The following is a 72,089-nucleotide window of genomic DNA, read 5'->3' on the forward strand; positions in this document are numbered from 1 at the left end:
GAATCATAGAAACTGGTTTTACTTCACGAATGCTAGAAAAGGGCCCTACCTAGGTGCATGATCTCAGCATATAATGTCATTACAAACCTTGAAGTGGGCTGGGAGGTCTATAATCGCTAATGGAATTTAATCCTAGATCCTGCTACCTAAAAGTAACACATTTTGAGGTTACACACAAAATTCAAAAATCTATTCTAAATAACTTTAATAAAAGGAGACTTAATAAAGTTTTTTTTTTTGGATAACCTTAATTATCTCATCAAAATGCTTTAAAGGATTTTTTTTACAAATAGTTTATTGTCACATTGGTTTCCATATAACACCCAGTGCTCATCCCCACAAGTGCCCTCCTCCGTGCCCATCTCCCCCCTCCCCCCAANCCCCCCACTGGATATTCTTTCCTGCTTTGTCAAAGATTAGTTGGCTGTATACTTTTGGGTCCAATTCTGAGTTCTCAATTCTATTCCATTGGTCTGTGTGTCTGTTTTTGTGCTAATACCATACTGTCTTGATGATGACAGCTTTTAAAGGATTTTTTAACATTCACAGAAAATACAATGCATCTTAACTTAGCTAATATAGAGGATTTTTATTTTACCCACCTTATAATGCGTTGTGTACATAACTGCTGAAGGAATTGTGTAACAAAATCACTCACAAGGAATATACAAGTGGCATTTATATCAGAAAAGTCCAAGTCACTTGTAAAACCCCCATTTGTAAGAATATTGTAGGTGGGAAGATGATACTGAAAGAAGATATTGTGATATGAAATACAAATTTATTTTACATCACAATTTTGCTAAGACCAGTCATTTTAAAAAATTCAGAAGACCCAATAGAAATCTCTAAAAGAAAAAGAAATTTGTAGTTATGCAGACAATTGAATAGGATCCCATATGAAATACTTGGAAATTAATAGCTCTTGGGACCAAATAATACAATTCTTTTCAAAAATTTTTTAAAAATTTAACATTTTTATTTATTATTTTCAAGAGACAGAGAGAGACAGAGCATGAGCTGGGAAGGGGCAGAAAGAGAGGGAAACACAGAATTGGAAGCAGGCTCCAGTCTCTGAGCTGTCAGCACAGAGACCGATGTGGGGCTCAAACTCAGGAACAGCGAGGTCACGACCTGAACCAAGCTTGGACGCTCAACCAACTGAGCCACCCAGGTGCCCCAAATAATACAATTCTTAACCAGGAATGCATGTGTAGTGGTCAGATGTCATAATAGAATCTCAAGAAACAGAGGCATGGAAAAAAGTTTCCTGGAGATTCTGACCCAGCATTTTCATCAATACTCATCGTGCTCTTGTGAGGATTAAATGAGAGAATATGTATAAAAAAAACATGTGTAAAAATTCTATGATATGTATAGAAATAATAACTCTCAAGTGCTAAGGCATCAGGATAAAAGAGGGACCCAAAAACTCAACAATTACTTCATACTCTGAATATATGAACAGGTAGTTTTGAGAAGTATCTGAGAGGTATAGTTTTGTTTTGTCCAAAGAGCCAGCAAACTATGGCCTTTATTTAGACTGAGCTTAGGTCATGTCTTGGAAAACAGTTAAAACTCAAGGTACTTCAACAATATGTACATTTTTTTGAGAAAGAAAAAAAGTATCCAAATCAATGAATGCCTTGGCTAAAACCCACTTGGGAACAGAGATGTTCTTTCGTGCCAGATTCCCATCTTATTTTATTCTATGGCTAAACTCCCAAGAATTACAGAGAAGAAACAGGGCCAGACTAGGTTTTCTATTAAAATAAGAGGCCCCAAGTGATGAATGGAAACTTGGAACCGATTTTAATGGCAATACTAGAACCCAGAAATTAGCTTAAATACAAACTTAGGAATTTCTGGCATGTATTGAATCTCAAATAGAATATTGGTATTAATGTTAGTGAATTAGATACATGGCTTACCCGAGGCAGTTGTTCTCATTCCAGAGCGCTCAACTTATTGCTGGATTGGCCTGGACACTTGATGTTCTCTGTCTTGAGTCATTGACAAAATATGGAATGGGATAAGACCGGTGGGGTTCACTCAGAATTAACCTTCAGAAGCATTCCATTAATAAACACTCTTTGGCACTGTTATTCAGTTATGAAATACTTAATTCTGTTTGGAGCCTTTCTTTCTTAATTTCATCTGCAAGGATATAGTGGGAGATTTTGTTTACTTGTCTCCATGAACTTCAGATAGAATGTGCCTGTAGCATTTCCAATTATCATAGATTCTAGCAACTAAATTATCTAAAATGCCAATGAGAAATATGTTCCTTAAGTGTTTGGTTTGATGTTACCAGTTTTTAGTTAAGCCAAGGTAGTCTCTGGTATGAATGCCTTCATTTCTAAATGCTCACAATTGCTTTATTAATATTAGAGCTTTGAAGGAATTTATATCAAGCTCAATGGCACTTTTTTAAAATAGGAAATTTGGTTCCCTGGTTACATCTGTAAGTTCCTCTATTACCCTGGGAAGATCATTTATCTAGTTAAAGACATTTGACTTATTTCTGGCACTGATCTTGAGATTCAAGTTCTGCTTAAACATTTCCTTCAGTGAAAAATAAAGAATTTGGGTGAGATAATTTCTAAATATCTTTTGACCTTTAACATTCTATGATTTTTGTTAGGCTGTCTCCATTGAGAATACTGATTGAGAAGTGGAGCCACAAAATAATTGAACAGTTAGATTATATCTGTCAGTATGACACTGTCTGCCCCAATCCTTTGACTTATTCTCCTTTTATTGTTATTCATCCAAAGACAGTTTGAGTACCTCTAAGCAATTTTCAGATGCCTCAGCTAAGAATCAACAGTATATTATATTAGTTTCTCAAAACTGAAAATATAGAGATCTTTCCCTAAGAGTTAATGCATTCTCTCTGGAGGGAAGAGAATGTTAAAAAAAAAAATACCTGTCATGTTATATGAAAAATCTTTTTATCTCCCCATCTACTGGATGCTATACCTGTAAAGAAGGATGTAAACATATTGAAAAGTGTTTTACTTCTGGAGATGCATAAATATCAGAAGTCCTGTTCCTTTATAACAATGTGAAGCTTTTTAACTTCTTTGGACTGCACTAAACTTTGGAATGTTCATGATCTCTGTTTTTAAATTATAGATATGTGCTCAGTTTGTAGAACAATACAAATATACATCTTAAAAAGGAAAATTAGATCCTTCCTGCGGTGCCTGGGTGGCTCAATGGGTGAAGCGTCTGACTCTTGATTTTGACTCCAGGTCATGATCTCATGGTTTGTGAGATTGAGCCCTGCATCTGGCTCTGCACTGACAGTGTGGAGCCTGCTTGGGATTCTCTCTGTCTCCTCTCTCTTTGCTCCTAACCCACTCCTCCCTCTCTTCCTCTCTGTCTCAAAATGAATAAATAAATAAACTTAAAAAATTATTTTAAAAAGCTAGATCCTAATTTGGCATATATTCTTATCATGGTCAGCCCAAAGCCTGATTGAACTAATGGATTATGTCCCCTTGACCTATGGCCAAAAGACTCCAGATGGTTTGGTTCCAGTCATTTCAAAGTAAAATTATTCATAATGATGCAATAATAAAAAAAAAACTTATGTGAATTAGGAGAGTTCACCGAGTGCCAATAATTTTCTTAACAGGCTTATTAATTCGGTTGTGTTATGATTGGTTTGGTCTTGTGCCCAATGACCTCATGAAAGATGCATTTCACAAACGCAATGTAAGGAATACAACTGAGGAATACTATTTACAAAGTTATTGTCTACAAGGGGATAAACAAAACCATGTCTACTATGGCACTTCTCTCGTCATGTCACTTTTCTTGTTGGCTATAAGCAGCAAATAACCTGTGCTTTATAAGTTATAATTACAATACAGAGTAGAAAAAGCAATACCATAATACTTTTGGGCAAAGCCTTTTTTAAAGTCCAGCAGCCTTATTTGCAGGATTCGGTTCTCCAGGTTTGAAATACTTGTATTTCAAATATTAAAGGAAGAAATCTGTAGTAAGGTCATTTCAGACTCTTGAGCCCTCTGTCCATTAGACATGGTCTGTTCATATACAACAAAGAGGACAAGCCTGAATTGTAGCAGCTCTTGAATTTGCTAAAAAAGGATCTGAAGAAAATGACAATCATCATTTATTGAGAGTTTCTAAGGTCTCCTACACTGTGATGAATACACAGAATAGAAGACATGGCTTCTATTTGCAGGTTGCTTATCATTCATGTAAAGAAATACTATTAAAGCTTTTGGAAGAATTAAAGAATGACACATGTCAGCATTCAGAAATACGTGGTAGACTGTGAAAGAGGGGGGAAGGGCCATTATGATTAGAGTAGACAATGTTTTATGGATTAGGTGAGTGTTAATATGGACTTTTGGAACGTATATGAGACTTAGGGGGAGAAAAAAGTAGACGCTATTTCTATCTGAGAGAATTACACAAGTTGTTAATTTAGGTCTGTTCAAAAAACATTAATTAAGTGCCTCTGTGCCAAGCACTATACTGGGTGCTGAAGATTACAGCATGCTTAGGAACTCTTCCATACCCTGTTGAGAAAGTATTTTCATGTATCCTAAAAAGGTGACTCTCTCTCTTGTGAGGAAGCAAATTCCCTGGAGGAGTTCTCATGACAGAAGTCCCTTTTCCTTAGTGATCTAGAAAAGGACTGGTTTTTGTTTTCAAAATATAGGGTAAGCTCTAGAGGTAACTGGGAAAGCTTAACATTGGTGCTCACTCAGTTTCCTATCATCAATGACTTCCTATCTGGCATAGTTTCAGGTGCTCACCTGTGTTTGATACCTAAAGGGCTATATATATAGACTGTCAACTAAGGTATGATTTGATAATAAATTGTTACATTTTAATAATAATGATCATAATAATAATAGTTTTACTTGTCAGTCACTAAGCAAATTGCCTTATATACATCATCTCATGTAATCATAACTACCCTATGAGTTTTACTTAATATTGTCTGTCTTCCCTGATTAAAATGAGTGAACTGAAGCTTAGGTTTCAGTGCATGTCCAGGGCCACAGAGTCAATGGTAAGGGTGTGAATGACTCCAAAGTCTGTGTTCCTAAACATTGTGCTATTCTGCTTTTTAATAGGGGTTCTTGAAGTTCCAAGGAAAGGAGTGTATAACAAGAGAAGGAGTGGTCAAGGCATTAATATTCATATTTTTAGACAGAGGATTTTCCAGCAGTCTAAGCAATCTCCTTCTACCAAGTAGGAAAGTTGGCAAGAGGCTAAGTAAAATACTGTGAGAAACAAAATCATTATAGTGTTAAATATAGTATAGTCAATGGGGTGCCTGGGTAGCTCAGTTGGTTGAGCATCACACTCTTGATTCAGGCTCAGGTCATGATCTCACGGTTCATGAGATTGAGCCCTGTGTCCAGCTCTGTGCTGACAGTGTAGAGCCAGCTTGGGATTCTCTCTCCCACTCACATACATACTCTCTCAAAATAAATAAATAAACTTTAAAAAATATATAGTACAATCTCTTTAGTACAATGTCTTTGAAAAGGTGGCTGATTTGTGTTGGTTTTCTCTTGCCTTCTCAATCACTGAGGGAGTAAATACTAGTTGAAGCTTGCGATCCTGACACGTCAAAATGGACAACCTGGCAGATGTCCTTGCTGAAAGATGACAAAATTGCTAAAAGGCAAGCACTGTTTTGTTTTGTTTTGTTTTCTCTAGAGATATGACACTTGGGGGCTTCCATTAAAAACTTCACCAAGCCTTCATCACGTTAATCTCTTCCTTAAGTGCCTTTGATCTTTTCAGGGGCACAGATCCATGCGTGGTCAATACCCAGTGGCCAGGTTTCTGAGCTGTGGGCAAAGGTGGCAGTGACTGTCAGGGCCTGGGAGGAGATGAGAGAAGAAAAGTCACTCCTCCTGACAACTTACAACTTGATTCCACTTAGAAGCCATTTATTTTCAGAAATAAGTAATGGGTGAAGACATAGGCCAGGTCTACAATTCATGCACTTGAGAGTTTAAGCCTTTCTGAGATCAAATTACCACAGCAAACAGAGACAGAGTTATTGTAGGGACATTTGGGGAGGAAGCAGACAGAGAGGGAGAAGCCAGAGACCTAAGAAAGAAGACAGGAATAGAATGTGATGGAAATTGCTTCCCACTCTGCACCCTTGAGGGAACAAAGAGGACAAATAAGAAGCAGCAGTGACAGGAGGAATCTGGAAGCATCTCTGGAATAAAATTGGTTAGGTTATGGAGTGTTGTCAGCAAGTTCACTTAGTGGGTGGAAGGAAGGGATGTGCTAGTCCAGGCGTTTGAAATCTGGATGGCAGGATCATTGCCTTGGCCCCTTCACCTATCCCCTCAAGCAGGGAAGAATGCCAAATGTCAAGACTCACTCTGGCCTTGTTCCAGCTCATAGCTAGATAACAACCCCCAGAGGAATATCTAGGAGTGAGAAGGTGCTGGGAGATGAGAAAGGGAAAGGACTTTTTAGTGAGTGCTTTTTGCATGTGGGACAATGGATTTTATTTTTTTTAAGGGATTCTTTTTAAAATATTTATTTATTTGGAGAGAGAGAGAGAGAGAGAGAACGTGCACACATGGGGGAGGGGCAGAGAGAGAGAGAGGGAGAGAGAATCCTAAGCAGGCTCCATACTCACTGCTGAGCCCAACGCTGAGCTCATCTCGGAACCATGAGATCATGACTTGAGCCAAAATGAAGAGTCAGATGCTTAACCGATTGAGCCAATCAGACGCCCCAACAATGAATTTTAAATTTCTGTTGAAGAGATGAGAGGGCCTGGGAAGAGTGGATTTCTGGAACAGAGAAGCAGAGGCAGTGACACAGCATGGAGATGCTTCCTCTGATCCATTTGTCTTTTTGTTCACTGAAGAGAATATTGGTTGTCTTTTTGTTATCTCTGTAGCAATACAAGATTGAGTCTTAGGGGAAAGGAAGCCTAGAGGTGTTAATGGAGCCTCATATTTATGGAAGGTGGGCTGCAGCCATCGAAACTGCTGGCTGTTGTTAATACAAATCCCAGCCTCCCACATTTTGCCTAATAACAGCAGATTTTTCACTGCAAAGCATTAATGGCGTCCGATTTCCAGCCAGGCTTGGGAGATGAAGAGTAACCCTCTTGATGTAATGGTTTTGCAGGCTCTTGAAGACATTGTCATCTATTAAAGAAAAAATTTTAAATTACTCATGAAAGAACAAAGAAAATGTCTTGGATGATAAATGAAAAAAGATTTGGAGTAAAGTAAGAAAAAGCTTGAGAGAAGAATTTCTCTAAAATTTTACCGTGCTTCCCCACTATGCTCAAAAGGGGTCAAATAAGAGCTTAGCCTGCAGCTTCATGGAGCCAATTTCTAAAAGAGAAACTTAAAACTTGAAATATTGGTTATTTGCCAAGATACAGAAAGCAAGCACCACTTGGCTACTAGCAGAACTGAGTATTGAGATCCCAGGATGTTAGTTTTAGGCTGGCTCTGCAGAAGAGGACAGCATTTGTTGTCCCCTCCCCCTCCCTTTGCCCCAGAAGTTGAACACTTTCTGATCTATTTAGGAGTATTCTAGGGAAAATGTGGGGGTCAGATAAATAATCCCCACCATCAGCAACGCCAGAGCGTCTCCCTTGCGTTCGTTTCTTTTGAATGTGGAGCCGCCGCCCAGGTGCCCATAGTTAGCCAAGGTCCTGACTTTATTTTCCTGAATTGCGCTTGGAAATCTTTTCCTGGGAAGGTGAAAGCCCACGTCCTAGAGACATTACTGCCTGTCCTAGAATAATATCCTTACAGGACCCGTTAAACCGCCGAGGGATCGTAGAGACTGGCTGAACAGGGAGATGGGGGCAGGGAGAAAGGGAGTGGCCGTGTTTCCGCGGTCTGCTGGGATCCCGCGTGTCCTGGGTGAAGGAGCCGGGGCCGGAGTGGCTGGAGCGACCGATGACTCCCGGTCGCCGTCTGCCACCTCGGTGCGGAATCGGAGCGGGACTTGCTGAGCACTCCTCCCCCTCCCCTTCTGCTTCCTTTTCCCTCCCCCTGGAGCAGCGGCGGCGGCGGCGGCGGCTCGCAGGCAGCGAAGCCTAGCGGAGCGACTCCCAGGCGAGCGGAGGAGCCGGGATATGGGGAGTCAGCGGGGGTGGCGAGGCCAGGAGCCCGGAGGGCCTACGAGGGGAGCGGCCCCCGGCATTTGCTAGCGCGTGAGCCGTGGGGGAGCGGGCGCGGGGAGGCACGAGCCGAGGCGGAGGCGGGGCCCGGGCGTGAAGCGCGGCTGGGAAAGCTGCTGCCTCCGGCCCTGCCCGGCTACCTCCGCCGCGGCCGGTGGCTATGGAGCTGGGGGGCACCAGACTTAGGCACCAGACAGAGCATCTACGACTCCGGCCGCCCATGTCCTGGCTGCTGCTGCTGCCTCTCTTGCTGCTACTGCTGCTGCCGGGCCCAGCGGCCTCCCAGATGCGATATTCGGTGCCGGAGGAACAGGCACCCGGCGCGCTTGTGGGCAACGTGGCTAACGCGCTGGGGCTGGAGCTGCGGCGTTTGGGGCCAGGCTGCCTGCGCATCAACCATCTGGGTGCGCCCAGTCCCCGCTACCTGGAGCTGGACCTGACGAGTGGAGCGCTCTTCGTCAACGAGCGCATTGACCGGGAGGCGCTGTGTGAGCAGCGGCCTCGCTGTCTGCTCAGCTTGGAAGTGCTGGCGCACAGCCCGGTGGCGGTGAGCGCCGTAGAGGTGGAGGTTCTGGACATCAACGACAATTCGCCGCGCTTCCCGCGGCCCGACTACCAGCTTCAGGTAAGCGAATCGGTGGCTCCTGGAGCGCGCTTTCACATAGAGAGCGCGCAGGACCCCGACGTGGGCGCCAACTCGGTGCAGACTTACGAGCTCAGCCCCAGCGAGCACTTCGAGCTGGACCTTAAACCTCTGCAGGAGAACAGTAAGGTGCTGGAGCTGGTGCTGCGGAAGGGCCTAGACCGCGAGCAGGCAGTCTTGCACCACCTGGTTCTCACAGCTGTGGACGGCGGCAGCCCAGCCCGCTCAGGCACTGCACAGATCTCGGTGCGTGTCCTGGACACTAACGACAATTCTCCCACCTTCGACCAGAACACTTACCGCGTCCAGCTTCGGGAGGATGCTCCCCCAGGCACATTGGTGGTGAAGCTGAATGCCTCAGACCCGGATGAGGGCTCCAATGGCGAGCTCAGGTACTCCTTGAGCAGCTACACGTCGGACCGGGAGAGGCAGCTCTTCAGCATTGATGCCAACACTGGGGAAGTGCGGGTAAGTGGAGCACTGGATTACGAGGAGGCCTCGTCCTACCAGATCTATGTTCAGGCTACTGACCGGGGTCCCGTGCCCATGGTGGGTCACTGCAAAGTGCTGGTGGACATCGTGGATGTGAATGATAATGCACCAGAGGTGGTACTCACAGACCTGTACAGCCCAGTGCCTGAGGATGCTGCATCCAATACCGTTGTGGCCCTTCTCAGTGTCAATGACCAAGACTCGGGCCCCAACCGTAAAGTGAGCCTGGGCCTGGAGGCCTCACTGCCTTTCCGGCTGAATGGCTTTGGAAACTCCTACACACTGGTAGTGAGTGGCCCGCTGGACAGGGAGCGGGTGGCTGCCTACAACATCACAGTGACAGCCACTGATGGGGGAGTACCACAGCTCACATCCCAGCGGACACTGCAGGTTGAGATCTCTGACATCAATGACAACCCACCAAGCTTCCTAAAGGACTCCTACAACATCTACATCCAGGAGAACAATTTGCCAGGGGTGTTGCTCTGCACTGTGCAAGCCACAGACCCAGATGAGAAGGAGAATGCAGAGGTGACCTACTCCCTCCTGGATAGGGAGATTCAAGGGCTGCCAGTCACCTCCTATGTCTCCGTTAACAGTGCCAGTGGAAGCCTTTATGCCGTCAACTCCTTTGACTATGAGAAGTTTCGGGAGTTCTTTGTGACTGTGGAGGCCCAGGACAAGGGGAGTCCACCACTGAGCAGCACTGTGACCGCCAATGTGTATGTGGTGGACATGAATGACCATGCCCCTCACATCCTGTACCCTACCTCAACTAATTCGTCAGCAGCCATTGAGATGGTGCCTCGGACTGCCCCTGCTGGCTATCTGGTCACCAAAGTCATAGCCATGGACTCAGACTCTGGGCAAAATGCTTGGCTCTTTTATCACCTGGCCCAGACTTCTGACTTGGACCTCTTTAAAGTAGAGCTACACACGGGAGAAATTAGGACTACCAGGAAGATGGGAGATGAGAGTGGAACCACTTTCAACCTGACTGTGGTGGTCCGAGACAATGGAGAGCCATCACTGTCAGCCTCTGTGGCCATTACAGTAGCTGTGGTGGATAGGGTTTCCAGAATCCTCCCTGATACTCAGAGACACGTGAAAAGTCATCGGACATACTCTGAAATTACACTTTATCTAATTATAGCATTAAGCACAGTGTCTTTTATATTTCTTTTGACAATCATTGTTTTGAGCATCATCAAGTGCTACCGCTATACAGCATATGGTACCGCGTGCTGTGGGGGCTTCTGTGGAGTGAGGGAGCGGTGCCCTGCCGAACTAAACAAACAGGCCAATAACAATATTGATGCCAGGTTACCACATGGCCTCAAAGTGCAGCCTCACTTCATTGAAGTGCGAGGGAATGGCTCTCTCACCAAGACCTACTGCTACAAGGCCTGTCTGACAGCAGGCTCAGGGAGTGACACTTTCATGTTTTATAACACAGGGGCACAGACAGGCCTGGGGCCTGGGGGAACCCAGGCAGCAGCGAGTGACAGCAGGCACCTCACAGGCCAAAGTGGGCAGAGTGCCGGGAACCTGATTATTCTCAAAAATGATGCCGTTCCTCAAAACGAGGTGAGAGCAGTCAAGGGGTTCTTCCACAGCCATGTGTTTTCACACACCCCCTCCCTTCACCAGTATCATGGGCTCCACTGCGTTATTAACACTGACAGGGGTTATCTGGTGAGCTGAGGATATGTAGTACCTGTGACTTGATTATAATCTGCTATGTTTCCCTCTAGAAAAATAACATCAGAAAATTGTTTTACTTTGTTTTCTTTTCAGATATAGGAAGGCTTGACCATAACATTGTTAGAGAAATAAGGATTAGTCTTAAATGTTTGATGTTAAAACACAGCTCTGCAGAGGAATGGAATGGGCTTGAGAATAAGATGATGCCATACTGAGTCATATTTTGAGATTCAGGGACAAATGGCCTCTGCTGTATCATCTGTAGGGAAAGTTCTCTTTTGAAATTTTGAGATGCTACAGGAGTGTTGGTTTTTAAAAAAGCTCTGAGACCCTTGGGTTTCTGGTGGTCACCTCTGCATGCTGTGCTTGTTTATACCTTGAAAATTATCCAGTTAGTATTTCCAGCAATTACACTGAACTAATGTGGTCGGATCTTCTGGAAACTTGTGTCAGAGGTGATAAGGCCCTAGACTGTGGCTCTCACCCTGAAGCCAAAGTTTGCTTCTTTGGCTGTTTGATGTGGTAATTCTTCTATAGGTGCTGTCAGAGATGAAGGATGGTAAGGCAAAGAGACCGAGGACCAATTTATCTGGTTGGGCCAGGGAGATATTAGAACAAGTGGATTAGGGATGTGGGGATGTGGTGAATACCAGGACCAGCTGGGATTGGGGAGAAAGAAAAGGAGGAAAGGACTCTCCCATTAGTCACCTTTCTTGGCATAGCGGGAGTTCATCATGAGGTGATTTCCCTGCATTAGATTAAATGTAGTCTATAATCTTCTGATTTCCTGTTGAGAGTCTGTAAAGTTTTAATGAGATGTGAAGTAGCTTTTGAAGCCCTTTATGTCTTTAAGTTAAATGACAGTACTTCAAACAATACTCCACTGTATCCCAAAGCACATGTTCATTTTCTGGATCTAAAATTTAGTTTGCAATAGCTACAAAAGCCTTGGAAAGTGGCTGGATTGCTGTACATGAAGGACAGATGTTAGTAAATACACTGGTTTTAAGTTTTAAGAAGGCATAAGGCCAGCTTGCTCATTATTTTGAAGACTGTAATAAATTATTGGACAGTGCATGAATGTGTGGATGTGTCTGTGTAGTGTGTTGCCATATGCATACTTGAAAACAGTGGTTTGCTTTGTGATACTTTAAAGTTGCATATCAGAGGCCACTGGGTTGCACAGTCAGTCAGTTAAGTGTCCATCTCCTAATCTTAGCACCACGTTGGACTCCATGCTGGGAGGAGAAACTACTTAAAAAAAAAAGTTGTATTTCAGAAACCAAATTTTTGTTTCATCAATAGTGATGAACTGTTATCTTCCCAACCAACTACTTTGTAGCTAGGACTTTTAGAGGTGCTATAAAGGCATTAATAATTGTCCCTCCTATATTTTTGTGATGTATTTTCATTGACGTTTTGCTGTCTTTTTGTTAATTTCCCTAGTTTCACATTCTAAATTCATGCTAATCTTGAGAAAAGTAATGCATAAATACAGAAAAAAAAAGATGGATTGAAAGAATTACCCATGTGCCTTGTAAGTAGATGTATCAGAAAAGCCTGATACGTTTTAGTGGATACTGAGCAGCCACAGCAGGAAGAATGCAGATTAAGAAATGCAAGGGGACAAAATCAAGGCGTTTCCAGGATTCTTTAGATCGTAGCTTTTGGAAACACGTAAAAAGGTTTAGCTTTAAGTAAGGATGCTATAGACATTTGCTTAACAAATTCTTGGGAAGTCCTTTCAGGCCTAGGGTGGGCTGCAGGTGGGGAAGAGGCTGGGAGAGCAAGCCAGGCATGCTTGCCATCAGCTGTGCGTCGGAAGCTGCCAAATAATACTCTGTACCCTCCTTCTCCTGGCTCAGAGCTTGGGGCAGTTTGACACATGAATTATTTCTGTCTTACACTGACCTGTGTGTTAATGTGTATTTTGGTACACAAACCTTTAATTGAGAGAGAAAATTATGTCAGAAAAGTGCTTGCTCTTGTGGGACTTTGCCAGGAGAATGCATAGTTTGAATAAAAGCAAGTTTCTGAAAGCCACTTGCAGGAATCCAGTAGAGAGCCCTAAGATCTATAGCTCTTGACATTATTACAGTTAAGAGGAGAGACAGAGTCAAGTCAGCGTGGCAAAAATTGGAACAAAAAATCAGTCAACTCTGAAAGTCATGACTGCTAGATCAACCTGTTAAATTCCCATGGTAAGCTTTCTCTTTTCCCTACCTAGTTACTGCAGATGCATGGCAGAAGAGTCCTGGGGTACACTTCATGCCATGTGCCTGTGTTAAATTAGATGAAGATTATAAAGAACGAGTAAGGGAATTTGCACTCATTGGCCACTATGCTACATAAAAATGTTCTGCTATATGTGGTTTCATTCCCTGTAAATCATACATGAAAGAAACATTTACCAGCATCTAACATATGAGGAAATAAGCTCAGAGAGGTTAAGTAACACACAAACATTTTGCCAGTTTATTTTAAGTACTGTCTGTCTGATTCCAAAGACTGTGCTGTTTGAAATAGTACAAGTAGACAGAAATCCCAGTGTGCTGGGGCGCCGGGGTGGCTCAGTCGGTTGGGTGACCAATTTCAGCTGAGGTCATGATTTTGTGGTTCGTGGGTTCAAGCCCCGCATTGGGTTCTGTGCTGGCAGCTCAGAACCTGGAGCCTATTTCAGATTCTGTGTCTCCCTCTCTCTCTGCCCCTCCCCCGCTCATGTTCTGTCTCTATCTCAAAAATAAATAAACTATAAAAAATGTTTTTTAGATTAAAAAAAAAGAAATCCCAATGTGTATACTTCTTTTGATATGTGATAACTTGGGCATTTTGGCCAGCCCTGGTTCACTGGTTCACCTAATAGTGTAAATTAACTGCTTTTGGAGAAAGAGTAATTCCTTGCATAAAAGTAGGTCACAAATGGGAGGATCAATGAGTAGAAATGTGTCTACCAAGCTGATATATTTTTATACGTTTATCTGTTTTACTTTGGCAAAAGCCTGTTAAGATCTTTTATCTCTGTTCTTTTTCTGATTTCTCTTTTGTTACTTATTAAACAGCATTTAACACCAGACTCTCATCTTTTGATAGATTTCACACACACACACACACACACACACACACCCTCCCGCCCCGGTGAGCTTATTGGATGAGTCACTTGTGCAGTGAGGATTTTGAAGTAACCGTTTGGCAATGGGGCAGAATTTCTCTTTGGAGGTTTCTGAAAACCCGATATTGAATGTGGTTGGCACCCCTTTCAGAATCTCCAAGAAAAGGAAACCAAATCTTAAGGTAGATTTTATGCATCTGTGGTCCTGTGACTGCTCATGAATCACTCTGAGTGCTCTGGGCAGACTTGTCCAACTGTGCTTCCCTGGGACCAGGTGGCGCAAGATCTAGAAATCACAGAAGACTAGCAGAAATAAGATAAATTTGCTTTCAAACATTTTGTAGTCATCAAATCTTGAGTATTTCTGCCACTGTGTGTACACCTTCACCCTCATTCCAGATGCAGTGATCTGAAAGAGTTGAAAGTCTTCTTTTAGTGGCACCTAATTTATCTTCCCTAGGACTGACTTTTCTATCTGGTGACTGTGTCCTGTTTCAGAATTTATCGTTAGTGTACAAAGTGGCATAGTGGTATATTTATAAAAAGTGTATGATGGTCAGAACAGGCAGAGAAATTCTGTTTGTGACCTTCCATTCCAGTGTTGCATCCTCTCGCGGTCACTTTTAAGTGGGTGGGCTGTTTTGTCTTGCCATTTCCATATTGGTTATTGAACTGTTCTTCTGAGAAAACATTATTTTCTTTGGTCTGATAATATAATAATTTTTTAAAATTACCTCCTTCCTCCTTTTTTTCTGCAGCTCTGCTGAGCCAGATGGAATTGTGGCTGAGCTCTTCTCGGTCTCTTTATCTTGCAGATATTCTGACTGATGAAGAAATCTATTTATTGTAGCTTGAATGTCATTGGCCTACCCTTTCCTCTGACCCAGGAGTGAGCTGTCACATGGGTATCTGGTCTACCTCCAAACACTCTGCAGGGACATAGCCTGGCATATTATAAATCGTCTATTGGCATTCTGTCTGCTTGACAGAATAGCAGAGTCGGTTCTGGATACTTGCCTTGGTTTGCCACCAATTTTTGCTCTCAATGAGAGGTTAGGATGATATCAGTTTTCAAATATTTGAGGAAAACTTGCCATCATCAAGCACAGTGGTTTAGATGGATTTAATGGATATTTACAGGTGTCTTTGAATGCAACTTTTGTTAGGATTCACCTAGGTCAATTTTCCTGTGCATATTAAGTATGAATATAAATTTAATTTATCCATGTAATCTATAATCCATGATTTCAAAAAATTGAAGGGCAAGGGGATTCCTTAGCAGCATTTTAAATCTGCTTGCCTAAAAATTAAAATTTTTTCTTTCAGGAATTTGAACTTGACACATGCAAAGAAATATCTGACATTGCAAAAGGTGAAGAAAAATGTTAGTTCCTTGGCACATAAGCAACATCCGTTCCTTTCTGGCCTTGCAGGGTCAGAACTCTGGGCTCCAGGGATGTGAAACTGTGAGAGAGAGGGTAACTGCTGTGCTGGCAGGCTGTGCGTCCAGAATTCAGCAAACCTAGCATTTTCTGTTGTTCTGGAACCCACTCAGTGTATTTAAATATCGTGTTTATTTTACTTTCCTGCTTCATGGATTAGGAGTTGCAAATGACTTCAGAGGAAAGTATTTCCCTTAGAATTCACACATTTACCATCTTTTCAATTTGATTTCTAGAAGACTAATATGTAACATAACAGTGATTATTTTAAGTGTTACACTCCTTTTTTCCTTAATGACCAACAGTTTATATATTCATTTGCTATTGCTTTGTAAGAAATTACCACAAATTAATGGTTAAAAACAACTCTCAGTTATTATCTCAGAGCCCTGCAGGATGTGAGTGAGTTCTCTGCTCTGGTTTTCACAAGGCTGAAATCAATATGGGCTGAGTTCTCTTCTGGGGGCTTTGGAAGAGAATATGCTTTCAAATTCATTCAGGCTGTTGGCAGAATTTAGTTCTTTTTAAAAATGTTTTATGTTTATTATTATTATTTTTTTTTGAAAGGGAGAGAGAGAGCAAGCCAGGTAGGGGCAGAGAGAGAGGGAGAGAGAAATTCCAAGCAGGCTCTGCATCATCAGTGTAGAGCCCACTGTGGGGCTCAAACTCAGGAACTGTGAGATCATGACCTGAGCCGAAACCAAAAGTCAGATGCTTAACCCACTGAGCCACCAGGTGCCCCATGGTTTCCTTGTCTTAAAGCCAAGTGTGTCAGACGACATAACCTAATCAGAGTAAGAGCCACCATATTTATTCTTGAAAATTATGCAGGGCCTGTACACCATGGTGTGAGGCTCTTGGGAGGGCACTTTACAATTCTACCTATTATAGTTTATATCAGTGTTCACACAGTATCACTGTGGAAAAAAATCTACAGTGGATACATCCTTAGTAAGATCCTAATAGGAAGGAAAAAGAGGTGCTACATGCAGTTTCATGTCTCAGAGAGCTATTTACAGATAGCTTCAACATGGATTTCCATGTCAGAGTGTCATTTCTGGAGTGGTCTAATGATTTCTTTTTTTGAAGGAGATGGGGTATTTTAAACCTATTTTGTTTTTAATTTGTATTGAAAAATGTGATTAATCCTTCTGTAGCTCAAATATTCTATGGTATAATTAATAAATAATACCATTAGAGGATAAATTAAAGCTTTGCTACAATTTTGATAGAAACTTAAAGGGCTTATTGTTCTTCGCTAATGCTATATCACCCATGTGGACTATCTAAATCAGGTTTTCCACATCTGGAATTTTGTGGCTATTAGTCTCCTGAAGGACTAAGCTTTGAAACAATGGACATAGTGGGGCTTTTCACCAATAGAAATTAAACATAGTGCTGGAATGTATCATCAACGTGTTAGGGATCTAAATAATCGCAGTTAGTTCAGATTCTTAGTGTCTCCAGTGTGTCAGGGATATCAGTAGTCAACCTTTAAACATGAGTTTTTCCAACTTTAATCAAGTTTGGGTGAAAGCCATGTGCATTTATTACTTCAAATTTTGTATCATTTAAAAGTAAATCAATATCTGGGAAATTCAGAAGTAACAGAAAAAATTCAAGTACAGCTGGCCCTTAACCAACATGAGGATTACAGGTGCCAGACCCACGCAGAGTTTTGACTCCCCTAAAACTTAACTACTAATAGGAATGCCTGGGTGGCTCAGTCAGTTGAGCGTCCCACTTCAGCTCGGGTCATGATCTCACGGTTCGTGGGTTCAAGCCCTGCATCAGGCTCTGTGCTGACAGCTAGCTCAGAGCTTGGAGGCTGCTTCACATTCTGTGTCTCCCTCTCTCTGACCCTCCCCTGCTCATGCTGTCTCTCTTTCTCAGAAACAAATAAAAAAATTAAAAAAAAACAACTTAACTACTAATAGCCAACTGTTGCCCAGAAGACTTACTGAGAATATAAACAGTTAGTTATCATATATTTTGTATGTTATATGTATTATATAATGTATTTTTAAAAATATTTTATTATGCTTTATTTTATTATTTTACGAGAGAGAGCAAACTGGGGAGAGGTAAAGAGAGATGGGGAAAGAAATCCCAAACAGGGCCCTAATGTGGGGTGCAAGCTCACGAACTGGGAGATCATGACCTGAGCCGAAACCAAGACTCCTATACTTAACTGACTGAGCCACCTAGGCGCTCCTATATACTGTATTCTTACAATAAAATAAGAATAGCTTTAGAGGAGGGGCGCCTGGGTGGCTTAGTCGGTTAAGCATCTGACTTTCCCTTAGGTCATGATCTCGCGGTTCATGGGTTCGAGCCCCGCGTCGGGCTCTGTGCTGACTGCCAGCTCAGAGCCTGGAGCATGTTTCAGTCTGTGACTCCCTCTCTCTCTTACCCTCCCCTGCTCACGCTGTCTCTCTCTCTCTCTCTCTCTCCTAGAAATAAATAAAAAAACATTAAAAAAAAGAAAGAAGAGCCTTAGAGGAAAGAAAATGCTATTAAGAAAATCATAAACGGGGAGCCTGGGTTGCTCAGTCGGTTAAGTGTCTGACTTTAGCTCAGGTCATGATCTCGTGGTTCATGAGCTGGAGCCCCACGTCAGGCTCTGTGCTGACAGCTCAGAACCTGGAGCCTGCTTCAGATTCTATGTCTCCCTCTCTCTCTTCCCCCCTCCCCACTCAGACTCTCTCTCTCGCTCAAAATAAATAAATAAACATTAAAAAAATCTTAAGGAAAAGAACATACATCTTCAGTACTAAATGGTATTTATTGAAAAAAATCCACATATAAGTACCTGTTGCAGTTCAAACCTATGTGGTTCAAGGATCAACTATATATATATGTCGTTCCATGTAAATTAATTTAAAACACGAACTTTGGTTTAGGGAGACCTAAATATAATGATCAGCCAAATCCATCAATCAGGCAAGTAATTTAATCTCTCTAAAGCTCAGATTTCCTATTTCTATACATCTAAGTACACTAATATTTTCCTTGCATGATCGTAAATTTGTTCAAAAACATTTTAAAAACCTACCAAATACCTGAATGCTGCTCAACTCTAAGGACATAACTATGTATTATGAATATCTGAGGATATTCATATGTTTTATGGACAAAACAAATATCCCTTTTATAGAATTTGTGGTCGAAAAAAAGTGTTAGGATAAATGCAATAATATGTTTAAAGTGCTTATCTCATTGCCTAATATTGTGTGGATCCTTAAAACATTCTGTATTCTTCCTTACCTTTTCTGCCTGACCTCACTACCCTAAGACATCTCCTAACTATGATCTGGCAAATGAATCTGAGAGGCACCTTGTTGCTGATGAACTATTATAGAAAATAGTAGCATGACAAATTGTCGTTGAGGAAGTGACTCAGTGAACTGAGTTCCTTGGTCAGTCCCACTAGAATTGTGCCTTTCAGCAGAATGAGTTGGTGCTTTCAATGCAGAGATCAAGTTGCAGCAGTTTTCATCATGAATGTTACCCAATCATAACAAAATTGGCAACATTTACTTAACAGGTGTCCAATGTTTTACTGAAAGAAGGTTCTCGCAGCTGATACTAGTGCTGCTGATGGTAAGGGAAGAGATGATGGTGATTTGATTAACAAAAATAGTTCAGTCATATTTCCAGGTTTACAAAAAGGTTTTGCAAATAGTTTCTCTTTTGATTCTCTCCAAAAATGGGAACAATTTCATTTGATCTGTACAGTTTTATGCTACTTTACACGGAGTATCCGTAGTATTCTGTGAACTGAAAAACCAAGGATGAAGCAGGTTGCATATTCACATCTTGCCAGCGAAGTGGAAAGGAGGGAGGGTAGTTAGTGTGTGGGGACATTTGAGGAAAAGTATCCTAGAGTTGTAGCTTTCCCTGGGCCTTGACTTCGGCTAACTCTCTGAATACCGTCTAACCACCCCAAAGTCTGTCTGCAAGTTGAGAGGCTGATCACTACTTTCCTAGGAGTTGTGAAAAAGTGTGTTTATGAAATACTCTGTATCCTTTGAATAAACTATAAAAACGACATGGACAAGAATTATTGACATTTTGAAATAGTTTATTGGTATTTCTGTGGCTTTGTGCCTATGAAATATGATAATTATAATTCAGACGAAAATACAGAATACAACCTCCATCTCTTAATCTTTCTGCCCAAATAGTCCTCAGTATTCAGTGATAGGGCCATGAAAATGCATTGAGAAGAAGATCTAGCACAGATTTTTTTTAATAATACACTTTTTTGCTAATAAATACAAGATAGTGGGGTGCCTGGGTGGCTTAGTTGGTTCAGTGTCCGACTTTGGCTCAGGTCATGATCTCATGGTTTGTGGGTTCAAGCCCCGTGTTGGGCTTTGTGCTGTCAGCTCAGAGTCTGAAACCTGCTTCAGATTCTGTGTCTCCTTCTCTCTCTGCTCCTCCCCTGCTTGCACTCCTCTCTCTCTCAAAAATAAATAAACAGTAAAAAAATGGAAAAAAAAAACCCAAGATAGTGACAGTGGTCCCCGTTTTGTCCCCTGTGATTCCTGAGTGGCTTCCTCAAACAGTCTTTGGGGACCTGTATGTTCTTTTTTGTCCACTCCACTTTGAATTGACAGTTTGTAGACAGAGGGCAACAAATCTTTCTAATACATAGGTGGTGCAGAGTGAGTGAGTTCTTCTTGGGTTTCAGCTACTCCCTGGTAAACGATCAGAGCTTGGTGAACAGTAATTGAGTGAGGAGGCAAAGCACTCAGAAAAGCATGGAGCGAGTGCAATTTTATGAAAAGGATTATGTAGCAAAACAAGGTCAGTATCCCGTGGTGGTTTGTTTTCCTCTCCCGTTTGTATTCCTCTTCAGCCAGCAGAAGAGGCAGTTATCAGTTGCAGGCATTATGACTGGGCACATCCATCCTGGGTCAGACATGCTGCAGTCTGCAAAGCCAGCAGCAGATTGCAGTCCTCTGCAGTCCGGCCAGACCAGCAGAACTTGTGTAGTTGTGCACTCTGTTTTAGCTAGAATACCAAATTGGAGATGTTCCCTTAATGAGGCATTTGAGGGCAAAAACAATGAAAGCTTTCCCTGTCTTAAAATAGACTGCCCTCCCCCTGTTGCTGCTTTAGGAACATAGACCTGTTTTGAGCAAGGCAAAGCCACAGCTGGTCCTCACAGCATCATTAAATCTAGTCTTCCATGATATGTAGTCTTTGCAAGGACTCTGATGAGCTAATTTTCTCATGAAGTGCTATATATATGAGTATCATTGTAGAGTCGCACATAACATGGCTCCTTCAATGTTTTTTTCAGATACATGGAAATATTTAAGAAACAACTAATCAATCACTGTGAGATCATTGTGCTGTTTGTTTGTTTGTTTGTTTTGCCTTATTAACAAAACCTCCCTTTGTGATTTTGCAGCCCCGACAGCCCAACCCAGACTGGCGTTACTCTGCTTCCCTAAGAGCAGGAATGCACAGGTATGTGTTTCCTTCCTTTATATCAATCAGAAGAACTTTAACTTTGTATGTCTCAGACAAATTATGTGTGTAAGGACTGGAAACTGCTGTTTAGAAGCTTTAGATACTTTTACATGGGAACACATTTACTTTTGTCTCCTCAAGTACTGGCAAATAAGTCTCTTGCAAAATTACAGAGACAGGATGCTGTATACGTTCTCTTATCAAAATTTCTATAAGAAAATAATGACAACTTCCTTCATCCCTTCTCCACCTGTGCTTTCTTTCCCTCCCTTAGAAATTATAATGAACACTAATGTTTTGGCCTGGAATATATGTACACGTTGTCTACCTTGGTTTGTTATCACACAGTGACTCTTACATCGTAACAACCACAATAATCGGCTGTTATTCTTGTTCATGTTCACCCATATTAGAATTTCCTTATCTTTTCCATCTTGTTACTCTTTTGTTTCCATCAATGGCCATGTGAAAGGATGAGCCATGTGAAAGGCCTTTATTGAATATCTGGAGACCCAATCTAGCTTATTTCAAATTAATCTAGAGTAATAGCATTACTCTAAGACTCAGATTAATATAATTTTGCTTTCTCTACTTTGTCTCTGTGACAGTAATTGATTAACTACCATTATTCCCAGAGCCAATTTAATGCCATAGGGCCAAAAAAAAAGATTCTCTATGTTTGAATGTCTTTGGAAACCAAGAAACCAAAATAATCAACACACACCAAAGGGATTTAGTTTTAAAGAAGGAATAAATGCTAAACTTAAGCCCCTCAAAATGTGTGGGCAACCCTTAAGTAAATCTTTACCAAACCTAGATCGATTTTCTAAAGAGAGAGCTCACAAAGTATGTGTTAATGAAAAATTAGTTTTAAACCCCTTTAAAAATGCATTAAAGTAAAATAAATTAACACATTCTCAAGCATTACATTACAAGTTGAGCAGAAATCATTATAATGGGTGCCGTGTCTGAACAAGAAGCCATCAGTGAAGGGCTGCAGATCGGTAGCTGGCATGGCGAGATGTCACTTTGGAACTGGGTCACAATTTTAGCCCAGAAACACTTATGCAGACACCAGGACACAAGGTATCGGAACGATTCTTTCTATTTGTTAGTGACCAGCTATGCTTTGGCCTGCATCTAAGCTGTCGTTGCAGAAGCATACAGGAGGAGAAAGCATGGTTTACAGTACCAGCTTCTTCGCTCCCAGTTGAATCAGTACTTTACTTGAAAAGTACCAAAGCCATGAGATGCACCTTAAAAACTACATTTCAAATAAAACCCTAAAACATTATCACTTCCTTAATTCTATTTTTCAAGTGGGGAAGAAAAAAAGCCAAATGTCCTTCTATTCAGATTTCAATTAAGATATTATGAGATATAAGTAGGATAAGAAATGTAATAAAAATGGAAGCTAAATGTAATTTATTCCCCACAGCATACTGAGCATGTATTAGAGCTGCAGTCTTAAAGAATTCTTCTCTTTTTTTACACATATGCTTGGCTTCTTGGCAGTTCCAGCCTCTGACATCACGTAACAGTATCTTTGGAAATTCTGCCTTGAGCTGAGCTGGTTCCCAGGTAGTTACATCTTCAGAATGAGTCTGATTGAGCCCATATAATTTGCTGGTAGAATTCAGGAACAAATGAAGGATATTACTATTTGGAAAAAAGAGAGTATTCTAGGATAAAGATGGAGGGCAGAATAACAATAGGGCAGAGCTTAATGAGTAAATTTCTATTAGATATGTTATTCAAAGTCAGAGAGTGAGAAGATATTCAATTTATAGATGGGCTTCCCCCACAATAATTCAAGATTGTCTGCTCTGCTGCCTCACAAAACCCCTCAGGCAGTAGTATAAGTTTTGTCTTACAAACTTAATTTGCAAGATGAACCAATGTCTGTTTTAAAATAATCCTCTAATTCTGGTGAGGATGTTCTTAGATGATGTTTACTTTTAGGGTCCCCATTTGTTCCTTCCTTCATCCATCTGACAAATACATGAGGGTCTCCTATGTGCTGGCATTAGACATATATCAATGAATATGTATGAGTGCTAAATCCTTAATAGCTTATATTCTATCTCTGCTTACCTCTAAGGGAGTCCCACTTTATGCCTCACTACCTGTAATATTTCATACTGAATTGATCTCTTCTGAATTGGGATCTGTGAGTGGTAATGATAGGCTTCCTCAAGTCTCAGGAAATGTAGGGCAGGTTGTCTGTGAGTAAAAGATACAGAAGGAGTAAAAGAGAAAATAAAGTCAAGAAGTAATTGGGTAGCTAAACGGGAATAATGCTACAGTTACCGGCAAATAATTTTTGTGTATTTTCGTCCTTGCTCTAGAGAACCCAGTAACAAGTGAATCGGCAAGAGAGGCCTGGAGCTTCTGGGAAAAAGCTCTCTTTCTCTGCTTCAGCATGAAGATGTTAAAATGGCATTAGCCCTCTGATGAGCTTCCTGTTAGATTTAGTGAACGCCATGTGGCGTTGATGACGACCAAAATTGTCATAAAGATAAAACATGTTTATTGCCTGAATGGTATAGGAAGCAGCACATTGGCAGGGTTTTATGCAAAGTACCCGCTCAGCAGTAATTGCTGCAGTTCAAGTATGAGTAGAATGTGTTGGCGGCGATCTATGTGCTTCCTGTGGGTGGAAGGAGATCTGGAGAGGCATTTATGGTCTAACCATGATTTGGATCTGTGTGTTTACTTAGCTCTGTGCACCTAGAGGAGGCTGGCATTCTACGGGCTGGGCCAGGGGGGCCTGATCAGCAGTGGCCAACGGTATCCAGTGCAACACCAGGTAAAGACCAAAGTCTCTCTCTTCTTGCTTGGGTTCTAGAAAGCAATCTGATGGTCTGTTTTTTCAAGACCAGGAATGTTAATGGTTCTCTTTTTAGTGTTTCTTCTTTTCCTTATATGGATGACATACTTATATGTATATATGATTATTTTAATTTTCTACTTCATGTTCTTCAAGAATTGAAAACAGATAAAAGTGTGTGTGTGTGTGGTGTGTGTTTAGCTCTTTTGTAAAATAACAAAGCATCTTTCTTTTCTTTTTTTTTTTTAAAGGGATAATCCCATCTTTTTTTTTTTAATTTTTATTTATTTCTAGGAGAGAGAGAGACAGCGTGAGCCCGGGAGGGTCAGAGAGAGAGGGAGATACAGACTCTGAAATAGGCTCCAGGCTCTGAGCTGGCAGTTAGCACAGAGCCCGACGCGGGGCTCAAACCCAAGAACCACGAGACCATGACCTAAGTGAAAGTCGGACGCTTAACCGACTAAGCCACCCAGGCGCCCCACCAAGCATCTTTCTTTAGTTTTTTAAGTTCATTTATTTATTTTTTTGGGGGGGGGAGAGAGTGGAGGAAGGGGCAGAGAGAGAGAGAGTGAGAATCCCAAGCAGGCTCCATGCTGCCAGTGCAGAGCCTGACATGGGGCTTGAATTCATGAAACCATGAGATCAAGACCTGAGCCTAAACCAAGAGTCAGATGCTTAATTGACTGAGTCGCCTACATGCCCCAAACCAGCATCCTTCAAATACTTAGGCTATCTGAGACACACACAAAAGATCTGGTGGCCTTATACACAGAGATGACACTGTTAAGCAAAGATCTTTTGATTGAAGACAGTGGAAACCCATTCAAAGTGGTAAGCAAAAGACAGATACATAGATACATAAACAGATACATAGATGGAATGGAGTTTCTCACGAAAGTGGAAAGTTATGAAAACCAAGGCACCACTCTCTTTGACTTCAAATTAAAGTCAGATCTGTTTCTTTCTGCACATCTGTATCACTCTGCAGACTGACTTTTACTGCCTTGACATGGACATTTCCAGACATGAACACCTCACAGTGTCTTAGTTCAGAGGACCAATGGAGACTGATTCCTAATCTAAACTTTCAGGAAAGAGAATCTGCCAGGTCGGATCAAGAACCCAGTGGCTGGGTGAGCCCAGACAAATTGCTTAAACTTATGTTTCCTTAGTTTCCTTATTCTTGCCCAATCACTAAAGCAATATCATATAATAAAAACATGGCTTTGGAGGTCCATCCCTGTGGTAGTTTTCAGAAAAGAAGTATTACAGAGACTGCAAATGGTGTCCATCATAATCCTCTATTAATAGAACATGATGATGATGATAATAGTTACTAATTATTGAGCCATAATCAACTCAGACACTGGGCCAAGCACATTATATATGGGATCTCATTTATTCCCCATGACAATTTTGCAAGGGATTTATTATATCTATATTACATGTGAGAAACTGGAGACATCAAGAAACATACCCAGGTTCATACAGTATTGTAAGTGACAGAGGTACGATTCAAACCTACGTGTGTCTAGCTCCAAATCCGAGTGTACCTAGCACTTATATTCATGCCATGGCTGGCTTGTAAGAATCTATCCAAATTCAAATACATAATAGATACATTACAGATGACATAAGTGTGTGTGTGAAACATTCTTGCCAAAAATAATCAGGTGCCTTTCAAATGATTAGGCTGTCCAAATAACATGTGCAGCAAAGGGCCCATTTTTGCTGGCAATTCTAAGGGCTTTCGTTGATTCTAATCAGCCAGCATTTGCTATTTATGAATGCTGCATGATTCAACTAAAAGTCACATTTGTCAAAAAAAAAAAAACCCACAAAAAAACAAAAAACAAACGCACAAGTTAAAGCAATTCATTAGAGAGTTAATATTGCCAGATGGCAAGGAGAAGAACATAAAATAGTTCATTGACAAATCTGCAACCTCAATGCCAGCGGTGAAGTGAAGAAGGGGCTTTGGGCTGCCAAGTATAGCAGGATAGGAGGCATCTGCCTTGGTAAGAACGCTGCTGTGAAAGCAGCCACAACCTTGCCCTGCTCACCTGTCTTCAGTTCAGGGCTTTTCTTGTTCCCACAGAGGCTTTGCAGGTCGGTCTAGGTCTAAGGTTGAATACATTATCCCTTTGTTGATGATGCTAATGGGTGTGTTTTCCTAGGCAAATATGCATTAGGAACTGTCTGCTGATTGTTTCATCTGTAGCTGGCCCAGGTCTCTCCTTCAGATTTAAAAGAATGTTAGGAACCCATCTTCTTTAGGGAAGGTAGGGAAGGAGTCCCATTGTTCCCCTTCCTGAGTGTCCCAACCCCTCCTGTCTCATCCCTTCTGTCCAGGACTGTGCCTGGCTCCTGACTTGAGACCCAGTCCTCATGGACTGAGCTGGACAGACCTTCCATCTCCCCAGTACTCTATGGGTGACCTAGCCATACTTCTCAACATACCTCCTCACCAGGGATATTAAGTTAAAAGGAGGCCCTTCTGCCTTCCGTTCTGTCCTTTTGACACTTCCGCAAAACACCTTCTGCACTATTAGTAGAGAATATGATATAAGGATTAAGATTATGATTTGGAGGGGCACCTGGTGGCTCAGTCTGTTAACCGTCTGACTTCGGCTCAGGTCGTGATCTTACAGTTTGTGGGTTCGAGCCCCGCGTCGGGCTCTGTGCTGACAGCCAGCTCAGAGCCTGGAGCCTGTTTCAGATTCTGTATCTTCCTCTCTCTCTGACCCTCCCCTGCTCACACTGTGTCTCTCTCAGAAATAAATAAAACATTAAGAAAAAAAAGATTATGATTTGGAGTAAGATCTGAATTGAATTGCAATTCCAGACTTGCTGGGTGAGCATAAGCAAATTGCTTAAATTCATGTTTTCCTAAGTACCCCCACCTGTAAATTGGATATAATAATAATACCTATCTTAGTGAGTTGCCATGATAATTAAAGAAGAACAAAAGAGCTGAATGTAGTGCTTGACATATAATATTACTAAATGCCTAATTTTCTTATTCCTTTTTTTCTGGGATAGTTTCATTTTGGGCAATCTATGATGTGGCTTTGGCTGATAACCTGGTGGCCAGAATTCAGTAGTTCTCATTTCTGGGTCCCATTACAGACCCTCTACAGCTGTCTGGATCATCCTGACATCTGTATAGTCCACACACTCTCCCCATCACCCTCCCCACCAACCCCAGCTGCCCTTCTAGAAATGGAATGAGGAGGCTATATTAGTTCTGCCCAAAGCAAAGGAAATGCTTCAAAAAAAACTTGGTTGTTTCCAGTCCCAAGGAGAGCCTGCCTTTCTTTGAGTCTGTTGCCCCTTAGTTCTTCATGATGAAGGTGCAGTTGCTTCCAGAAGGCTTCCTTTTGTTGCCTGAGTCTCCTTACACTTGTGTCTGATACCCTCTCATGAACCAGTACCTTCTCACACCTAAAATAGTTGCAGCCAGTCACAGAGAGAGAGACAGAGCAGGACGCCTGCTGTGCACTAATCCTCATTCACACATCTTCCAGGAAGTTGTTTTTCCTCCATTGATGAATTCTTTTGCTTTGTCACTAAACTGTTCATTTATCTTCACAGTTCACAAAAAACTGGCATAGGATGTCATGTTCTGAAAGGATCAATGGGATCCTTTCCATTGATAGACATCACCAGGTGACGTTTCCTGCAGGATAAACAAGTCAGGCATTAAATCGGTTAATCCTGATGACTGGCCCCTTTCTCCCACCTCGCCTCTGTGTAAACTGACCTGGCCTAAGGGCTTCTTCTTAGCCGCATCCCGTGAGAGTGAGCAGAGAAAGAAAGTGGGCTGAGGAGGGAAAGCCAGGCATCCAGTTACAGCCTCTTCAGAGGGAGGAATGTATTTTGGGGGAGGGGCATTAAAGGGCCAGTCATTCACAATTACAACTCTCACTTTCTCGGTGTGAATGTTCTGAGGAGGTTTTAATGAGTGCCCCAGTGTGATCAGTTCCCAGAGGGAATCCCAAGAGGTTATAAAAAGACTTGCCCCTGCCTTTGAGAGAGCTGGTCAGGCTTCAGGGCACCAGGAGGCTTTGCTCCCTTCTACCAGTCCTTCTGGGGCCCCTCTTTCTACATTTCATTACCTAAGGCAACAGTAAATTGTTTCTGGAGTGGGAGATACTGTTTTCAAAAGAGCTCAGGGAATTCCAAAATACACAGCCACTGCCAAACATAACACTATAGTTTGTCAGGGAAGACCCTAGGGGATCTGGGACTAAGAAGTAAAAGATTACTTAGGCAGATGAGGTGACTAAGGCAGTGAGGCCTAGAGGACCTCTCAGTTTTTTTTTTAATTTTTAATTTTTTAAAATTTATTTCTAGGAGAGAGAGAGACAGCGTGAGCAGGGGAGGGCCAGAGAGAAAGGGTGTCACAGACTGAAACAGGCTCCAGGCTCTGAGCTGTCAGCACAGAGCCTGACGTGGGGCTCGAACCCACAAACCGCGAGATCATGACCTAAGTGAAAGTCGGACGCTTAACCCACTAAGCCATCCAGGTGCCTCCAAGGACCTCTCAGTTTTGAGGGACCAGACAGTGGCTCTCAAAAGATGATACTTGAAGCAGCCACACTAACAACTGCTACTGAAACAGTAATTCTCAGAGTGGGGCCCAGAAATCTGTGTTTTAACAAGCCCTCTATGTAATCCCGATGTGCCCCAAAGTTCAAGAACTGGTCTAGAATCGAGAGTAAATGTTCCTGGGGTTGTCATATCTTTGGAGGCTCAGAAATCATGCCTGGAAGGCATCTACTTATGATCCTTGCAGGAAGCAGGAAGCCTTTCCCTATATATCAGAGAGAAAACCACTAAGAACTCAGGCTGTGGGTCAGAGTAACCCTCCTTTGAATCTTAGCCCTGCCATTCAGCAGTTCTGAGTCCCCTCTTTAACTTTTCTGGTTCCTGGTTTCTTTCTCTGTAAAATGAAGATAATAGTAGTATCCACTTAATAAGGTGGTTACAAGAATTAAATGAGATAATACATGCATATTACATAGCTTAGAGAACAATGTTTAGTAAATGGTAGCTATTTTAGTGATTTTTCAAGGTAGGAGTCTATCTTTCACATTCAGAATTTAGGTCTGAGTTGTTCTGAGTAGTCTCTGGGGGGGAAGACTCTATTATAGAGATTTTTCTCAAAGTGCCTGTTTTTTGTGTCCTTGGGGGATTGTTTTTGCCCTGGTTTGCCATGTCTCTTTACTCTGTCATAGATGGACACAGTTTATGTGCCCTAGTTTTATGGTGGGGGGGATTCATGCTTTTATTTGTTTTAGGATTTCTACCTCTCTGACAAAATCACTTTCCATGAAGGGGCTTTATGTAGACTCTATCTCTGATTCTTCCCCAGAAAGAAGCCATAATCTTTAAGGTTTTTGGAATCCATTTAGGAGGACTGCCAACATGAATTTTTCCACTTCATGAGTGAGGGCAGCCTCAGGCCTTGTTTGAGAATTTAGAAAGCCTGCTGTTCCACTAACCTGCTCACCCTCAACTTCTGCTGTTGTCATGGTGATGACAGCCCTGGGAGGTGTGTACAGATCCTTATTAGGAAACAAAATGAGGTCAGCCATCTATGTGTGCAGGGCAGCTCCCTCCTCAGCATCCTGCATTCTCACCTGTATCTCAGGGCCAGAGTGCCAGCCTGGCTTAGAGGTCTCTAGCTGAGGAATGCAAGTCCTTGTGAGATGCACTGGTACTTTCTGGGGGATTGGGGTTCATCACGTCTGCTGGAGTTCTCTGTGTAGCTTCTGTGGTGTGTTCCGACCTGGCCTGGAGGGAGGGAGCAAGGCAGTGTGGGAAGGTGAATTAGAATCCTCTGTCTAGGAGAAGCTATGACACTTGTCTTTACTGGCTTCGTTCATTCACCTTCATCTCTTTCTTAAAAGAACACTCTGTACCTTCTCTTTTTAATGGTCATGTAAATAAAAAACTAGAGTGAAGACTTCCTCGTTTTTCTGAAGTTAAACATTTCTGTTTAATAAATAGATTCTGAGATGTTCTTTCCTTCTACTTTTCTCATTTTTTTCTATACCTTTTCCCCCAGGATTGGTTAATCCTGGGCAGAATCCAGTCAGGATTGGGACCATGATACATAATAAATTTCTTCTTTAAAAGTGGCCCAAAACAGAGTTCATGTGTTTCCTGAAAATCCAGGCCCGTGTGCACACCAATGTAAGCTCCTGGGCATACCTTTTATTTATTTATTTATAATTTCTTTTAACGTTTATTTATTTTGAGAGAGAGAGCGTGAGCAAGGGAGGGGCAGAGAGAGAGGGAGACACAGAATGTGAAGCAGGCTCCAGGCTCTGAGCTGTCAGCACAGAACCTAATGCGGGGCTCAAACCCATGAGCAAGATCAGAACCTGAGCCAAAGTCAGCCGCTCAACCGACTGAGCCACCCAGGTGCCCCTGGGCATACCTTTTAGAGAGTAGAGTGAGGAGAGAAGAGCAGCAAGAACTGTTCCCTTAGGCTACAGTTTTCTTCACATCCGACAGATGCAGAGAAGCAGCTAATGCGGGGTCAGGAAATGGATACTCATTATAGTTCCTTAGGTTATCACTGATCCACTTAATGTGTCACTAGAGCATACAGTCTGGCCCCTGAAAACTTCATCATGAGCAACAACTTTTGAATAATGTCTTAGGAAAATAATATACTTTTATCCTTCCTTGTTTAAGAGTGTTGCATGGGACAAGAGAGTTTCCAAAGTACCTTCTCTTCTAGTTTTGTCTACACACCATACTTTGTAGGTAAATTTTTAAGTGCCTTATCAAAAGGGAAATTCAGGTTTCTACTGGGAAGAAGGACCAAGGAAGCAGGGTGAGGGGGAAGTCACCAAGGCTACCACCTGACTTGGTTCAAAGAGTCAAGCTACCTGTGTAGCCTGAGAGCTCTGTGGCAAAGTCAAAGTGGAGGGTTAGAGTTTATGCTTCATTTTGGGGGAAAAAAGGCTTGGATTGTTTGGAATTGCTTGGACCTCCTCCCTGGGAGATGTTTAGACAAAAAAGACCTACTTAAAATCAGAGTTGAGGGCAAAGGAGAAGTAATGGCTTGTAATTACTTTAAGCTTTGCAGTTCCAGCAAGTGTTGCCTTAAGCCTCACTGATTCTAGTAAACTAGAAGTGAGAGCCTGTCCCCAGCAATAGCAAGGGTCTTTAATGACAAGTATTTTCAGAGAAACTCAGCACAGATTCCAAAAGGACTTGAAAAGTTTATTTTCACAGAGGCAGTCAGCTTTGAATTGAGAAGGTCATTGCCTAATCTGGAGAAACATATTCAGGTCAAACGCTGGCTAGAACCTTTGGGGTCTCTAGGAAAGGGTCATAAGAAAGTTCATTGCCAGGAGACCTGGGCTTGAGCATGTGGACTGCAGAAAATCCTCTTCTGCCTCTGCACTTGAGTATATTACCAACAGTTGAAAAAAGGAGAGGGTGCAAAGATCAGTGTCATTCTGCTCTTATCTCAAAGAGACCAAGAGTTTCCTCACCAATAGCCCTGACTGCCAGGTGAGTGGGCTAGGTGAAGAGTGGGAGAAGGCAGTCCTGAAGATGACAGTAACAAAAGAAATAAAGGGGAAATGGAGTACACTTGAAACTAATATAACACTGTATGTTAACTATATGGGAATTAAAATAAACACTTCATAAATTTTTTTAAAAAGGATGTTTGTACCAATATGGAAACGGGAAATTGAGAGCTTTGTAGAAGTAATTCTTACAGATGTAGCTTTAGAAGGTTAGGGTACAAAAAGTAACTTTTAGGAACCAAATTTTTATCCACAAGAAAACAAAGATGATAGAAGCTTTTTTTTTTTCATGTTTTATTTATTTTTGAGAGAGAGAGAGAGAGAGAGGATATGAGCAGGGGAGGGTCAGAGAAAGAGGGAGACACAGAATCCAAAGACAGGCTCCAGGCTCTAAGCTGTCAGCACAGAGCCCGACATGGGGCTTGAACCCACGAACCGTGAGGTCATGACCTGAGCTGAAGCCAGACGCTCAACCAACTGAGCCACCCAGGCACCCCGATAAGAAGCTTATTGTTACTAGAGTTGTGGCTCTTGACTGCTGAGTCCCAAGCAGTATACCTGTGCCTCTAGATTACAGCTGCCAGTGAATGCAATAAACAACAAACAAACTTAAAAATTCAAGAAAGTTTGAATAAACAAGTTTGTTGTTGATGGTCCCAGAAAGTCTAGCAGTTTGTGCTTACGTCCAACATTGGACCAATCCAGTGTTCAGAGCTGTTGCTCTGGACAGCATCATGGGCCAAGCTGAGTAGCGAGGTGACATTTCCCAAGTCGTCTCTTTTGTGTTTTTTGACTCTGAACTATAGATATTATCTTACCCAAAAACAGATGTGTCACATCTCTCTTCCCATAATCCTCTAGGGTGACTCAAAGGTCTGTAGCAAGGCTAGAAGCCTCAGCCTATATGAATGGTTTGCATTAGATACACACCGCACTTCATGTCAGAGAGTTTTGGGGTGATAAGGGTATCACCATGTGTGTAAACAGCCCTGAGGTAGACACTTTTGAGCCTGTCAGATTGGTTCTATGTTTGATGATGAGCCATGGAATACAGAAACCTATTAGCAAGGAAGTATGTATGTTGAGGAGATGGTCTTTGTTGTTGAAGCTTCAAAGTCTATAAATCCAGTTCTGTTGCCCTCCTGTTGTTGTACAAATAGCCTTTTAGAACAAGAGAAAGGAAGACTTAATAGTAGTTATTATTTAGTGAAACTGTGATAAGTACTTTACATTCATTGCATATCTAAACAAGAGAGAAACTTGTTATTCCCATGTTTTAGATAATGAAATTGAGACTCATAGGAATTAAATGACTTCCACATGTTCATACACCTAGTGTTTTTTGCTCCCTATTATCCCAAGTGTCAAGCAAGGTGCCTAGCACATGGTGATGCTTAATATTTGTTGACTCATTAATGAATATAGTGGCAAAGGCAATATTTGAACCCATGTCTGCCTGCTGCTGAACTCTGTGTACTTAATTAACACACTACTGATACTTTGTCACACTTGCCAGCTGAAGGGAATAGTTTGATAACTTGGAGAGGACTATTCATTCTCTGAGTTGCAGGCTGAGTGTGGGACCTGTATTAGTTTCTGATTACTATTACAACAAGTTACCACAAACTTCAGGGCTTAAAGCAATGCAAATTTATTATCATACAATTAGGGAGGTCACAAGTTTCACTAGGCTAAAATCAAGGTGGATTCCTGTTACTATATAACAACTATCTACTGTCCTTCACTTTCCAATAACATGCTCCTCATTTGCATTAGAGCTGTCACTGACAGCACTTTTAATGTCCATATTTGTACTAACAGTCTTTTCGTGACAATTTAGGTATTCCCTAAGATGATATGTTTTCTCTAACATGCTCCTCACTTCTTTCTGAATCCTCTTAGCGTCTACTTTTCTGCTAGCAGTCTGTTCAAGGTAGGCACTTTATCTTATGCTTCTCAGAATTTTTCCAGTCTCTGCCCATTGCCCAATTCCAAAGCTACTTCAAGATTCTTAGTTATTTGTAACAGCAGAATCCCACTTCCAGGTACCAAAATCTGTATTCATTTCCCAAGGCAGCTGTACCAAATTGCCACATACTAGGTGGTTTAAGCCAATACAATTTTATTATCTCATAGTTCTGGAAATCAGAAGTCCAAAATGGGTTTCACTGAACTAAAATCAAGATGTCAGCAGGGCTCCATTCCTTCTGGAGGCTCTAGGGCAGGATCTCTTTCCTTGCCTTTTCCAGCTTTTAGAGGCTGCCTGCATTTCTGGGCTCCTGGCTCCTTCATCTTCAAAGCCAACAGAATAGCATCTGCAAATCTCTCTCTGACTCTTGACTTTCCTGCCTCCCTCTTTGCCTTATAAGGACTCTTGTGATTACATAGCGCGCCTACCTGGATAATCCAGGATAATCTCGCTATCTCAACATCCTCAATTTAATCACATTTGCAAAGGCCCTCTTGTCTTGTAACATATAATATATTCACAGGCTCCAGGAATTAGGATATCAGAATCTTTGGGGGACTATTATCTGCAGAGGTGGCTGTGTGCATCTGTGTGTTGTAAACTTCAGTAGAGGCAAAGGCAAAATAAGGTGCACATTAGGACCATGAAGAGGTTGTAGTCACAGTCAGTAGCCTCTGAAAGCTATTATTAACTGTCAGAACTTTGGTGGAGACTAATTAATCACTTTCTTTTCCCTCCAAGTCTTAAGTAATTAAGAATAGATGCAAGGAGCCAACTGAGGGACCAAAGTTCAGAATCAGATTACTTGTAATTGGTAAAGATGGTCTGGAGAATATGACAGGGCCTCTAAGCTCCTACATATAAGGGAAGAAAATCAAGAATGGCAGACCTCTGCCTTGGTGAGGAGGGGGAACTATCCTGGCTCGATTACCAAACAGAGTGAGAGCAGATAATGAAAAGAGTTAGAGAAGAGATATATCATGAAAAAACAGTGTCTGTTAGTGCCAGCTTAACCAATCAAAAAGAGTGATCCCTTTGAAATATGACTTATGATAATCTCCCCAATTAGACAAGCAGCTTTTCTTTCCTGGGAAGAGTAAGTATGGAAATGGTGCCAAAGGTGAGAGCCCCCTTCCTAACCCATTCCCCGAGGATGAAAGTATTGGTGTCTGGGTATCTCTTTATGGGCAGAGGTGGAAATGTGGAGACAGAAGGCAGATGGTACATTGTTATATTAAAGGCTAAGAGATTTTGTTCTATCCCAGGCTTAAGAGTATTTTTCTAACAATTAGAGAGCATCAGGAGAGGACAGAACTCCTTGGATCCCCACAGCCTGATCTGGAAAGAGTCAATTAAATGGCATGATAACCAGTGGAAAAGTCACTGTCCCCAGGGTGATGCCAGGAGATAGGGATATTGTATATTGCCTGCTCTGTGTATGCATCTAGAATCTGTGTCTAGGTGAAAGCAGATTAAAACATATATCCAGGACTGCCTTGAAGAAGAAAGTAGAGCCTAATTGGTGTGTAGGTGTGTGTTGGGGGTTGTGGGCAGTGTCGGGGAGGAGATACTTCAGCCAGTATATTCACTTGCTTTTCCTGAATGTGACGTCCTATGTCAGGGGCAGGGGTCACAGTTGTTGCAGACCAAGCCTATGGATAAATAGAATGCAAGATTTGTTTGTTTTTTTGTTTTTTTTTGGTTTTTTTTTCCTTTTTTAGGCGCATTTTACATAACAGACCTATTCTCACACTAGCTACCTCCTTGAGATCCTAACAGGCCAGGCACCTCCAAAGCCTTCAGCCTCTCAGCACCCTCAGCAGCTCTCCCTGGAGACCAGATCACCTCCCATGAAAGTGATTAGGCATTTGACCCATGGCAGAAACTTCTTGGAGGCCAGCATCTCCTATAGGCTTCTTGTGTCACCAAGATGTTAATCCAACTGTTGTCCCTGCAGTCTGCAGTCAGTGGGGTTGTGTTTCGTCAACCAGCAGTGACAGGTCAGTTTCCCTCTATTGAACCAAGTATAAATTGATTCTAAATATTTGCTTTGGGGAAATTTCTTTAGGAAGAATGAGCGCTCTCTAAATCTAGGGATTTAGAGATATAAATTAGCTTCTTTTGTCTTATTTCATGCAGGGTTGCATCCCTGCATACTAACTCTGTAAATGGTGGTGATTTAAAAAAATAAATAAATAAAAAATAAATGGTGGTGATTTGAAGAGCACTAGGAAGATCCTCACAAAACCCACCTCACAGGCAGATTCCTAGAGTTTCACTATTAACCACCACCACCACCACCAGCATTCTCTTTTAAAATCCTTATTTGTTCAGGGCACTTGGGTGGCTCAGTAGGTTAAGTGTCTGGCCCTTGGTTTCAGTTCAGGTCATGATCTCACGTCATGAGTTTGAGCCTTGTGTTGGGCTCTGTGCTGACAGTATGGAGCCTGCTTGGATTTTGTCTCCCTGTCTCTTTCCCCCTCTCCTGTTACTCTCTCTCTCTCTCTTTCTCAAAAAGAAATAAATTAAAAAACAAACTATTAAAAAATCATCTAAAAAAAAAAAAGAAAAATCCTCCTTCATTGAATCTCTCTCACACACACAAACACACACATACCAACACACCCATAAGAGAAGTATTAGAGTATCTTATTCAAAGGTAGGCTTTAATATAGAATTTATTTGGAACCTTTTATATAATCATTGAACAAACATTAAGCACTTACTTAAAGCCAGTCTCTAGCCAAGGTGATGCCAAAATAATATTAGCACAATCCTGACCTCATAACTTAGTGGGGGAAGATAGAAATGTAAGGAAATAAGATGGAAATATTACAGTGTCCTGTGATAAGGACCATATAGTGTCATCCACAGGTAGGGCCAATGAGAGGGAAGGAAGCTGGGACAAACCACCAGAGCCTGTCAGTCCAGCATGGGATCCAGAGTCTATCTATATTGTAATCAATACAAACTCCATGTAAATGTAGTAAGCTAGTCCTCCTTTCCTGAGAGGGCCCAGACTCTCACCCAGTAACCATGAATACTGAATGTTGTGGGAGCCCAGAACACGGAATTGGGGACTTAGGGGACCATCTCAGAGACTGTGACATTTGATACTGGGTATTGAAGGCTGGCATGTAAGATGTTGGAAGAAAGAGAATTCTGGTCAAAGGGAACCATACATGTAAAAATACCAAAAATCTGAAGTCTGTAATCTTGGTGAATAGAATAAATAAACTTGATGGATGGAAGGGATAGAGGACTATTGGGAAATGAGATCAGACAGACAGACAGAAGTTAGATTTTGTAAAGCCTTCAAAATCCTGCTAAAGAACTTGAAGTTTCATTTGTTGGTAGTGGAGAGCTACAAGGTTGGTTTGTTGGTTGGTTGGTTTTTAAGAAAGGTGGCTCTAAAAACATGGAAAGAGCCTAAGTGTCTGTCAACGGACAAATGGATCAAGAAGATGTGGTTTATCTAAACAATGGAATACTACACGGCAATGAGAAAGATTGAAATCTGGCCATGTGTAGCAATATGGATGGACCTTGAGGGTGTTATGTTGAGCGAAATAAGTCAGGTGGAGAAGGAGAGCTACCATATGTTTGCACGTATAGGAGGATTAGGAGGAACTTAAGGGAGGACCGTGGGGGAGAAGAAGGGGAGAAAAATAGTGGGGGAGGGGAGGGAGGCAAACCATGAGAGACTCCTGAATGCTGAGAACAAACTGAGGACTGATGGGTGTGGGATGGAGGGCAAGGGGGGTGATGGGCATGGAGGAGGGCACTTGTGGGGATGAGCACTGGGTGTTATATGGAAACCAATTTGACAATAAACTATTAAAAAATTTTTGTTAATTATTTTTGAGAAGAAAAAAAGAAAGAAAGAAAGAAAGGTGGCTCTAGGGGTGCCTGGCTGGCTCAGTCGGCTAAGTGTCTGAGTTGTGATTTTAGCTCAGACCATGATCTCACAGTTCCTGAGTTCAAGTCCCATGTTGGACTCTGCACTGACATTGAGGAGCCTGTTTGGATTTCTCTTGCTCCCTCTTTATGCCCCTCCCCCCCCACTCTCTCTCTCTCTCTCAAAAATGAATAAATAGAAAAATTTAAAAAAAGAAAGGAGGCTCTATTGAACCCCCTTACCTGTGGTAAATCTTCAAAAATCATCCTATAACAAGAGAAGCTCATGATGTATCAACTTCAGTGGTTTTTTCCTACCTAAACCAAGAATTGGAAACTTTTAAAATTCCATATAGTTAACATGCAGTGTTATATTAGTTTCCGGTGTATAATATAGTGATTCAGCAATTCTGTACATTATTCAGCATTGTAATAAGTGTACTCTTTCTGTTTTTTGGTTTGTCTCTTTTTCTTTCTTCGTTTATTTTGTTTCTTAAATTCCATATGTGAGTGGAAGCATATGTTATTTCTCTTTCTCTGACTGACTTATTTCACTTAGCCTTATACCCTTTAGATCCATCCATGTTGTTGCAAATGGCAAGATGTCAGTCTTATGACTGAGTAATATTTCATCATAGATATATACCACTTATTATTATTATTGTTATTATTATTATTTTACATCTTCTATCCATTCATCTGTCACTGGATACTTCCGTAATTTGGCTACTATAAATAACACTGCAGTAAACATAGGGGCACATATGTCTTTTTGAATTAGTGTTTTGTATTATTTGGGTAAATACCCAGTAGTGGAATTACTGGATCAAATCATAATTCTATTTTTAATTTTTTGAGGAACCTCCATACTGTTTTCCACCATGGCTGCACCAGTTTGCATTCCTATCAACAGTGCACGAGGGTTCCTTTTTCTCCACGTCCTTGTCAACACTTGTTGACAATTTCTTCTTGTTTTTTATTTTAGCCATTCTGACAGATATGAAGTGGTATCTCATTGTGGTTTTGATTTGCATTTCCCTGATGATGAGTGATGTTGAGCATCTTTTCATGTCTCTGTTGGCCATCTGGATGTCTTCTTTGGCGAAGTGTCTGTTCATGTCTTCTGCCCATTTTTTAATTGGGGGGATTATTTGTTTTGGGGGGGTGTTGAGTTGTATAAGTTCTTTAAATATTTTGGATACTAACCCTTTATCAGATATGTCATTTGCAAATACCTTCTTCCATACAGTAGGTTGCCTTTTAGTTTTGTAAGTTGTTTTCTTTGCTGTGTAGAAGCTTTTTATTTTGATGTTGTCCCAATAGTTTATTTTTGCTTTTGTTCCCCTTGTCCCCAGAGCTAGAAAGATGTTGCTATGGCCGACATCTGAGAAATTACTGCCTGTGCTCTCTTTTAGCATTTTTATGGTTTCAGGTCTCACATTTAGGTCCTTAACCCATTTTGAGCTTATTTTTGTAGGTGGTGTAAGAAAGTGGTCCAGTTTCATTCTTTTGCCTGTCCTATCTGGTTTTTCCAACATCATTTGTTGAGGAGCTGGTCTTTTTCCTATTGCATATTCTTGCCTCTTTTGTCAAAAACTAATTGACCATATAATCATGGGTTTATTTCTGGGCTCTCTGTTTTGTTCCATTGATCTGTGTGTCTGTTTTTGTGCCAGTACCACCATACTGTTTTGATTACTACATCTTTGTGTAGTGTCTCTTGAAATCTGGGATTGTGGTACCTCCAGTTTTGTTCTTTTTTTTTTTTTTTCAAGATTGCTTCGGCTATTTGGGTCTTTTGTGGTTCCATGGAAATTTAGGATTACTTGTTCTGTTCTGTGAAGAATGCTGCTGATATTTTGATAGGGATTGCACTAAATTTGTGGATTGCTTTGGGTATTATGGACATTTTAACAATATTTGTTCTTCCAGTCCATGAGCATGTAGTATCTTCCCATTTGTTTGTGTTGTCTTTGGTTTCTTTCACCACTGTTAGTTTTCTGAGTATGGGTCTTTCAATTCCTGGGTTAAGTTTATTCCTAGGTTGTTTTGCTTTGTTCTTGGTGCAGTTGTAAATGGTACTGTTTTCTTAATTTCTCTTTCTACTACTTCCTTATTAGTGTATAGAAATGCATCAGATTTCTGTATGTTGATTTTGTATCCTGAGACCTTACTAAATTTATTTTTCAGTTCTAGTAGGATTGGAAACTTTGAATGTCTAGAAATGTGGAACCAAAAATGGAGGTGATTGCAGCATTTTTAAAAATAATAATAAATAAATAAAGACTGGCCTTGGAAATGGTCAAAGCTAATTCTGGTGGACTTGATCTGATGTTGTCTGAGAAAATGTGGAGAGTAAAGGCCATGTTTGTTTAAATTTTGCTTTGGTTTGCTTCTTAAAGAAGGCAGCATAGCATTGGACAGTGCCTCGGGTCCCTGTTGTACCACTCAGTCATTGTGCCTCAGATTTATTAGTGTGCGAAAGAGGAAAGACCATTGGCTACTATAAGGATTAAATGAGACAGTGCTTGCAGAATGCTTAGTGTAGTGATTAGCTCATGGTAAGCATTCAAAAATATAATCATTTATTCAGTTTAATATTCCTGGCACTTAGCACAATGCCTGGCACACAGTAAATAGGATCCAAAATGGTTTTGCTAAGGGATAGCTGAGGGTCTCAGTCGGTTGAGCATCTGACTCTTGATTTCAGCTCAAGAGTCAGGTCTTTATCTCATGATCATGGGATTGAGCCCTGTGTTGGGCTCTGTGCTGAATGTGGAGCCTTGTTGGGATTCTCTCTCTCCCTGTCTCTCTGCTCCTCCCCTGTGCATGCTTTCTTACTCTCTCTTTCAAGATAAATAAATAAACATTTTAAAAAATGGTTTTACTGAATTAAATGAAATTATATAGAAGTGCAAAGTAGGGGAATAGTGGTGATGGAGCCGGTTTTCCCCAGACGACATTCATTCTCTTGCCCTCTTCCTACTTCAGTGTTCTGACAGCACCTCCATTTTATACTCTCAGTGCAGGGAGATCACTGCTTGTCTAGAAATGGTTTCTCAAGGCTGAGAAGTGACACAGCAACACAGAGCCTGGGATTGCTGCCAAATTTTAAGAAGCACAGATTGCGACAAAGTAAGGGGGAAGGGTAGAGACGAAAAGTTTGAAAACCCAACCAAACCAAGAAGCAGTTTTACTCTCGGGTGAAATGATTATGCCTCACAATGTCAGGTGGGACAGGCAGCGTGGAAGCTCTAGGAAGAGTCCCTCTCAAGCTGTGGTGCTGAAGGGGGCCCAGCACTGGTCTCTTGGGTCCAGACAAGGCTGCTTCATGGGGCCTTGCACTTAGAAGGGTTTCTTGGTTTAATATTATGCTGTTGCCATCTTGTAGGACTTAATAATTTTGTATGGGCCCTGCAAATCATGTCGCTGATCCCGGGTCCAGACTATCTGGGACACTGATGTTTTGTCACAGCTAGTTTTTGAATTTACAGCTGATTCAATAGTGGCTGGGTTAGTCATATTTTTAATCTCTCTTTCCCTCTCTCTCTCTGATTTAATTATAAAGGGCCAAAGATTCTGACAAATTAAATCTGCACAAAACTAAAATAAAATGAGTAGTACCTTACCTCCTATCTCCAGTCATACTCCCAGGAAGTAACCACTAGCAATAGTTTAGTGTGTATCCCCCAGCTTTTTTATAAATATAAAGTTCTAAGTATTGTATTATAAAATAACATGTAATTATATTATTGATATGAATATGAAATCATTTGCATGAGAATATTCAAGTTTCCCTCAATCCTACTCCTCTTCTTTGAGGGAACCACTGTTAACAGTTTTGTGTATACCCTCCAAATATTTTTTTAGGTTAATAAACTTTATTTTTTTAGCAGTTGTAGGTTCATGGCAAAACTGAGCAGAAGGTACAGAAGGCTTCCCATGTAGCCCTGTCCCCACACCCATACAGCCTTACCCACTATGGAGACCCAGCACCAGAGTGGTCTATTTGTTACAATCGATGAAACTTCATTGACATGCACTATTACCCAAAATCCATAGTTTACCCTAGGATTCAGTCTTCCAGATATTTTTCAAAATACTTTTTTTTTATTTGTGAGAGAAAGAGCATACATGCATGAGCAGGGAAAGGGCAAAGAGAATCTTAAACAGGACCCATGCTCAGTGCCAAGGCCAAAGCAGGGCCTTGCATCACCCCAGGATCACTACCTGAGCCAAAATCAAGAGTCGGACACTCAACTGACTGAGCCACCTAGGCACCCCCAAAATAATTTTAATCACATAATTGATAAATGATTTTTAAAAAAGGATTTTAATTTTTAAGGAATCTCTACATCCAACATGGGACTCAACCTTACACCTCTGAGATCAAGAGTCACATGCTCTACCAGTTGAGCCAGCCAGGCACCCCTGAATGTTTTTGGCTTAATAAAAAAGAAGTCAGTTTTCGAAAAGCAGAAAATGAGATATTATACATATTAGTATACAGCTTTTTTTTTTAAAACAAACATCTTTCCAAATCAGTACAAACAGATTCACCTTGTTTTTCTTTAATAAGGACATATTATATTGTATGCCCATATTATTATTTATCCAGTTTCCTATTGGTATCTGTTTTTTAAACAATGCAATATATATTCTTATACATATATCTTATGTATATTGTGTCTCCAGAAGTGGGATTCCTGGGTTATAGGGTATGAAAATATCAAATTGGCATACTCTTAACTAGGATTGGACTGCATTTGTTATACACTTCCCTCTGACTCCACCCCTAGCCAGTACTCTCTGTCACTGAATCACTTAAGTTAGCCATCCCACCATCAAGGGACTTAGCTGTCAGGCTTGAGAATCCTGGAGCAGAGATATGAGAGGATTTATTTGTGAATAATAATAGTAATAGCTTACCTGTATTGAGCACTTAAACCAGGTACTGTTTCAGCCAGGTACTGTTCTAACTACCGTACATGTATTATCTATGTCTTTTACTCTGTATACCCACCCCCAGAGATGAGTCTTTTTTAAATGTTTATTTTTATTTTTGAGCAAGAGACAAGAGTGTGAGCGTGGGAGGGGCAGATAGGAGGGAGATACAGACTCTGAAGCACGCTCCAGGCTCTGAGCTGTCAGCACAGAACCTGACACAGGGCTCGAACCCACGAAATGTGAGATCATGACCTGAGCCAAAGTGGGATGCTTAATGGACTGAGCCACCCAGACACCTCTGTTATTATCCCCATTTTAATGCTTAGGAAACTGAGGCACCTAGGGTTAGGAAAGGTCACATATCTATGTAATTAAGTGGGAAGAACAAGATCTGAACCAGGGCTCATTAACTTCTGAGTCAGTGCTCTTAACCCCTGTACACACTGTCTCTAGAAAGTTTATCTTCGTGCCAGAGTTCCTCTATCTTGTTTATTCCTTATGTAATAACCGGGGCACGGAGGTGCAAGAGCCTGGCTCCAGAGCGTCCCAAACAGACGAGGTTCAGCCACACGCCACTGACAGAATCCAAAGGCCGAGAGAGGAGTGGCGGTGAAACAAGACGGGGATGTAGTTCAGTGAGGCCAACACCAGGAAGGCAGCAGACCAGCGTCTCAAAGATGGTCTCCAGAGTGACAAGACGTCCAGGTTTACATAAGGAAAGTGTGGGACCAAGGTCGGTGGGTGCAAGTGCTGGGCAGTAAAGGTTGGCTCGATCACTGTCTTGGGGTCAATCATGCAGGATCTTGCTGGAGTCAGAGCAGGGGTAGTTAATGCTTGCGGGGGCAGTTTCACTTCCTGTCAGTGAAGGCTTTGTCCGCTGGTAAAGATAAGCTGGAAAGAAGAACTCAAGCAGTTAGAAAGTACAGACTGAGGTCACAGTGAAGGTAGTTGAAGTCCCCTTTCCCTTAAAACAATATTGTATTTATTCCATTTATTTATCTTTTTCTTCACTTTAACTCGGTCCTAATATTATTCATATCTCTATCCCCAATTCCTAGCACAATGTCTAGTTTATTGTATGTAATAAATAAATTTAGTTGCATAACAGTGCCTCATGGAGTAGCTACTGTATCCATGCTGGCTGTGAAGAAACTAATCTGGTTCACCCAAGTAGTATAGTAGAAAATACTGGAACGCAGAATGCCAGAGCTGTGATTTGAACCTAAGTCTTTTTTTAAAACATTACTTAGGGGTGCCTAGGTGGCTCAGTCGGTTGAGCCTCGACTTCGGCTCAAGTCATGAGATCATACTCGTGGGTTCGAGCCCCGCGTTGGGCTCTGCACTGAAGGCCTCAGAGCCTGGAGCCTGCTTTGGATTCTGTGTCTCCCTGTCTCTCTGCCCCTCCCCCACTTGCACTCTGTGTGTCTCTCTCTCTGTCAAAAAAAATAAACATAATAATAAAAAAATTTTTTAATGTGCATTTATTTTTGAGGGAGAGACAGACCGTGAGTGGGGGAGGGGCAGAGAGAGAGGAGACACAGAATCCGAGGCGGGCTCTGGATTCTGAGCTGTCAGCACAGAGCCCCCAACGTGGGGCTCGAACTCGACAGCCGTGAGATCAGGACCTGAGCTGCAGTCAGACGCTTAACCGACTGAAGCACCCAGGCACCCAGGCACCCCCTATTTCTTTTGATACCTCCTCCATAGTAGATCCCATGTGTCTAAGTTGCCTCCTTCCCACCTGCTTCAGAGGGCTCTGGAGAATGGCTCCCTACCTAGCAACCAGTTCTAAGAAGGAAAACTTCACATCTAGACTTCTTTAATGATCCTTGGGAGAGGCAGAACCAGATGGTAGGAGGGCCCCTGGAAAAGAGAGTTTCTGGAAGTACTGCATCCAGGAATAAATTGTTGGGGGGTGGGGTGGGCAGGGAGTCCGGTTCCCTGGAGGAACACTACCTTGTAATAATACCTATCCTCTATTTCGGTTTCTGTGTGCCAGGCATTGTTCTGTGTGATTTACGAGCACTGTGTCCTTTTAATGCTCACAGTCCCATTAGATGGATATTGTTATCTCTGTTTTACATATGAAAGAATGCAGGCTGAGAGGCCTAGGGACTTGCTCTAGGTTACACAACAAATAGGTGATAAAGCTGAGATTGCAAATCTCAAATCTTTGTTTCCCCCAAACGTTCATTTTCAGCATTTTGCTAGCCCTAGGTTATAACAGCTGGCTGAGGCTGGGGACATTGTAAGAAGTAGACTCTAAGGGGAAACTGCCCTCCCTGGACTGTGGGGGACTCTAGCAACCAGGAATAAGGTACAGAAAACCATGCAGCTTGAGCCCTGCTAGGTTAGGGGGTCATGGAAAGAAATATTATTGATTTTTTTTTTTAGCTGACTGGAGAGCTTGGAAGATTTGATACCACCCATTCCAATTTGTGAATCTGTGTTCACATGATGTCTTTATACTCTTAACCTAGAAATGGTAGAGTTATTTTGGGCACAAAGCAAGAGCTGTGGCTTTAAAAATATGCCACTGTATTTATCTCTTCCGCTCCAAGATTACTGAAAATTAGCCCAGCTGTGGCCTGAGGCAACAAATAGCCACAAAATCTCCTTGCAGATCACACAGCCAACCCCCATCCTCCCCCCCACCCCAAGCCTGCGGAACACCCAGGAGTGGCAGCCTTTGGGGAGTGGATTCAGATCAGCCTGCTTCGCTTCATACTCACATCATCCCCTCCCTGCTACTCTAGGGGTCAGACTGCTAGCCCTGTGAGTGAGCTCAACTCTGTCTCCTCCCTCATCCCGAAGGCTTCACAGAAATAAAATAATAATCACAAATTGATTATTGAGCGGGGGAGTCCAAATGAGAAGAATTTTTCAGCTTTATTACTAAATCCCTGTGTGATTCAGGGCAAAAGACCTTGCTGTCATTTAAGCCTTCAGTTTCCTTACATATAAAATGGAAAACCTTTTTTTCTCCCCCAAAGTAGGCTCCATGCCCAGAGCGGAGCCCAGCGTGGGGCTTGAACTCACAACTCAAGACTTGAGCTGAGATCAAGAATCGGAGACTCTACTGAGCCACCCAGGCACCCTGGAAATCCTTTTTATAACAATTATTTTTATAACAATTATTTATTACAGGGACTGTGTGTGTGTGTGTGTGTGTGTGTATGCATGTGCAAACACCATAATAAAATGCCTGACCTTTAATAAACAATTTATCAGTATTCCCTAAGTGACTAAATCTTATGCTGCTGTGATCTAACAAGTAAAATGTAATGAGTTTTTACTTTGTGCCATGCACTGTGTTTTATGCTCCATAAGGATAATTACATTTAATCCTGCAACAACCCTATGAAGTGCTATTATCTCCTTTACACATGAAAATTGAGATAGTAAATGATTTGCTGGACATCACGTAATATATATGGTGTAGCCATATTTAAACCTACTATTCCGATTATAGAGCCTAAGGTCCTAACAGAGAACACACCGTATATTTTTACATTGTCTTGTTTCCTGGGAAAATTCCTTCCACTGACATTTGAAGGCCTAAGGACTAGTGGGGAAATAGTGGAAATGCTAGCCCAGGTGGTTGGAGCTTTCTCCCTGTCTCTCTGATCCTGAACAGGATTTGAGTTGCAGACTACGGTTCTCCTGCGTTTTGTGGGCTGTAATTACTCAGATTAACATAGCCCAATTCATAAAGGCTGAGTGAGTGAGAAGAGGCGGAGCTTGTTCAGGCAGCCCACAAACCCCACAGATGGTAGGATGGGGGTGGGGAAAGAGCTAGGGATGCTTAACAGCTAGGTCTTTCAGCAGTTTTGATGGCGGATGGTTTTTGCCTTTTGGTCAGACTGAGTGTGTATGATTCTGCAATCTGCCGAGTTCTCACACACACACACACACACACACACACACACACACACACACTCTCACACTGAGAGACAGATGAAATGGTTGCTCGTGAGGGTGTAAACAAAATCATAGCTGCTTGAAGCTGTAGTGGCAAGCTCCAGTGGGGAGAGGAATCATGGAAGGAGGATAAGTGGTGTGTCACTGCGCAGAAAGCCTGGATGTTCATCTGCAAACCCAGAATCTGCAAAACCTTCCGTGCTCTGACTTTTCCCTGGGCAGCCAGAGGCAGCAGCGGCAGCCCCAGCCAGAGAACGAGCAATCCAGGGGAGCTGTCTGGCTGGGCCGGAAATGGCTGTAATCATTTAATAGCCTTTGCTGGCTGCACTGACCTAGCGGAGTGGGAGGTAGGCAGGCTCCAGAGTGCTGTCTTGGCAAGACAGCCTGGGCTTTAATCAAAAAGATGGGTTTTCTGGAAGCTCTTTATTAACCTTAGGACCAAATTCCAAAGATGGCAACAAAGGGATGAATGGGGAGGTAAGAGGAGGGCTGAACCCTGCAGAATGGGCTGTGATTTTCCTGAGCTTGTCACTCCTGCATCCATGCCCCGCCCCCAGCTTCTGTTCCTTCTTTCAGTTTATTCTAGCTTAGTGGTTGTACCTCTGTCTCTCAAATGGTGGCAAAAACAAATATAATCAAAGTAATCGCTACATTTGTATAGTGATTCGGGGTTTTCAAAGGGTCTTCAGGTACAGCTCAGGATATGGTGGAGTAAGGCTGCCTAGGTTACATCCGGTCCTAGTCTCTTCCAGTTAGTAACAGGAAGACTACTGGTCCTTAGTCTTTTCTTTTATAAAACAGACATGGATATTAGTAATATTTACTTCATATGGTTCTTGTGAGGAGCAGAAATTATATCGCACACAGGTCTGCTTAGCCCAGTGGCACGCACCTAGGAAGAACACCGAAATTATTATATACATCCAGAATCCTGTGGTGTAGACTAGACAGGAAGGCTATCATCTCCATTTTATGGATGAGGAAGCTGTGTTTCAGAAATACTTATGTAGGGGCGCCTGGGTGGCTCAGTCGGTTAAGCATCTGACTTTGGCTCAGGTCATGATCTCACGGTTCGTGGCTTCAAGCCCTGTGTTGGGCTCTGTGCTGACAGCTGAGAGCCTGGAGCCTGCTTCAGATTCTGTGTCTTCCTCTCTCTCTGACCCTCCCCTGCTCACGCTGTCTTTCTCTCTCTCAGAAATAAATAAAAAAACATTGGAAAAAAAAAAGAAATACTTATGTAAATTGCCCAAGATTTTGTATTTTGAAAGAAAGAGTCAAAAAAAAAAAAAAGAAAGATAGAGTCAGGGCGAACTCTCAAGTTCAGAAGAGCAAAAGCAAGATCACCAGAGGAAAAGAGAACTTAACACTCCCCAACATACTCCAGCCTGTGCCCCTCCAAGAGCTTTCCTCAAAGTACTATCCTTGGCCAAAATGACTTGGTGTTGTTCTGTTGGGGAAAATAAATTAAAATCAGAAAAACCTCTGCTGGCCTCAGCTGACTGCCCAAAGGTGTTCAGAAAAGGGGTTGGGGGTAAGTTCACAAGGCTGGCATTTGCTGCACTCTATTCAGGGCCTTCCCCACTATGTGCTTTGGCAAAGCCTCCAGACCCACTCTTTCTTAATCCCTGATGCCAAACTCTGGCCAGAGTTCCTTTATCAAAGAGGAAAGTTGGATGTTGCCAAAAAGATCCTGGGCAGTGCCTAAGAGAAGTGTCTAACATGGCTTTATACGATTAAATGAAGTGGCTAGCTACCTCCAGAGGGCAGGGTTTTTTGTTTTGTTTCGGTTCTGATTTTGTTTTTTATGCAAAAAGGTGATTTTATTAAAGTATGGGGATAGGACCTGTGGGTGGAAAAAGCTGCTAGCAGTTTTGTTTTTTTTTTTTAAGTTTATTTATTTTGAGAGAGAGAAAGTGTGAGTGGGGGAGGGACAGAGAGAGAGAATTCCAGGTAGGTTCTGTGCTATCAGTGCAGAGCCCAAAGCCCAACTTGGGGCTTTAACTCCTAAACCATGAGATCATTACCTGAGCTGAAGTCAAGTGCTTAACCAACTGAGCCACCCAGGTGCCCCAGAGGGCAGCTTTTTAAGTTGCAGATCGTTATGCATTTTTAAAAATAAATATGTTGTTCTGACTTTTAAATGTATTCCTACCTATGGTGGAGAAGTCAGCCAATACCAAAAAAGGAAATAAAAGGCAAAACTATTTGCTGTAATGATGATTATATTCTATTAAAGCTTTTAAAACTCATTGGCTTGTAATCTGAATGTCAGGGATGGACTCTGCCTAAGGATTCAGTCCCCTATCTGCTTGATATATACCTGCAATCCCCTTTCTAGGCTCTGACAGAGTCTTAGAGCTTATTGATTTATTTTTTTAATTTATTTTGAGAGCGAGAGAGATGCTGGGGGTTGGAGGGTGGGTAGAGAGAGAGATCCCAAGCAGGCTTCTCACTGCCAGTGCAGAGACTGATGCGGTGCTTGAACTGTGAGATCATGACCTAAGCCAAAATTGGGAGTTGGAAACTTAACTGACTGAGCCATCAGGTGCCCCCCTAATAGTCTTGACTTCATGTCAGTCTTGTCCTTGCCAGTAAGCTAGGTTCCCTGGGACCAGTGGGGATGGACTTGTGGAAAGTCACAGGAGAGGGAAGAGGAAAAGAGGAAACATTCCCTTGATTGACTATTTGCTGGTACTGCTCTGGGGTGTCTTCCTTTCTCATCTTCTTTAAAGGGGAGCGTCTCCTTGATTCTGCCCCCCAAATCACAGCATTTTATAGGCGAATATGGCCAAGGGTCTTTAGTGCTCTCGGTCAAGAGGGACTCAAGGTTAGGAGGTCAGTAAATGTTGTTTGTCAGATTCTGAAGCTCTTAATTCACCTGAATGAGCCCTCAGAGATGTTTGCTTCACATCAACCAGAACAGGTTTGTCGCAATGGTCTGTGAGGGAGTCGAGAAACCAGATTTCATTCTGCTCCGCCGAAGCTGGATAGGAGGAAGATGCACTGGAATGGATCTCTGATTGCTTCTTGGAGTTAAGGCTGAATCAGACCAACCAAGACCAAGGCCAACAAGCTCAGTGACAAGTAAAAGCAGCTCATTAACTCTTAGCAGTCCTGCTGTGAGGGGCTCCCTTGCCCAACAGACATAGCCTTTAATGTCCTTTAATTCTGCAAGATAAAGACATCTCTGAGTTCTGCGTCTCCAGATGACAGTCCTGAGGTCTCATGCAGAGTCCTGGCTGTGGTTGGAAAAAATTTCCATCCTGGGCTTCGTGAGAGACCCCTGAGTGGTATTGAAACACCAAACCCCGGACTTTTAAACACCTGCCTTGCTTTTGTCTCTCAAGGACAGGGCCTGTATTTTAAAGGTAAACAGGCAGATTCTGGCTGGGCTCAGGTGCAGATTCATCTCTGATGGCTCAAAGAAATTAGTCTTAGTCTCAGGGAAAAAACATCTGTGGCCCCAAGTCCACAGAGCTGTAGGGTCCACTCTGCCAGGGAAGCATGTTGTAGGGAAAGGGATGGGGGAGAGCCGAAAGTCCCTTGCTTCGTTTCCCTACTGCCTGCTGGTACTTGAGCTAAATTTGCAATATATTCTTAACCTGCCTTCCTGGCCCCAAGAGCTGTTCCATATATAGTTGCCCATATGTGGTTCAATTTATTGGGCTCTTACATTGTGCTGGCGATCAGGCTTCGCACTTTACACGCATCACTTCACTGTCTTTAGGGACAAGCGGCAGTGAGTGCAGTCAGTGGAGGGCTGTTGGATCAGCTGGAGGAGCTGCTGCTTCTCCCACCGGTCCTCGAATTCACCTGCCCAGCAAGTATTTATTTAAACACCTGTTATGGGCCAGAAATTGTGCTAGACACTGCTTAGGTACTGGTGAATGAAACTGGATGTTTCTGCCTCTGTGGATGTTGCAGTGACAGATACAGATGAAGGGGGTTGCTGCTTGGCCGGGAGGGTCATACAACACCTCAGCAAGGGGGTTACATTTGGGCACAGACTTGAAGAATGAGGAGCCCTGCTAAGAATGGAGGGAAGATCATTTCTAGCCAAAAGGAAACTGTGTGCATACAGGCCTTGAGGCAAAAAAAATCCCAAGAGGTGTCTGAGGACCTCAAAGAGGGCCTGTGTGGCCAGAGGATAGTGGTGACAGGGAGATGAGATTGGAGGGTAAAAAATATCAGATTATTGAAGGGCCTTATAAACCATGTTAGGGAGTTTGATTTTTATTTTATTTTTTGGTTAAGGCAGTCGAAAGCCTCTGCATAATTTTAAGCACAGGAGTGATGTAATCTGGTTCCTATTTTTAAAGGATTTTACTGTGTGTATGCTATATTTCAGTTTTTAAAAAAGGGAGAAAAACTTAAGGAATGAAGCTGACTGTGGCTTCTGGGTGGAGGGCTAGAGAGAAGCAAAAGTCAAAGCAGGCTGGACAAGGAAGAACCTATTGCTGTAATTCACATTCAAGGTAATGGTGCCCTGAAAAAAAGGTAGTGACAGTTTATATGGGGAGAAGAGGACAAAGTCAAGGTATATTTAGGAGGCAGGAATGACAGGTCTTGATATACGGTAAGTGGAGAATGGAGAATAGAAAAAAAAGTGGAGAATGGCTCTGAAGTTTCTGGCTTGAGCATTAAGGTGAATGGAATGCCATTTATTGAGACTGGAGAGATTTAGAAAGGAATAGAGGAGAGGAATCAAGAGTTCTTTCCGCTTGAGATGCCCCATGAGACTTTCCAGAATAGATATAGGATAGGCATTTGGAGATATAAGATTGGAGCGCAGAGGGATACGGGCTCCAAATATAAATCTGTATCTCATAAGCATATTTGGACAGTATATATACCCCTGAATATGGCTGAGACCTCGAAAGGAGTGAAGACAAAGAAGAGATCTAGGGCCAAAAGAAAGTTCAAGAGAATGGTTTGACAAGGAACTCATAAAAATAAGTGTCTCCTGAAGGGGCAGACAGGTACCGCCAAAAGGTTCACTACAGTGCAGACTAAAATGTGACCACTGGCTTTGGCAGTAACGTGATTAGTGAGCTTGACATGAGCAGTGTTAGAGAAGTAGTGTCTAAGGATGCCAGATGAGAGGAGATAGGGAAGTGACAGGTCAGGAGATGGAAATGGCAGATGCAGAGAAACTGAAACTGCAATCAAACATAAATGGTTTATCTGGCAGAACTTTCCAGGATTACACCCAAGGAGCAGTGTCAGATACATGCATGCTACTGTGATGTCAAAGGGTTTCAGTGTCGTGGCTGTTGGGATTACTTTACACGGGAAGACCATTACTCTTCCTCTCTGGCTCTGACCTCTACTCTTCTAGAAGTCATTGATGTCCTTTATCATGTTGTCTTCTAGCTAGACTCTTGGGGAAGTCTTGCATTGAAAACCCCTGTGGATACATAATAATTTCCCCCATACCCAGTGCAAATTTCATCTCTCTTCTGGAATCTCCTTTGACTTTCTCAAGTATAATTAATAATTTTCTCCTCTGGAATCCCATAACACTTCTCATGTACCTTGGTCATTGTATTTATCCAACTGCCTTATAATTGCTTGAGTGTCTGTCCCAACTAGACTCTGAGCATACTGAGGGAAAGTAAGGCTGGCTCCCAGAGCTGTACCCAAACAGGACCATATTTACAACAGGGTTCCATTTTTCTATACTAGATAGCATTCGTCTGTACCCACACATCTTCCCATCTCTTCTCTGCTTCATCCCACCACCCTTCAAGATTACTGTGATACAGTTAGGATCAAATAATTGATTCCACCAATTCATCTTTTGTTTTGGACAGAGTAGGTGTCAAAATACATTTGTAGCCAAAGTTTTCTCTAATTCACACACTAATTTGCTGCTGCTGCTGCTGCTGCTTCTCCCCCTCCTCCTTCCTTTACTGCCTATCTCCCTGCCTACCCCCCAACTTCATCCTTCTTCCATCTGAAACTGTATCATGTACCTCTAGTTTAAGTTTTCCCCCCATTACCTGAAAACAATTAAAGTATTTTGACTATAATTGCAGACAAGGGTTCTGAAATCTCTTGGCAGTTCTGTTTGGGGGGTTGTTATTCACATACCCCAGAGTCTACAAATGTCAGCTGCCTCTTATGTTACCATCATTATTGAAACCTCCATTTAAAAAATTCTAAGCAAGAACACAGGAGACCCCCAGAGGTCTTTAGAACTGGTTTGAGAAACCAGTAGTGTACTACCTGACATCAAATGAGATTCAAGTATTTCACTTTGTGATTATAATAACAAATGCCCAGGGTGTCTTTCATTGTAGAAAGGCTCCAAAAAGTTAACAGCACTAATTGTTCCAAGAAATGCCCTGTTTACAATAGCTCTTACAACCTCAGGTCTTTTGTTGTTGTTTTTGTTTGTTTCTTTTTATGAAAAAGCTTCTCTTTAATAATATATTTTTTCTTTTTATGGAGGTACAGGCACATAACAATATATTAGTTTCAGTCATACAATATAATGATTTGATATGTGTGTACATTATAAAATGAACACCACATAAAGTCTAATTGACACCTGTCACTATAGTTACAGAAGAATTTTGTGTGTGTGTATGTATGTGTGATAAGAACTTACAGATTTCTCTTGACAGCTTTCAAATATGCAGTATCATCACCAGGGTGCTTCAGTGGCTCACTTGGTGAAGAGTCTGACTCTTGATCTCAGCTCAGGTCATAGTCTCAGGGTTTATGAGTTCAAGCCCTGCATTTGGCTCTGCAGGACCGAGCCTGCTTAGGATTCTCTCTTCCTCTCTCTCTGTCCGTCCCCTGCTTGCGCATGCTGTATTTCTCTATAAATAAATAAATAAATAAATAAATAAATAAATAATGCATGCTCTATTTCCCTCAAAACAAACAAACAAACAAGCTTAAAAAAAGAAACAGTTGGGGCACCTGGGTGGCTCAGGTCATCATCTCATGGTTTGTGAGTTGGAGCCCCACATCAGGCTCTGCGCTGTCAGCACAGAATGAAAACAAGAAAAGAAAAACATTTTTTTTAAAAAGAGAAGAGATGCTTTTTTAAAAACTAACAAAAACCCCCAGAAAAAATCGTCACCATGCTGTATGTTACATCCCAATGACTTATTTATTTATAACTGGAAGTTTGTACCTTTTGACCACCTTTACCCAATTCACACATACCTGTCCCCATCCTGCCTCTGGCTACCGCTAATCTGTTCCCTGTATCTATGAGCTTGGCTTTTTGTTTTTGTTTTGTTACTATTGTTTTTTAGATTCCACATATAAGTAAGATTGTACATTATTGTCTTTCTCTTTCTGACTCATTTTGCTTAGAATAATGCCCTGAAACTTCATCCATGTTGTTGCAAACAGCAAGATTTCATTCTTTTTATGGCTAAATAATATTCCATTATATAATATTGCCAAACCTAAATAAAATTGCCAGTTATTTTACCAGCAAAATGAGTTTATTAGGGAATAGCAGAAGAATGCAATTTGGACAAGCAAATTATGGTAAACCACAGGCAAGCCCAAAGAGGTAAAGGAGAAGTCACCTCTTACTATGTTTTAGGAGGAAATTGGGGAGGGTTGTTTCAATCAAAATTCTCTGGAAAAGAATAAGAATCTGAGATCGTGCTGGTTTCTTTTCGGCTTCAGGTGGTGGTTACTGTGTTGTTGGTGGGGCAGGAAGAGATCGTCCTTTTTTGTCTTAAAAGCAGGTGACAAAAGTCCAGTGTGAAAAGTATCTTCCTTCTTGCAGTACAGTGCAGGCTGCCAGGAGTGGTATGTGTGAGAGAGCTCCCCCTTCAGGGCTTCCTGACTCCTTTTCTTTTTTTTAAGCTCGACATGCAACAAAGAGCCTAAACTCACCACCTGGAGATCAAGAGAGTCCTGTGCTTATGGACTGAGCCAGCCAGGTGCCCATCCTGACTCCATTAAATAACGTTTTTTTTTACTCATTTTTACAATATATGCCACATTTTCTTTATCCATTCTTCCATCTATTGACACCTAGGTTGTTTCCCTATCTTGGCTATTATAAATAATGCCACAGTGAACATAGGACTGAACATATCTTTTCAAGTTAGTGTTTTCATTTTCTTTGGATTAATACCCAGAAGTACAATTACTAGATTGTATGGTATTTCTCTTTTTAATTTTTTGAAGAACCTCCATACTGTTTTCCATAGTGGCTGCACCAGTGTGCATTCCCTCTGACAGTGCACACAGGTTCCCTTTTCTCCACGTCCTTGCCAACACTTGTGATTTCTTGTCTTTTTGATGATAGCTATTCTGACAAGTGGGAAATGATATCTCACTGTGGTTTTGATTTGCCTCTCCCTGATGATTAGTGATGTTGGGCAACTTTTCATGTACCTGTTGGCCAGTTGTGTGTCATTATTCAAAAAAAGCCTCTTCAAATCTTCTAGCTATTTTTAAAACCATATTGTATGTTCTTTTGCTGTTGAATTGAATGAGTTCTTTATGTATTTTGGATATTAATCACTCATCAGATATGTGATTTACAAGTATTTCCTCCCATGCAGTAGTTTACCTTTTCATTTTGTTGATGGTTTAGTTTGTTGGGCAGCAGCTTTTTAGTTTGACATAGTGTAGTTTGTTTATTTTTGATTTTATCACTTTTGCTTTTCGTGCTGGATTCAAAAAGACTGATGTTAAGGAACTTAACTGCCTATGATTTCTTTTAGGAGTTTTATGCTTTCAGGTCTTATGTTCAAGTCTTTAATCCATTTTGAGTTTATTTTTGTGTATGGTGTAAGACAGGGTTCCAGTTTCATTCTTTTGCACATAGCTGTCCAGTTTTCCCAAAACCATTTACTCAAGAAAATGTTCCCTCCCCACTCTATATTCTTGCCTTCTTTGTTGTAAATTAATTGACCATACATGCATGGGTTTACCTCTGGGTCCTCTATTCTGTTTCATTGATCTAAATGTCTGCTTTTATGCCAGTACTATATTGTTTGATGACTATAGCTTTGTAATATAGCTTGAAATCAGAAAGCATGATATCTCCAGGTTTGTTCTACTTTCTCAAGATTGCTTTGGCTATTTAGGGTCTTCTGTGGTTCTATACAGATTTTAAGATTTTCTATTTCTGTGAAAAATACCATTGAAATTTGGTCAGGATTGCATTGACTCTATAACAGTATTAATTCTTGCAACCCATGAACATAGAATATCTTCCCATTTATTTGTGTCATTTCTTCGATTTTTTCCATAAACATCTTAGACTTTAGAGTACAGGTCTTTTACTTCCTTGATTAAATTTATTCCTAGTTCTTGTATTGCCTGTTCTGCTTTAATCTAGTACATTTCCCATCCTATTCCCAGGAAAAATAATCACAACCATATTCTTTAGGAAATTCTTCACAAAGAACCAAAAATATTTCCCTAGAAAATTAGACTTCCAGACTCTCTGGTGAAAAAAATCTGCCCTCCTGATTGTTTCCAAACACTGATCTTGCCCTCCTCAGGCTCAAAGAAATAACCCATGATTTACTGGGGGAGCAGGCTTGTCTGTGCAGCTTCCCCGGTATTCTACCCACTTAGTGCGGCCTGGAAGGTGTCTGATGACTCCTACTGACTTGTGATGTTTTGTCTTTCAGAACCAGAGGCAGGAGAAGTGTCCCCTCCAGTCGGTGCTGGTGTCAATAGCAACAGCTGGACCTTTAAATATGGACCAGGCAACCCCAAACAATCTGGTCCCGGTGAGTTGCCAGACAAATTCATTATCCCAGGATCTCCTGCAATCATCTCCATCCGGCAGGAGCCTACTAACAGCCAAATTGACAAAAGTGACTTCATAACCTTCGGCAAAAAGGAGGAGACCAAGAAAAAGAAGAAAAAGAAGAAGGGTAACAAGACCCAGGAAAAAAAAGAGAAAGGGAACAGCACGACTGACAACAGTGACCAGTGAGGTCATCCCATGGAAACAAGCCACTTAGCCAGTTTTTGTAATAATGGCAAATCTCTCCCATGTAGCAACTCCCCACTCCTTTCTCCTATCTCCATGAGCCCTCTCTTATAGACCTCAGAAATCTGCAGAAAGTTCCCTGTGTCTGTGTAGATCACATTTAACAGGTTTTGTCTTAAAAGCTTTACTAAGTCTGGTGTTAACTCTTTCTCTCCACTCTGGCTTGTTTTCAGAACCTAAAAAGCAGACCCAAGTTTCCTTTCTCCTCCGCCGCAAAGGAGAGGCTTCCCAGCCCCGCCAGTGAGAGGTTGGACTCTCTGCCCTGTGCTCCGGGGATCCTGTCTTGATGACATTTGCAGGGCAGGCTCAAAGGTTTTGAGATTGAGCAGCTTGGGTGTCTGTGGCCACTGGGTTTGTGTGGTCACCGGGGTGCGTGAGTGCCAGACGTCATCGGCTGGGATGGGCCAGATGAGACTAGTTGGTGCAAGGAGGGCTGGGAAACAAAGACAAAGAAACAGTGGGAGTTGCCAATCCAGGGGGACCGTGAAAATAAAAGGGACCAGACTTTCTAAATCTTACAACTCAAGAGGCAGTGGCCACCCTTTCGCAGACAAAACCAGACAAAACCACCCGCGCTGACAAGGCTGTGGGCTGTGGTGTCTTTATCCCTAAAACCTGCATTCCACCTACAAGCCAACAGTTCAGTGTTGAACGGGGGCCAACCAGGGCACCAGAAGCAGATCTGATGTGTTTGCGTGCGTCCTTGTGCTCACTTTATTAAAAATTCTTTTGCACACAATGTCTATGAAAAGGCGAAATCCTTTTCCAACACATATGCAAAAGCAGAAGCAAAAGAAAACCCCAACACCTCACTTTATGCTCTTTGTTGTTTGATAGATTTATTTAAAAAAGAGAAACTCTATGACTATAAATCTTTAAAGAGAAATATGATGAGTCCCCCTCAACTCCTCAAAAGAGAATCCAGTCTACAGCCATTTAAATGATCATTGCTGCTACAGAAGTGCTTTAAGAGAATTGCCTGAAACATCTGTATTATACTGGCCACCTGCCACTCACAGCTTTACTCTTTCAGGTCACTCTGGGGCTGCCTCTTGCATGTATTAATTACTAAATAAAAGGATCTTTCTCTCTCTCTTTTCTAAGAAACAAGTATGTGCACTTTGAATACACAACCTTCTCTAGCCAACTATATCAAGACCCCCAAATTGAAGAAAAATTATTGTTTTCTCATACACACAGTGAGCCAACTTTTCAATCCTCGAATTCTGTGATTTGTCTTGGTGTGCCAGCCCACACCTTCTCTTTGGTTTAGTTTTCCTTTTTTAGAACACTCTGAATTGCTAATCTTGCTGACACCTATGATGTTACCTGAAATCAATCTCCCATATGTATGCTGTATGCTATTATAAGACTCCTGAAATATACTTACTCTGTGCTTGTGTATGTGAATGTTAATGCAACTATTACCTAGAGTGAACTTTAAGCTTTATTGTTGAATGTAATTCCATTATATTTCCTTTTGTACACCTGTGAAAAAGTGGAGTAGTGTTTTTTTTAACCATTGTTAATCAGCTTTTGTGTATGAAAGACACAGTAAAATTTCTTTCTTAAATCAAGACACTGGTGATTCAAGGAATTTTATTTATGGTCAGCCAGGAGCTGTCTCTTGCCAAGACTCCTGCTGGCAAGGGAATAGATAGAGCTGTTTTTTTCTAGTAACAATTCTGGAATGAATACCGTGGTTATTCCCTGAGGGTATGCAAGCACAAAATTTACCAATCTGACCTCTCTGAAGTCACAGGATGCTTTGGAATTATAATGACATCTGGAATATCAGCTCATAGCAAAGAATAAAATATACTGTCACCTTAAATAAGAAATTTTAATTTTGTTAAAATGTACAATTTAGAAGTTTAATTACATTATCTTTTAAACTTTATCATAAAAGAGGTAGGAGTCTGTTATTAAAACAAAAACATTAAATCTCAAAAAAAAAAGCCTGTTTTGTCTGCTTTTAGCTTCATTCTCCCATATTTTGAAGGGTGTGTAACTTCAGCTCTGCAGGATTGCATGGGGTAAAACTTGTTGCCAACACATGTGAACCATTGCTGCATTGTAGGTTGTGATCATTTTGCCCCACTGAAACCCATGTATCTGACCTTACGTGCCTTTTGAATACTAGGAGAATCGGGCTAATTTATTAATGATGATAATTATGATGTATCTGTACAGCACTTTTTACATTTGCAAAGTGCTTTCCAGTCCATGTTAGTTACTAGTTATTACAGCTGTAAGGATAAAACACGTCATGTGGATTCATTTTTAATTGGTGCTACTGGTATTTATTCTGTTATTGCTAATAAATGGAAATGGTGGTATGAAAGAAATGGTGGTCATTTCTCAGTATAAGAGTAGGAGAAATTAGAACGCTAATTATCATTAGCTGTTATTATTGAAGAAGGCTGCAGTATGATTCTTACGGTATCACTCTCTGGCTGTCTCCTTGGCTTTTGTGTTCATCACTAAGGCAAAACACCGATGGAATCAAGACTCGGAATCCACAACATTACTAGAATGGGCAGCCAGGAGGCTTTGGGGTCACTTCCCAGTACACTGTTTCCGTCTTCTTTAGTAAGAATTGCAACAAACCAGTTTTTATCCCTGGAGCCCTCTAGTCATCTTATTCATTACTTGTTTAGCCTTTGCTCCTCTCTACAATGGGGCAAATAATGCCCCCAGGAAATCAACTTTGATTGCATACAGGGTATATGGTAGCCACTACATGAAGTAGGTTCAGCAGTTCACAGCCTGTGTTCCATAACAAATAGATTATATTTTCCTTGTGTAGTTAAATTTTATGAGTAGTTATTCTCAGCTGGGAGCAATTTTGCTTCTCAGGGGGACGTTTGGCAACATCTGGAGACATTTTTGGTTTTTGTTACTTGAGTGGAAGTGCTACTGGCATCTACTGGGCAGAGGCCACGCATGCTGCTAAACACCCAATAATGCACAAGACGGCCCTTCACAGCACAGAATTTTCCAGCCCCAAATGTCAATAGTACCAATATTGAAAAACCTTGAAACAGAGTGACCAAATAATTTGTTGTTGAATCCATTTTTGAGATGGAAAGGGAACACCATTAATAATTGGGATACAAGATTTTAGCTGGGCTTTCCTAGGCAAACTCGGATGTATGGTGATTCTACTTACAGAAAGAAAGAGAAACCAATATTACACTAGAAGTTAACTAACTGGAATTTAAATAACAATTTGGGGGAAAAACAGAAAGAGAAAGAAAGAGGTAGAGAAAGGAAAGAAAGAAAAGAGAGAAGGAAAGAAAGAAAAAAGAAAGAGAAAGAAACCAGTACAGCTCTATAACTTGCTAGCAAGGGAACCTTGAGCAAACCACGATGTCTCTCAGTTTTTCAGCGTCTGTTTCATCATCTGTCAAATGGGAATAATTACAGTACTGACCTTATAAATTTGTGGGAAAATGCCTGCTGAAACATGAAATCTTATACAGCAAGATAATCCCAAAAAGGTTTTAGCACAATATCTGACACACTACAGTGCTCAATAAATAGTTGTTGTTATTAATAATCCTTTCCTTCCATCTCCTCACCCTTTTTTCAGAAGTTTAGCTATTATACTCAGGACAGCTTTCCTATTGATTAAAATGTGAGTGACAGATTATAAAACATAAACTTTGGGATAAAAGTATTTTTATTCCTTCATATTTTTGCCCGCCTCTGAAGGAAAAGAAGTGAATTCAGTTTCCTAACTTTACCTACTTCTATCATGAATAATAATCAGGTCTCTAAGTGGTCAAGCGACCAGTGTGTTGACAGCTGTTCCACATCAGTGATCAGTGATCTGAAAGCCAGAGACCAAAGGGCTTAGAAGTCACTTTGCATGTTCAAATGAATGAATTCTACCTGAGCCTAAGTACAATAGCTCGAGGAAGAGAAGAGCCACCTCCGCAACTTCTTTTGGCAGATGGGAAAATCAGGAACAAACCAGGTTTCTATCTCTTAAGGGCCAGGCCAGTCTTCTTCATATGGGTCTTATGGAGACAGTGCAAGATTCGTGCTTTCAAAGAATTACAATTCATCTAATTTTAAAGGAGGAGTTCCCCCAGCGAGTGTTCAGAGCCTTTGTTGTTGGCTTTTACGCTAAAGTAAGATTCTAAGGAAGTCACAAGATGTCATATTCGTATATTTTATGTTTTAGAAATTCAGAACTCAATCATAAAGCACAAACGTAGTTGACCAAACACTAAAGCAATTCTAATGTTAAATCTAGCTTTTAAAACCATCAAAACAACAAGAGGCATGCTAAAACAAACACACAAAAAAACTACAGATAAGCCTCCTTAGGATTTGAAAGCCCCAAGAGCATTCCTAAGAAATGGCAAGCTGGCCTCTCCCTGACCCTGTTTCATCACTTCTGTATGTGTTTTTCTCTTTGGAGAAGAAGCTGATCATATAATTTACTCCAGAATTTGCTTGGCTGTTGGCTGGCAGGACATATACTTGCAACCTGAGAGATCTGTCTGATTTTATGCAGACACACGTACACACACAGCCACCCTTCTGTTCTAATAAAGCAGGAGGCTTTAGCAAAGGAGTGATGTGCTCTTCTTCCTGCGAAGTTGCACCTAAGAGTGATCAGTAGAAACCCTATTGTCAGAACCCTTAAGTAAAATGCTTGTTGGTTCCCATTTTCTCATGGGGTTGATCCATGGGGAAATGCCTGCTGAAACATGCATCTTAAAAGTCTTTTGCCTCAAAAAAAAAGTCCAAGTTTATCTCTGAGCTTAGGTTCCTGTGAGGTAGAGACTGCTCGATTTACTTCCATAGCATGGAGTCTAGTCTGCATAAAGAAATAAGGGAGATTAGCTAGTGAAAAACATAAAGCCCAGCAATTTGTTAGGTTATGCAATTATCCTGTTGACTGGGGAATCATCAATCCTCAAAGAACACGAACAATTCAACCACTGAGCCGGCAGCTGGTCTTAGAGCAGAGCTAAAGCAATTGACAACTGAGGCATAAATAGGCAGGAGACTTAATTAAACAGCTCCCATTTTTTTAAAATGTTTTATTTATTTCTAGGAGAGAGAGAGAGACAGCGTGAACAGGGAAGGGTCAGAGAGAGAGAGGGAGTCACAGACTGAAACAGGCTCCAGGCTCCGAGCTGGCAGTCAGCACAGAGCCCGACGCGGGGCTCGAACCCACGAACCGCGAGATCATGACCTAAGCGAAAGTCGGACGCTTAACCGACTAAGCCACCCAGGCGCCCCACAAGCAGCTCCCATTTTTAAGTTTGGCTTTTGCCAGCTTAACTTGATTTAATTTTATGTGACATTGAATTTTTATTATAAAAGTAATACATGTTCTTCTTTATAAATCAAAGAATCTTACAATTCTGTCTCACACAGGTATCAATGGCAACATGTTCAGGTGTGTTTTTCCACATTTTTCTCTATGTGCCTGTGTGCAAATATGCACGCACACACACACGCACACACACACACTCATAACTAGGAAGGAGACTTTAGTCAATGAGCATGGTGCTCTTCTCCCTTTGACCTTGTACCTAAGGGTTTCATAAAGCAGCCCTATTGCCATAACCAGGTAAGTAAAATGTAGAAAATTAAACTTATGAGGCAGGGTTGCCTGCTTGGCTCTGTCAGCAGAACGTGTGACTCTTGATCTTGGGGTTGTAATTGGGTGTAGAGATTACTTAAACAAAATCTTAAAAAAAAATTAAACTTATGTGATATATGCATAAGTTTGTTTACTTTTTCAAATTAAAAAAAAGATAGTGCCATGCTTGTTACTCTGAAGATTTTTCTTTTTTAACTTATAAGAGCATGGAGATTTCTCCAGGTTAACTCTAAATCACTTCTTTTAATTCCTGTACAAATTTCATATAATGGCCAGATCATAATATCATATAGTGCATGCACCTTTTACTTTATTAATGGACATTTAAGCTAACCCGGATTTTTGTGACTAGAAACAAAAGACATCACTCATGTGCAATGATAATTCAGTACCTGAACTTTATAAAACCTGGTGTAGATGTATCCCAAAGAGGAAATTTAGAAGGACTTTATGAACTTTATGTGACTCCTTCTATAATAACCACAGTCCTCTCTCTGAACACATGCTCAGTTTTGGTACTCGACACTAAATTATGGCTCTATTTACATAGATGATGAAAACAGAAGAGACATTCACAAGAGAGACATAAGTGAGAAAAATGTGTTTTCATTTACTCACCCAAAACCATTTCTTGGGAGCGCCACTTCACCTAAAGACTTTTCTTCATCCAATCACAGACTGAGACACACATATGAAAGAGGGAGCCTGGAAGACAGTTCAAATACTTGCTTAGGCCCATGCTATGTTAAGATCATCTGGTTGAATACTGCATAGAAAGCAGTGTAATTTTCTTCAAGGTTGTTATTTTTAGCTGAGAAGTAGACATCTGAACCTAGTACCTGTGGAACAGATTTCGTTTAAGAAAAACAAATTGTTTATCAATAATGACTCTGAGACAGCCACGGAATCAGGGTAGCCATTCATGTGTTAATCTCAGTTACAAAATCATGTGGCTCATAGCTTTGAAAGATCTTCCTCACTAAATTATTGATATACATCAGCCTTCCAGGAAAGAATTACACTCCCAAGTCCTTAGGTTTATTCCATTCTCTAAGGCTAACAGCATTCATTATCCAGATGAAATACACATTTCTTCTCAACTGCGGTAGCTTTCCACATCACTTTGCTCTGTCTTCCTTAGGCATATGGCCAATTTTCTTGGAGCCAGGGAGTCTAGAAGCTTTAGTCTTCCTCTTGTGCCTTTCACAATGGCACAGTTAGCTTAGAACCTAGTTGGAGGCCTTTGGCCAGTTTTGGAACATAGGTGGGCAGTGCACATGTTTGGGAGCAGTAGCTCCAATAGGCAGAGCTAGATCTAGCCTGGAAATGCCTCTGGGACAGAGAGGTGGTTTTCTGCAGGCCGAGCTTACATCAGAAATGTAGGAGCATTCAGTAAGTTTCTTTGCATAAATTTGGAATGATAGGGTGGAGGGGCCATGGGACAGGTCCAGTCTGCTGGCAGAGATGTGCATTGTAGAACAGATTTTTTATTGTACGTTAAGGAAACCAACCTCATCTAGATTAAGTAGAAAGGAGAATTTATTATAAGGCATAGGTTGTCTCACTGAAACTAAGAATGGGAAAGCAGCTGGGCCTTTAGAAGGATCACAGACTGGAAAGCCAGAGCTGGGTTTGTTTTTTTTTTTAATGTCATCTTTTTGGGATACCTAGATGGTTCAGTTGGTTGAGTGTCTGACTTCTGATTTCATCTCAGGTCATAATTCTAAGGTGTGGGATACAGCCCAGTGTCTGCCTCCAAGATAAGCATGGAGACTGCTTAAGATTCTCTCTCTCACTCTCTCTCTCTCACGCTCTCTCTCTTCTGTCTTTGTTTCTGCCATTCTCCTGTGTGCACTCTCTCCCTCTCTCTTTCTCTCAAAATAAAATAAAATAAAATAATAAAATAAAATGTCATCTTCTCTAATTATCTTTCTTAATCTGCATCATTCTTCCCTATGTCTACAGACCAGATTTTATCTCTTTCCCCCCATAGCTTCTAAATGTATTTATCCTTGGTTCTAGTGGTCCACAAAAACCCACCTTCTATTTCTTTTTCTTTTTCTTTTTTTTAAATATTTTTATTTATTTCTAGGAGAGAGAGAGACAGCATGAGCAGGGGAGGGTCAGAGAGAGAGGGAGACACAGACTCAGAAACAGGCTCCAGGCTCTGAGCTGGCAGTCAGCACAGAGCCCGACGCGGGGCTCGAACCCACGAACCACGAGATCATGACCTAAGCGAAAGTCGGACGCTCAACCGACTAAGCCACCCAGGCGCCCCCCCACCTTCTATTTCTAAATACCCATTCTAAATTCTTCATGGAGAAAAGAACTGATTGGCTTGCTTTGAGTCAGGTGGCCAACTGTGGTCTCATCAGCTATGGGCCAGTGGGCTGTTTAAAGATTTAGACATTTAGAGAAAACTTTAAAAGCTTGCTGACCACTGATATTCCTCAAATGTAAACTAAACATCAGTGTACAGAATCTCAGAAAGTTGAGGCCTACAGGAAACTTATTTAGCAAGTAAGAAAACAGAGAAAAAGAAATGCCTCATTCAAGGTCACAGCCAGTAATAGACAAAAGAAAAGTAATTCTTCTATTACCAGGAACTTCAAGACCTGAGAACACCAGGAGTAAATAACAGTACCTGTTTCATGATATCCATAACAGCCATAAGTAGTATAATTTAAGGAGACCCTATTTATTTTATAGAAAGAGTCATGTGTCACTGCTATTTTTGTTTTTATTCAAAGTGGAAATATCAATATTGATTTCTCTTAAAGAGAAAGTAAAAGTAATACAAAACTTTACATATATATCTTAAACATAAAACATAAAAGTCCAGACCTTGGAGAGTAGCAAGTGAAGTATTTTTTTTAAGTTTATTTATTTACTTTGAGAGAGAGCGCACACCAGTGGGTAAGGGGCAGAGAGAGAAAGAAAGAGAGAGAAAATCCCAAGCAAGCTGTGCGCTGTCAGCGTAGAGCCTGAGGAGGGGCTCAGTCTTCCAAATGGAGAGAACATGACCTGAGCTGAAATCAAGAGTCAGACACTTAACCAACTGAGCCACCCAGGCGCCCCGCATATGAAGTGTCTACAAAGAGGTACCACTGAGAGATTGGAAGCTACTCTTCCATGCCTTCTTCGATGCATATAACTGGGTGCTTGAAGGACCCAATAAATAGCATCCTTCTTCCTTGCCCAGAGTAATGAATAAATTGATAAATAAGTGGATAGCATAAGAAGGCCCAAGTGCTACTTTTGTTAATGATACAGGTGAGTTAGAAGAGGTAAATTAGTGTGAGCGCCAAATTTAGGGGCTTACTGAACCCCACATTAGTCAGGGCTTCCATCCCAGCATCGGGCACAGAGGAAGGATAGCACGGAGGCGCCGAAGAGAACCAGTGTTCACAGCAGGCGGTTGATTTCCAAGAGGCAAAGGAGCAGAGTCAAGTCAAGTATTAACAGTTTATTCTTTCCCACATTGCCAGTCAAATAAGTCACTCCAATCCCATGAGGCAGAGTGAAGAAGGTCCATAGAAAAGCTAAGAGTGTGACTCTGAGTCCCCTTTGCATATAAGGGAGCATTAGGAGAGAGAAGATGCATTTTTCTGTAAATACTCATGTATATTTTAAAGGATCATAATAGTCTTACTTTCTGTAACTTGCTTTTTCCCATATAAATATAAATCTTTTAAATCATTTGCATATATTTCGTGACATGGTTATAGTATAATTTATTTAACCAGTCCCTGTTAATTGATATTAAAGGTTTTGTGTATGTTTACCACTGAAAACAGTGCTACAATGAACACTCTTTTACCACGTTTGGCACATTAATCCAATATTCCTGCAAGATAGGTTCTGAACAGTAGAATTACTAAGTAAAACAATGTGCACATTAAACCTTTTATACATTACAAAATTGGCCCCTGAAAATACAGTATCCTCCTACAGTCAGTTTATGAGAATTTCTACACTTTGCTTAATGGATATTATCAGTCATTTTCATCTTTGAAAATAAGATAAGCAAAGCACTATGGTTTAATTTGTATGTCTTTGATTACCATAAAGTTGCACATTTTTTTTCTATCAGAAGATTATGATTTAATTGATCTGACGGGGTTGTAGCGTAAGCTAAGTGATAATTGGCTTTTCTTTTTGTAATGCAATTGCCTGACGGTAAGTTTTGATTGCTGAGGCATTCAGTTTAATAGGCAGCTACCTCAAAGATGGCTATTTCAAGTGAGAGTGCCACCCCCCACTCCTCATCTTGGTTGATTTCCATCTCTGACCATTCTGGTAGCTTGTGCTTGTTTTTTCTCTCCCTGCACTGTATTTTATTTTTTTATTTTTTAAACATTTATTTTTGAGAGACAGAGGGAGACAGAGCACGAGTGGGGGAGGGGCAGAGAAAGAGGGAGGACGCAGAATCCGAAGCAGTCAGCAGAGCCCAAAACGGACTCAAACTCAGGAGCTGTGAGATCATGATCTGAGTCCCATGCTTAACCGACTGAGCCACTCAGGTGCCTCTCTTCCTACACTTTAAATTCTCACTCTTATGTTTTAAATTCACCAATAAAGAGTGAGGCCATGAGCCCCTTGCCGCCAATAAAAGCAGAACCCCCCCACCCCAAAGCGCACACGCATACACACGCAGGCACGCTCCCTCGCCCTCTCTGTACCCTGCCGCTGGCCCAGCTCTGCCACATAACTTCCATGATCCGTAAGTAATAAAGCTTTCTACTTTTTCCCCAGAGTTTCCTTATGGTTATTGCTGGGAGCGTCTTGCAATTATAAGAACCACATGGGCCTGTCCAGCCACAGGCGTGCATATTGATAGGCTGAGATCAGCACAGAGCAGGTGTACAAGATGCCTTTAAGTATTCAAGCAGCAAATTTGGCTTTAAAACTGTGTGAAAAATTGATGGTGTTATTTGGCCCAGTAGATATGTTAGATAGATTACAGTGTGTGATCTCAGAATCAATATTTAGTCCATATATTTGTGCAATAGATAATTATCATAATAAATACAGACTTGATGTTTCAGTAGGAGGATGCATTAGACCTGTGTCCCCGGAGGTTTGCTGGATCAGGATCTTAGAAACAGTGGAGTACAGTGGGCCAAATACCTTTCTTCTAGATTTCTACCTTTCAGTCTTCAGAGTGACCCTAAGATCAAACCAGAACATTCAAGATTTTGTCTTCCATTTTCCTCAAAAGGAGCCATGTCATTGTTCCTGGTTCTCTGCCCACATTGAGAGAAGTCTGACTAACTCTCCAAGTGTCAGACCTGGAGGCTTTATGTGTAGATCTTAGACTTATTGAAAGACTTGGAAATCCGCATTAACAATACAAAGGAGAGGGGAGATGGGAGGGAAGGAATATAACATTAAAAGTAATACATGATATATCAGTTTGGATTCATTTAGGTTAATATATTTTTAAAAGACATTAATATATTTTCAGAATAAAAATGATGGAAGTTCGGGGCGCCTGGGTGGCTTAGTCGGTTAAGCGTCCGACTTTCGCTTAGGTCGTGATCTCGCGGTTCTTGGGTTCGAGCCCCGCGTCGGGCTCTGAGCTGACTGCCAGTTCAGAGCCTAGAGCCTGTTTCAGTCTGTGACTCCCTCTCTCTCTGACCCTCCCCTGCTCACCCTGTCTCTCTCTCTCTCTCTCCCTCCTAGAAATAAATAAAAATATACATATATATTTTAAAAAAAGGAAGGGAAGTTTTTTAAAGGGTTCCCACAAGTCCCACCTAACATTTCTGGCAAAAAAAAAAAAAAAGAAAAAAGAAAGAAAAAGAAAATCTAGTCAAAACTAGATGCATGGATGTGTGTGACCAACTAAAATACAGGGTTCTTTGTCTAAAGAGAATATAGCCTCTGCCACAAAATGGATGAATTTTTACTTAAAAATTTTTTGATGTCTTATTTATCTTTTTGTTTTGAGAGAGAGAGAGAGAGAGAGAATAACTGGGGGAGGAGCAGAGAGAGAGATGGAGACAGAGGATCCAAAGTGGGCTCTGTGGTGACAAACTGAGAGCAGCAAGCCTGATCTGGGGCTTGAACTCATGAACCACGAGAGATCATGACCTGAGCTGAAGTCAGACACTCAAATGACTGAGCCGCTAAATGGATGAATTTTTAAAAATAATCTCAAAGTGGGGAAATATGTTACATAAGCATGACCGTACTAACGTGATAAAAGATAAAACGTATTTTATAAACAAATTTTTAAAAATTGCATTGCAAGACCACCATGAACAAAATAAAAAGATAAAATATTAATGTCACAGATAAGGACTAATTTCTATACATAGAAGTCCTACAAATTGAGAACAGCCCTCAAAACCAACAGAAAAAATGTACAAGGGATATTTCACAGAAATAAAAATACATACAGATATTTCTAACATATGATTCAAAGGAATTCAAAACAACACTCCTCTGAGATAAACTTTTCATCCACTGATTGGAAATGGTTACAAAGTTTAACCCCACAGTGTATTAGCAAGGGTGCAGTTCACCAGGTGTTCTCATTTGCTGTCTTTCAGATACTTACTTGTGTCTTCCCTCATGTGCTCTAAACTTCGCCCCTGATCCTTGCCTGTTGCTGCCCTAAACAAAATCTTCTGTGGGCTTAGACTTCATTTCTGCTGACAGGGTCCTGCCTCAATCATGCATGTAAGTCTTTTGCTTTCTTTTCTAAGGTTTTTCTGATGTCTCATCATGGGACTGTGGTCCTTGGAGGTACAGGTTTACATAGAAGTATGGGACTTAACAACTCTTGGTCATCCTTAAATCAGTGAGCGACGAGAAACAAATGTTTTTCCCAGTTGATCCTTGGGTGAACAATTACAAGAACCATCCTATACACTCCTTTAAATTTCTGGCCGGCTGGAACTTCAGTTGCTCACAGTGGCCATCTCAACAACACATCCTGGATTGGCTTTTCTCTCTCTCTCACTTCCTGATCCTTTGGATTATTTCCCAAACTCCCTGTGCACAAACTCTTGTCTCAGGCTTTGCTTTTGAGAGTAATTTGAGCTCAGACATATTGCTAATGGATATAGATTGGTAGGAGAAATCGGTAGTTTTTACTATAATTTTTAAAAATACTGACCTTTCCACTTTAGAAATTTGTTTTAGGGACATCTGGGTGGTTCAGTTGGTTAAGTGTCCATCTCTTGGTTTCGGCTCAGGTCACTATTTCACGGTTCATGAGATCTTGCACTGTAGTGGAGCCTGCTTGGGACTCTCTCTCTCCCTCTCTCTTCCCCTCCCCTGCTCTCACCTGTGTGTATGTGCTCTGTCTCAAAATGAATACGTTTTTAAAATGTATTTAAAGAATTTATTTTAAAGATATATACTAGTAGGTGAGTAATGTGTGCAGTGATGGTTATAAAAGAATATGCATTGCAACATTGTATAATAGCCAGGAATTTTTTTTAAAAATCTCACTGAATCCCAAAATAGGATTGCTTAAGTAAATGCCAGTATGATCCATACAATAAAATAGCAGGTGGCAAATACTGAGGCAGCTTTATATAGAAAGATCTTTAAAAACTGCGAGCAATGGCATTCCTGGGTGGCTTCGTGGGTTAAGTGATTCAACTTAGGCTCAGATCATTATCTCATGGTTTGTGGGTTCAGGCCCCACTTTGGGCTCCATGCTGGCAGTGTGAAGGCTGCTTGGGGTTCTCTCTCTCTCCCTCTCTCTCTGCCCAGCCCCTGCTCTCTTTCTCTGTCAGAATAAATAAACATTTTTTTTAAATCCTCAGTTTTAATTCCTAATATAATTATTTCTATAATTCTATCTCAAAATAAACATTAAAAATTAAAACAAAGATCAGTAAATACATTAAATTACCATTTTGTAATATATATGTGAATGTGTATATATACTAGCATATGTATAGAACATTCCCCTGGAAAGAGACACAAAGATTTGACATCAGTGGGTTGTCTTTGAGGAGAATTTAGCTGCAGACAAGTGTTAGACTTGGTTTTTTGTTTTTTGTTTTTGTCTATTAATATATTATGAATTAGTATTACTTTGCTATTTGGAATACTGAACCTTGTCTGAATGCATGTCTGAAGTGTCCATTTCATCTATTTACTGTTTTTTGTTTTTTTAAATTGAAGAACTGTTTCAAAAGCTTCAATTACAGAGGGGTGCCTGGCTGGCTCAGTCATTGGAGGATGTGACTTTTGATCTCAGGGTCATGAATTCAAACCCCACGCTACGGGTAAAGATTACATGAGAAAATAAAAATAAATATTAAAAAAAGTTTCAATTACATAAATTAGGATGAATTGTTCAGTGAATCCTCATGTGCCCATCATCCAGCTTTGAACAATTACCATCATCTTGCAATTCTGTTTTATCTCCCCCACTCTCCCCTCTGGGAGTGTTAAAGCAATATCTGCTGTTGGATCTGAGATGGTATGTTTTTAAATTCTAGTAAATGGACAAAGGAATACAAAACAACAGAAAATATTAAAAAAGAAGTAAATACTCAAAAGGGTTAAATTGGATGAATCAAATGAAGCTTAATATATTACAAATATATTACATGGAATATAATAGAATATGAAAATAATAGATATTTAATAGTTCTTTAGAAACAGGTGAAAAATGAATCCTTGAACTGCCTAGAAATTGGAAAAATATACTTTTAAAAAGATATAAATGTAATCAGAAAACATTAAATAAACCCAATCCAATCTGTCTGGTCTAGGTAACTAGAGCCAATCCTGGCTAAAATTAGAGTTATAGGTAGAGTTGCTAGATTTAGCAAATAAAAATATAGAATAGCTAATTAAATTTAAATTTTAGGTAAATAATGAATAATTTCTTAGAATAAGTATGTATCATGCAATATGTCCCATGAAATATTTGGGACATATTTATACTAAAATATTAATATTTGTTTTGTCTGTATTATTTGTTTATCTGATAATACCTGAGTTCTACCAAAAAGAGTCAGAACTTCTGGGGTTGTGAACTGGACATTGCTTTAAAAAAAAATTCCCCAGGTCAGAATTACCTACTTCATATCCAAGATTAAGAACCACTGCTCTAGAAAATGCTAATTTTAGCCAAATTAATTAGGTGAATTGGCATCAGGAGAATTGACTTTAGGTGCAATGGTATCAGGTGGATTTAATCCTCATTGCCACATTAGCATGTGACTTAAAAGTCCGTCCCTCTTGTTGCACTGTGTCCTTCTAAGAACCTGATTCATTTGGTAGGCCTTACTTACGGGATCCCACCTTAAATTTGGCATTGGCCTCTGGCTGTCCTCCCTGTGTTAGTGAGGTCTCTTCTGGGAGGGACACTTTTCACATCTCGCATATTAGCTAAGGCCTGGAACTGAAGATAGCAACGTTCTTTCCAAGTTGAAAGTTGAAATGCCCTGGTCTCAAGTCAGCAGTGGCTCGGAAATCCCCCTTTGACACTTTTGGGCAGTTTCATTTTTCATCTGCATACATGCAGAAGCTGTAAGAGAGTAATTGGTGTCTTGCAAGTATCAGGGACAGAAGCAGAGGTAAACTAAGGTAACCTAACGCCTACTTAAGTTGGTGTAAGAAAAGATGACATGGTGAAATTTGCCAGTATTGCTTGGGGTTGCTCAGAAAAACAGACTTTTACTTTCCAGACTTTTTCCAAAACAAAATGTCACCTGAAAGCACTTCTTTCTTCTTCTCTGTAGCTAAGGTGCTATATCTTTCTCCTCATCAGCTTCCAGTGGCCATGGTGGCAGAGAAGAATGGACTGTTATTTGATGCCAAATTGAATCTGCAGAGATTCCGTGAACTCAGATGAGAGAATTATTACAGTGACTCAGAATGTGTGGGTCTATTTGTGATTTCTAGCATTGATAGCAAGCAAGACTTACTTTTAATTTCCTTTTAAATATTACGATGTTTCAAAATGTCCACAGTTACTGATTAGGCCATTGTGTTTCTGATCTTGGTGATAGAAAGTAGCCAACTTTTAAACTAAAAAAAAAAAAAAAAATCCCCTGAGAGGCTAACTGAACTTCCATATTACCAGAGTACCCTTCCCAGCCATAGTGAAAACATGAGTATTCTTCTGCTCAGTGCTACTTTTAAGACATTCTTGTTACCTTCTAGTTGTCATAGGCCATTGCCCCATATGAGAAGAACTGGCAGCTTTGGTGGCACAAATATTGCCCCGATGTTCTGATCTTTGGAGAAGCATGGGCTTCAGAAGTGGGTTTGTCTTCAAAATGGGTAGAAAGCCAGAACCTTGTGATTCCTCCTGCTGTGGAT

General features: G+C 41.2%; 1 protein-coding gene across 1 annotated transcript; it reads left to right on the top strand.

Moving 5' to 3' along the window:
* The first annotated feature begins 8,330 nt into the window (after positions 1-8,330).
* On the top strand, positions 8,331-56,395 carry LOC144235344 (protocadherin alpha-C2). Its single transcript, XM_077768897.1, has 4 exons — positions 8,331-10,892; positions 20,983-21,041; positions 23,765-23,853; positions 55,791-56,395. Exons 1-4 carry the CDS (start codon positions 8,331-8,333, stop codon positions 56,099-56,101), a joined length of 3,021 nt encoding a protein of 1,006 aa, XP_077625023.1. The 3' UTR covers positions 56,102-56,395.
* The last annotated feature ends 15,694 nt before the right edge of the window (positions 56,396-72,089 follow it).

This window comes from Crocuta crocuta, unplaced genomic scaffold, assembly GCF_008692635.1.
Source record: "Crocuta crocuta isolate KB4526 unplaced genomic scaffold, BGI_CrCroc_1.0 scaffold64, whole genome shotgun sequence".
NCBI classification, from domain to species: Eukaryota; Metazoa; Chordata; class Mammalia; order Carnivora; family Hyaenidae; genus Crocuta; species Crocuta crocuta.

Coding starts and splice junctions, on each gene's coding strand:
- LOC144235344 (XM_077768897.1), top strand. CDS start 8,331: ATGGAGCTGGGGGGCACCAGACTTAGGCACCAGACAGAGCATCTACGA. Junction 10,893..20,982: donor ATGCCGTTCCTCAAAACGAG/GTGAGAGCAGTC, acceptor GTGATTTTGCAG/CCCCGACAGCCCAACCCAGA. Junction 21,042..23,764: donor CTAAGAGCAGGAATGCACAG/GTATGTGTTTCC, acceptor GTGTTTACTTAG/CTCTGTGCACCTAGAGGAGG.